General features: G+C 53.2%; 3 protein-coding genes across 6 annotated transcripts; 2 read left to right on the plus strand and 1 right to left on the minus strand.

Annotated features, from left to right (window-relative positions):
• Nucleotides 1-12,259: 12,259 nt before the first annotated feature.
• POFUT1 (protein O-fucosyltransferase 1) lies at nt 12,260-39,556 on the minus strand. 3 transcript variants are annotated; one of them, XM_051845120.2, is made up of 7 exons: nt 39,334-39,554; nt 37,717-37,838; nt 31,425-31,607; nt 30,171-30,283; nt 20,459-20,651; nt 18,063-18,305; nt 12,260-15,766 (listed from the first exon to the last, which is right to left on the minus strand). In XM_051845120.2, the coding sequence occupies exons 1-7, from the start codon at nt 39,464-39,466 to the stop codon at nt 15,578-15,580; spliced, it is 1,176 nt and encodes a 391-aa protein (XP_051701080.1). In that variant the 5' UTR covers nt 39,467-39,554; the 3' UTR covers nt 12,260-15,577. The 3 variants fall into 3 exon arrangements, with proteins under 3 accessions (XP_051701080.1, XP_051701082.1, XP_051701081.1); XM_051845122.3 differs by lacking the exons at nt 12,260-15,766; nt 18,063-18,305; nt 20,459-20,651 and adding an exon at nt 29,197-29,462 and having other exon boundaries at nt 39,334-39,555; XM_051845121.3 differs by lacking the exons at nt 12,260-15,766; nt 18,063-18,305; nt 20,459-20,651 and adding an exon at nt 29,711-29,883 and having other exon boundaries at nt 39,334-39,556.
• Nucleotides 39,557-39,629: 73 nt separating this feature from the next.
• PLAGL2 (PLAG1 like zinc finger 2) lies at nt 39,630-53,393 on the plus strand. 2 transcript variants are annotated; one of them, XM_051845128.3, is made up of 3 exons: nt 39,630-39,766; nt 45,084-45,455; nt 48,384-53,393. In XM_051845128.3, exons 2-3 carry the CDS (start codon nt 45,196-45,198, stop codon nt 49,618-49,620), a joined length of 1,497 nt encoding a protein of 498 aa, XP_051701088.1. In that variant the 5' UTR covers nt 39,630-39,766; nt 45,084-45,195; the 3' UTR covers nt 49,621-53,393. The 2 variants fall into 2 exon arrangements, with proteins under 2 accessions (XP_051701088.1, XP_089163331.1); XM_089307205.1 differs by lacking the exons at nt 39,630-39,766; nt 45,084-45,455 and adding an exon at nt 47,045-47,171.
• Nucleotides 53,394-55,161: 1,768 nt separating this feature from the next.
• LOC100343456 (putative testis-specific Y-encoded-like protein 3) lies at nt 55,162-56,531 on the plus strand. The gene has a single exon (XM_051845132.3). It carries the CDS (start codon nt 55,337-55,339, stop codon nt 56,387-56,389), a length of 1,053 nt encoding a protein of 350 aa, XP_051701092.1. The 5' UTR covers nt 55,162-55,336; the 3' UTR covers nt 56,390-56,531.
• The last annotated feature ends 4,691 nt before the right edge of the window (nt 56,532-61,222 follow it).

Genomic DNA, 61,222 nt, shown 5'->3' on the forward strand with positions numbered 1-61,222 from the left:
CAGGGCTTTTCCCGTATATTTGCATATGTACAAGGGGACTTCAAAAGTTCACAGAAAATGGAATTAAAGGATGTGCATTTTGGTGGACAAATATTGAAATCAGGGGGGCCAGTGTGGTGGTGGAGCAGGCAAAGCGGCTGCTTGTGACGTGGAATCCCGTGTCAGAATGCTGATGTGAGTTCCAGCTGCTCCACTTCCCATCCCGCTTCCTGCTAACGTTCCTGATTTGGGAGACCTGGATGGAGCCCCTGGCTCCTGGCTTTGGCCTGGTCCAGACATGGCTGTTGCAGCCATTTACAGAATGAACCAGCAGGTGGAAGATCTTTCTCTCTCTTAGTCGCTTATTTTCTGTCACTGTGTCTTTAAAATAAATAAATTTTTTTTAGTTGAAATTTATGCAGGTTTCTTCATAATATGCATTTTATAACAACTTCTTGAGGATCCTTCATATATAATATAAATATACAGGTTTTCTACTTCTTTCCATTGAAGTGAGGTTATATAAAAAGCAACTTGCTTTTCCTACTAACAATATGTTCCCGCAATCCCCTTAAACTCACAAGTACCTTGAATTGCTGACACATTCGCACGTGGCGGCAGCCAGCTGCCCTGCCCTTCCTCCCGCACTCGCAGCATCAGCCTGTGCGGCTCACAGAGAACGTCACCTACTTCCGAGGGGAGATTATAACAGGCACTCTGGCCTCCGCCCGGCTTTCTTGCTCTCTCTCTCTCTCTCTCTCTCTCTCTTTCGGATCCCTTGTATTAAGGAGACGGCTTCCACATGAAGACCACTGTCACAGGCTCACGTGCAGAATAACCAAGGCCTCGGGCCAGCGGCCAGCAAGGGGCAGCAAAGGGGTCGAGGCTTCCAGCCGCCAGCCACCCGAGTGCACCATCTTGGACGCAAACCCCGCTCCCCAGTCAGCTGTCAGGTGTCCAGTAGTGCTGGTGGACATTTTTTTAAAGATCTCTTTATTGGGGCCAGCACTGTGGCATAGCAAGTAAGGCCGCCGCCTGCAGTGCCGGCATCCCATATGGGCACCTGGCTGCTCTACTTCCAATCCAGCTCTCTGCTGTGGCCTGGGAAAGCAGTAGAAGATGGCCCAAGTGCTTGGGCCCCTGCACCCACGTGGGAGACCTGAAGGAGGCTTCTGGCTCCTGGCTTCGGATAGGTGCAGCTCCAGCCATTGCGGCCAGTTGAGGAGTGAACCAGTGGATGAAAGACCTCTCTCTCTCTCTCTCTCTCTGCCTCTCCTCTCTCTCTGTGTAACTCTTTCAAATAAAATAAATAAATCTCCAAAAATAAAAGATCTATTCATTTATTTAAATGGCAGAGTTACAGACAGAGAGCGGGAGAGAGAGAGAGAGAGTTCTTCCAGCCACTGCTTCACTCCCCAAATGGCCACAATGGCCAGAGTTGGGCCAGTCCAAAGCCAGGAGCTTGGAACTCCATGCAGGTCTCCCACGTGGGTGCAGGGGCCCAAGCACTCATGCCATCCCCTGCTGCTTTCCTGGGAGCTTTATCAGGGAGCTGGATCGGAAGCAGAGCAGCCGGGACTCGAACCGGCGCCCAGAAGGGATGCTGTCGTCTCAGGAGGTGAGCTCCTGCACCACAACCCCAGCCCCCAAGTCGACATTTTGGCTGTAACATCATGAAAGGCCTAGAAGTAGAACCACATGGATTCCTTACCATCAGACGCTGCACGAGATGACGAATGTCTGCTGTCTTCAGTGGCTGAATTTGGGATAACTCATATACATGCTTCATATTTTTAAAAAATATCAAAAGGGATAGAGCAGAACTCCTTGTCACACCCATCTTCAGATGCCCAGTCTCAGGCAGGCATTTAGCACAGCAGTCAGGATGCCCCTCGACACGCCCACGTCCCACATGGAGTGTCCGGGCTTGAGTGGCAGCTCTCGCAGGATTCCATCTTCCTGGGACCACACGACCTAGTGGGAGGCCCAGACTGACTTCCTGGCTGTCTTCGGCCTGGCCTAGCTCTCGGTATTGCGGGCATTTGGGAAATGAACCAGCGAGTAGAACATCTTTCTCTCATTTTCTCAGTCTCTCTGCCTTTCAAAGGAAATGACTTTTAATAATAACACGAACAAAAAGACCCAGGTCGCCATCTCCCCTACCTCGCGCAGAGTCAGCGTGACGAGGCGTCAGGTTTGCCATCTCGGGGCACGGGCAGCAGTGCTGCGGCCCCTCTCCCACAGCGCCCCACCCAGGAAAGGCCGCAGCACCCCGTCCGCTTGGCGCAGCTGCAGAATCATGCCCTGCTTCCTCCACGGGAACTGGCTCTGACCTTTCTGGTTTAGATGCCACCTTCTCCTGGCAAGGCTTAGCCACCCGTGAGCACCCCCACATCCTGTGTGAGGCCTGGGGGCGGGGGCTTCCCCTCCTTGGGCACGAGTGGAAACTACCACCTGACCTTTTCCTTCTACCCACAGAAATCGGGAACCCACACTCCCTCAGATTCCGTCCCCTAGGCTCCTCGTCTGGTACCCGCCTTGCACCCTTGCCTTCAGATCTCCCACCGAGCCATCACTTCCGCTGTTCCTGAAGGCCCAAGCCCAGCCTGCCCTCCTGAATATTGCCACATAGATATATTTAAAATTCATTTTATTTTTTAAGATTTACTTTTTTTTTTTCAAAGACAGAGCCACAGAGAAGGAGATAGAAAGACACAGAGAGGGAGATCTTCCATACACTGGTTCACTCACGAAATGTTTGCAACACCTAGGGCTGGGCCTGCCCAAGCCCAAGTCAGAAGCCAGGAGCTTCCTCCAGGTCTCCCAAGTGGGTGCAGGGGCCCCAGTACTTGGACCATCCTCTGCTGCTTTCCCAGGTGCATTAGCAGGGAGCTGGATCAGAAGGGACTGATGCCCACATGGAATGCCACCATCACAAGCTGCAACTTAACTCATTACACCACAATGCCAGCCCCAAGATTTATTTAATTTTTTGAAAGGCATAGTGACAGAGATAGAGGGAGAGACAGAAAGAGAGAGAGAAACAGAGAGAGAGAGAGAGAGAGAGAGAGATCTGCTGGTTCATTCCCCAAATGACCACATTAGCTGGGACTGGGCCAGGCTAAAGCCAGGAGCCTAGAACGCCACCTGGGTCCTGCAAGTGAGTCATAGGGACCCAAGAATGGAATCCTAGGTGGGGGGCAGTATTGTGGTGCAGCAGGTTGAGCCTCTAACTATGATGCTGGCATCCCATAGTAGTGCAGGTTCTAGTCCCTGCTGCCCCACTTCCAATGTAGCATCCTGTGAAAGCACTTGGGAAGGCAGCAGATGATGGCTCCCCTATGTGGGTCTCTCCCTGGCACGTGGGAGACCCCACTGGAATGTCTCTGGCTCCTGGCTCTGGCGTGGCTCAGACCTGTCTGTTGCAGCCACTGGGGTGTGAGCCAGAAGATGGAAGATCTCTTTCTTTCTCTCCTTCTCTCTCTGTTGCTCTGCCTTTCAAAGAAATAAATCTGTAGGAAACAAACAAAAAACAAGCAGAATTCTGCCTGACAGGACTTAGGGTCCTCGAGACTGAGGAAGGCGGATGGGGGTGTCCTGGGGTCAGCAGTGCCCCTCCTGCGCTCCTCAAGGCCACGGGAGGTCCTGGAGGCCTGCACGTGGCGGTCACAGCCGTGAAAGGGGAAAGCACACCTGTTTGGTTTAATCCCAGTTGACTTTATATTTTTGATTCTAGAATCTGACAACCCTTCATTTCATAAATTCTCTAGTTTAAGCGTTTTCAATCTGTCTTCTTAAAATTCTGTTACCAGTAAGTTAATTTTTTTAAATTGTTGGTTAATTGGCCAATAAAATTTGCAAATATTAGGGCCAGCACTGTGGTTAAGTTTCTGCCTGCAGTGCTAGGGTCCCATATAGTTGCCGGTTCGAGCCCCGGTTGTTCCACTTCTGATCCAGCTCCTTGCTAGTATACCCGGGAAAGCAGTGGAAGATGGCCCATGTGCTTGGGCCCCGACACCCACGTGGGAGACCTGGAGGAAGCTCCTGGCTCCTGGATTTGGCCTGGCCCAGCCCCAGTCATTGAGGCCATTTGGGAGTGAACCAGCAGGTGGAGGATCTCTCTCTCTTCCCTGCTCTCTCTGTATCTCTGCCTTTCAAATAAATAAACATCTTTTTTAAAAATTTTGTAGATATATATATATATTTTTACAGGCAGAGTGGATAGTGAGAGAGAGAGAGACAGAGAGAAAGGTCTTCCTCTTGCCATTGGTTCACCCTCCAATGGCCGCCACGGCTGGCACACTTTGGCCGGCGCACCGTGCTGATCCGAAGGCAGGAGCCAGGTGCTTCTCCTGGTCTCCCATGCGGGGGCAGGGCCCAAGCACTTGGGCCATCCTCCACTGCCTTCCTGGGCCACAGCAGAGAGCTGGCCTGGAAGAGGGGCAACTGAGACAGAATCCGGTGTGCCGGCACCGCTAGGTGGAGGATTAGCCTATTGAGCTGCAGTGCCGGCGTAAATATATTTTTAAGATCCTGTATTTTGGGGTTAATTATGCAGCAATAGATAATCTACATAAAGTCCAAGTCAGACACGTCCCTCCTCTGCTCTTTACCTGCCAGCAGCCTCTCGGGTCACTCAGAAAGCCGGGCAAGGTCCCCAGGGTCACTCAGTGGCACCAAGTTCACTTCCACTTCAGGCCTTCCCTCTGCCTAGAATGCTGTTGCTCAGCCGTCCCCACAGCTCACTCAGTCCCCTCCTCAGGTCTCTGCTCCAATGTCACCAGGACAGGGGTCTTTCCTGACCACGCCCCTCCCTCTTCTTCACGCCCTGTTTCATTCTCCTTCACACTTAACACATTAAGCATTTTAAGATGTCTTTATTTATTTGAAAGGCAGAGTTACAGAGAGAGAAGGACACACACACACACACACACACACACACACACAGAGGGGGCTATCTTCCATCCACTGGTTCAATCCCCAACAGCTACCAAGGGCAGGGTGGGCCAGGTCTCCCTGTGGGTGCAGGGGCCCAGGATATTGGGCCATCCTTCGTTGCTTTCCCAGGTGTGTTAACAGGGAGTTGGATCAGAAGCAGAGCAGCCAGGACTCAAACTAGCGCTCCTATGGGTTGCTGGTAGCTTAACCCACTGTGCTGCAGCGCAGGCCCTGTGTGTGGTTCTTACCTGTTTCTTTCCCACTAGAATGCCAGCTCCGAGGGAGGAGAGAAATAACACATGATGGCTCAGAGGTGTGATTCCTAGGCTCATTTTACAGAGGGGAGTGCTGGGTCCCGACAGCCACACGCTGTGCTGACACCGAGGCTGGGCCTTGTACCCAAGCCTTTGGGCTCCAAGCCTAGTGCCATTCCCAAAGGGACATGCAGTCCCAAGTCCCCATTTTCAGCTGAAGAGCAGACAGGAGTTCAGAGAGGACCTGGGCCCGCCAGAGGCAGCTCTGCCTCTCTCCGGTCCCTCCCTGCCCCACTGCTGGCCGGGCTCCGGGGCTGCTCCTCAGAAGCCGGCAGGGGCGCTGCTCGGGGCTTCTGCTTGCTGGCAACAGCTGCGAGAACACGGGCTTGTGCTGAGCAAACACAGCGGGCAAGAGCCGGGATGGCAGAAAGAGAGCTTACAAGTGTATCCGGGTGGCTGGCGGGACTGCCAGAGCCCCGGCAAAGCTTCACACCGCACCCCCCCCCCGCCCGTGTCTGATGCCCCTCCAAGACTTGCAAAGCATTGTCACGCCTTTTGGGCTCTCTCTGGTGGCCCTGTGCCAACTGCTGACCCATCCTGGAAGAAGCTGAGCCTCAGAAAGCTCGGGCAGCTCCACTGAGTAGCAACACACGGTCATGACGGAGCACCTACCACGGATCAGGTGCTCGGGTAACCTAGCGCTTCACAGTCTCACAACAACCCTGCAAAGCAGAATGGCGTGTGTCACACATGGGTTGAACACATTGGGGCAGAAGGAAAATAAATTTTGTCTTAATTCTTTAGGACCTGACTTTAAAGTAAGATGAGGTCGGCGCCGCAGCTCAATAGGCTAATCCTCCGCCTGCGGTGCCGGCACCCCGGGTTCTAGTCCCGGTCGGGACGCCAGATTCTGTCCTGGTTGCCCCTCTTCCAGGCCAGCTCTCTGCTATGGCCTGGGAGGGCAGTGGAGGATGGCCCAAGTGCTTGGGCCCTGCACCCACATGGGAGACCGGGAGGAAGCACCCGGCTCCTGGCTTCAGATCGGCGCAGTGCGCCAGCTGTAGCGGCCATTTGGGGGTTGAACCAACGGAAGGAAGACCTTGCTCTCTGTCTCTCTCTCTCTGTCTAACTCTGCCTGGCAAAGAATAAAAAAAATAATAATAAAATAAAATAAAGTAAGGTGAGACTCAACTGCAGACATTATTTCAATTTTACAGATGGGAAATCTGAGACTCAGACAGGGTCATGACTTCTCGGAGTCACACATTTGTGGGGGAGCTGGGGTTTGAACCCAAGCCTCCCTTACAGCACCAGGACAGAAGTCAGTGTCAGACCCAAGACAAATGCTTTCTCCCTGAGTCACACGAAAAACCAATGACACAGGCAGGGTGGAGGACAGGCACTCTGTCAGGGAGGGTGAAGTGGCACGAGTTCTCTGGAGGGCACCGTGGCCAAATGTGTATTACAAATGCATACATCCTTCCGATCTCCAAATTCTCGTCCAGAAACAGACGGCTGAAAATGTCACTTTAGTGTCTCACAATAAGGCAAACGCATTGGAATCCACTCATATTATGGAACTTCACGTGGCAGACAAGAATGGAAAATATCCACCTATCTGAGAGGGGAAAAGCCCGAAAGTATTTTATGTTGTGAAGAAAGCAAGAGCTATCTAGCACACTTTGTGTTTAAACAACAAAAAGATATACAAAGGATTTCCCATATACATGGAAAATGAATAGTATGAAAAAACTGTGCATGGACTTCATGTGGGGAGCAACTGGGAGCAACTCGGACTAGACTAAGTTACTGGAATTAAGACTTATTCTATGCATCTGCTCTCCCACGATATGGCGCTGGGGAGGGAGAAGCAGCTTCTACACAGCTGCCTCCAGTTCAACCAACAAACTGTAGGACCTGCTCCTGATTGGAGGAGAGCAGCGTACTCGGCGTGTGGGTAGCAGAGTTGGGATTGGTGGAAGAGGACTATAAAGGAGGAGAGCCGGTGCCGCGGCTCACTAGGCTAATCCTCCGCCTAGCGGCGCCGGCACACCGGGTTCTAGTCCCGGTCGGGGCGCCGGATTCTGTCCCGGTTGCCCCTCTTCCAGGCCAGCCCTCTGCTGTGGCCAGGGAGTGCAGTGGAGGATGGCCCAGGTGCTTGGGCCCTGCACCCCATGGGAGACCAGGAAAAGCACCTGGCTCCTGGCTCCTGCCATCGGATCAGCGCGGTGCGCCGGCCGCGGCGGCCATTGGAGGGTGAACCAACGGCAAAAGGAAGACCTTTCTCTCTGTCTCTCTCTCTCTCACTGTCCACTCTGCCTGTCCAAAAAAAAAAAAAAAAAAAAAAGGAGGAGAGAGACAACATGCACAAGGAACATCTAAGGGGAACATCTATCTGAAGGAACACCTGTGCAGCCCCCGAGAGAGCCGGCCAGCGGTGTGCCGCTCCCCCGCGGAAGTGGGGAATGTGGCAGGGGGAACCGCCCTTCCACGGAGGTGGAAGGGACGGTAGCCAACCCAGGAAGAACCAGCAGCAAACCCGGGGAGGGCCGAGCAGACAAAAGAACAGCGCAGGGTCCTGTGTCGTTCCTCCACGAAGACGGGGAGCGACATAATGGTGCCGTGACTCGGATATGAAGCCTAGGCAGGGTTTAGTGTCGTTCCTCCATGAAGAGGGGGAGCGACACTTCAAAACTGTTTGCATCCAAATAAAATTTTTAAACTTTACTATATTCATTTTAATTGTATTTGAAAGGCAGACAGAGAAAGATCTTCCATCTGCTGGTTCATTCCCCAAATGCCCACAACAGCTAGGACTGAGCTAGACCAAAGCCAGGAGCTTGGAACTCAGTCCAGGTTTCTCCCTTGTGGGTGACAGGGACTCAAGTCCTTGAGCCATCACCTGCTGCCTCCCAGGGTGAGCATCAGCAGGAAGCTGGAGTTGGAAGCGCGGTCAGGACTTGAAGCAAGGAACTCTGATACGGGATGTGGGCAGAGTGGTGACTGAACCCCTACACCAAATGCCTACCCCTCAACTTACCTACTTACCTTTTTTTTTTTTTTTTTTTGACAAGCAGAGTGGACGGTGAGAGAGAAAGAGACAGAGAGAAAGGTCTTCCTTTTTCCGTTGGTTCACCCCCTAAGTGGTCACTACGGCCGGCGCACTGCGCTGATCCGAAGCCAGGAGCCAGGTGCTTCCTCCTGGTCTCCCATGGGGTGCAGGGCCCAAGCACTTGGGCCAACCTCCACTGCCTTCCCGGGACCACAGCAGAGAGCTGGACTGGAAGAGGGGCAACTGGGACAGAATCTGGCGCCCCAACCGGGACTAGAACTCAGTGTGCTGGCGCCACAGGTGGAGGATTAGCCTAGTGAGCCGCAGTGCCAGCCTCTACTTACCTTTTAATTCCATTCTGCACACACAGTGTCCTGGTACACAGGGTGTATGCCTGCACATGGCACAAAAAGCAGTGGGAGGTTTAAAAAACTGTTGGCAAGGGTTTGCATTGTGGCACAGCGGGCTAAGCCACCACCTCTGATGCTGGCATCTCATATTTGAGTGCTGGTTCAAGTTCTGGCCACTCCGTTTATGATCCAGTTCCCTGCTAATGTGCCTGGGAAAGCAGAAGATGGCCCAAATGCCTGGGCCCCGTCCACCCATGTTAGGAGACCCAGAAGGAGTTCCTGGCTCCTGGCTTCTGACTGGCCCAGCCTTGGCCATTGAACTCTTTTGGGTGAGAAGCATCAGATGGAAGATCTCTCCCTCTCTCTGTTACTCTGTCTTCCAAATAAATAAATAAATAAATTTCCAAGAAGCAAAGGAACCGTGAGCAGCGTTTGCCTCTCGGGAGGGGTCTGGGTTGGCAGGGGCAGGTACTTCTCACTCTGTATTGTTTTGCACTCTTTGAATTTCTTACCTTGTGCATGACTTTATTTTCAACAACATGTTTGAAATATTTACACAGCCAGGGCCCTGTCTTTTGGCACTTCCCTCAAGAGGCACTGGGGGACCTGTTCTGTAAAGCCGTGGCTTATTGGTCAGCGCTGCAGCTCACTAGGCTAATCCTCCACCTGCGGTGCCGGCACCCCGGGTTCTAGTCCCGGTCGGGGCGCAGGATTTTGTCCCGGTTGCCCCTCTTCCAGGCCAGCTCTCTGCTATGGCCCGGGAGTGCAGTGGAGGATGGCCCAGGTCCTTGGGCCCTGCACCCGCATGGGAGACCAGGAGAAGCACCTGGCTCCTGCCTTCGGATCAGCGCGGGCGCCGGCCGCAGCACAACGGCCGCGGAGGCCATTGGAGGGTGAACTAATGGAAAAGGAAGACCTTTCTCTCTCTCTCTCTCACTGTCCACTCTGCCTGTCAAAAAATAAAAATAAAAATAAATATTAAAAAAAATATTAAAAAAATATTAAAAAAAAAAGAAAAGCCGTGGCTTCTGCGCTCACCCCATTACTTGCACCGAACCAGAGCCAGCCCTCGACCGAGATCCGATGAGAAGCCTCCCCGGCTCCCCCAGGGCGAGCACATGCCTGTTTGTTTGGCCTCCCAGGCTCTCCATGTGCAGCTCTCTCTGGTCTCTGCTTCCCCAGATCCACGCCTGGCACTGCCAGTTGCCCTTACAGACTTAGCTCTCAGCACCCTTGTTCATGTACCCTCCTTCTCGCAATCCTTTCTTCTCCCCATGGTTAGCTGCTGGAATCCTACCCACATTCAGCCCGACTCCCACCTCCTCCATGAGTCCACCCTGACGCTGGGAGTCAGCTCATCTGTCTAGACCACTCCTTATGCACGTTCATTCACTCAACTCTTAGAGCAACACATGTTCTTAAGCCAACCCCTGGGTTGGGTGCTGATCCCAGGAGAAACCTCAGACAGGGTCCCTGCTCCTGAGGGAAACAGGCAAGCACAGGACATCCTCCAGTAAGTGACATGACAGGAGGCACAGCACGGGGCCCAAGGGCACCCATGCTAGTCCCCGGCCTCCAGGGTTTGATCCCAGCTCTGCCACTCATGTGCTGTGTGACCTTGAGCGAGCTGCTTCACCTCACCAGGCTCACACCTGCAAAATAGAGATAATGAGCAGAGCAGACTCTCAGAGCTGTTTTGTGAATTGGATGAGTTGTTTCACAGAACGTGCTCGGAACACACTCTGGCACCTGCCGAGTGACACATGCTGATTATCAGTATAATCTCGAGGTGCTATGGAACCTGAAGGAGAACGGCACAGAAGAAAATCCTGGACGGGAAGACGGCAGTATGGAGATGGGGTGGATGGGTGTAATCCGAACAGAGAGCAGTTTCTTGGCTATGGTGACCTCAGTACCTGCACCCTGCATGTATTGTTCTTCTTCTTCTTTTTTTTTTTTTACTTGACAGGTAGAGTTATAGACAGTGAGAGAAAGAGAGAGACAGAGACAGAGAGACAGAGAGAAAGGTCTTCCTTCCATTGGTTCACTCCCCAAATGGCCGCCACGGCTGGCACTGCACCTATCCGAAGCCAGGAGCCAGATGCCTCCTCCTGGTCTCCCATGCGGGTGCAGGGCCCAAGCACCTGGGCCATCCTCCACTGCCATCCCGGGGCACAGCAGAGAGCTGGACTGGAAGAGGAGCGTCCGGGACTAGAACCCAGCGCCCATATGGGATGCCAGCGCCACAGGCGGAGGATTAACCAAGTGAGCCACGGCGCCGGCCCCTCACGTATTGTTCTGAGCTGAGGGAATAAAGAGGCTCAGTCCATGGTTCCCACACTTCCTCTTCATGATTCACGCCACATCACTTGTTGATTGTTCTCTGAACCAAATCACTTTTTAAAACATAAATAAATTTCTTAAAAGGAAACTTTAAGTCATATCTATCAATGAAAACCACAAAGTATCAAAAAAGTAATGAAAACAGCATCGCCCATCTGGGAGGCCTGCTCTCTCTACTGCCAGGACAGCTGAGCACCTGGGGGACAGGAGTTCATGACACGCTGGCACTGGACTGAGATGTCCTCTTCCGCACTGTTAGTGGGGTTGACAAAGAACTGGAAAGCTCATTCTATCCTGCTAGGACCCCGTACCTTCTGGTCCGTCTCCCACACACTGGAGAGGGAAAAACACTCCCCACACTTGGAGAAAAGCGGGCCACGTGGCTCAACGTGCTAAATATTTTGGAGAAGCAGGTTTTCAGAGGGCTGGGGCATCCTCCCCGCTGCCACCTGCAGGTGGGTGGTGCTCAGTCACTGCCCTTGGGGAGGAGGATGCTGGGAAATGCCTTTTGTTCCTGCCTTTGTCCCTGTTTACCTGGCTACGCTCGGTCTCCTCCTGGGCTGATGATCAATAAAGCGTTAGATGTGAAAACAGACCAAACCTGCTTGCCCCGAAACAGTGTTACTTCAAGGGAAAGGTCCCAATCCTGGAAAAAAAAAAAACAGGTTTCAAGCAAGAGCTTGAATGAATTCTGACAACATAATCCAGGGTGCAGGGTCTGCCTTCGGGCTATGTGCTTTTCCTGTCAACTCCACTAAGGATGAGCTGAGAAGAGGAAGGATGGGTGTTCGCAGGCCAGGGGAGCCTTGTTATTACTCTGGTTACTATTACTCCTCACGTTCCTTTGAAGTGCACACAGGATGCACAAGAGAGCTCGGCTCTTCTTCCTCCTGTGGCCTTCCTCTTCTAAGGTTCCCCACATCCCTCCATCCGTGCTGCTCAAACGTCAGTTCCCGGAGTGTGCAGCTCTGGCCCTGGCCTAGGAGTCTGCATTTCTCACAACTCCCTCAGGTGATGCTGATGCCGTATCAAAGTCACCAAAATCACGGAGGCGCCTGGGAAAACGCGGACCCCTGGGCCCTGCCCACCAGACACTGGTTCCTGGGGCTCTGCGGGATCAGCCAGCCCCTGGAGCCCACTCGGCACCTGTGACCTGGAAGTCAGGGGTGGGGAGGCGGGGGCTTCTGCCTTAGGGCCACTCTTTGAGGACAGGAAAACTTCTCCCTGCTTCTCAGGTTTCCCTTCCCCCCAGCACGTCAGCAAATCCTGTTGACTAGGATTATTTTTAAACGACTCTAGCAAACAGACTTGGGGGTGGGAGAGTAAATACAAGCAGACTGATAAAAGGTTGACAGTTGTTGAAACTGTGAGTTCATTTTATTACTCAGGATTTTTACGCATATTTGAATTTTCCCATAATAAAATGCTCTAAGTATTTGATATGACAAATATACTTCTGAAAAATTTATCTTAATGAACATTATAAATGAAAAAAGTCTTTACAAATAAAAATATTTTTCAAATAAAAATAGTAAAAAATGGGGTACATATTCAAATCTTTTCATAGGAAAATGATAAACTATGTAATACCCTTAGTGGAATTTTATATATTTAAAAGCATTTATTCGGGCTATGTACCAAGAGGAGAAACATGATACACTAGTAAGCAAAAAAAAAAAGACATTCAATTTCAATTGTAAATACTGCATGATTAAGACTATGTAAAAATTGGTATCTTCTAAAGGGACCTGAAATGTGAAAATGATTTTTCCATACTCAGGACCTTCCCACAGCCCACCACGCTCCAGCACAGAGCCCTTGTCTCTTGGGAAACCAGGGACCAGGGTTCTAACCCAGGGGGCACAGGAGATAGGCTCACCTGCACCCCAACACAGCCCACACAGGCCTCTGCTCTCCCCCCTCCTCTCTTCAGCCACCATTCCACAGGCCAGCTAGAGGGGTCCTTCAAAAACGTATGGCAGAATCTCAGAAACTGACAAAGGCTTCCCATTCCTTCTCACTAGAGGCCAGGCATGGACTTCGCTGGCCCTCCAGGCTGCCAGGCTGTGCCTCGCCCACCGCGACCCACCGCACTGCCCCCTGCCCTGCTCCAGCCACTCCACCCGCGCGGGCCTCCCCACTGCTCCAGAGGCACACAGTGGCTACTGCGCTGCTGCGAATTCAGTGCTCTCTCCCTCCATAATGGCAGCTCCTGGGAGAGGCCCTGCTTGGGCTGCTTATCTGAAACAACACTGCTGCTCCACCTCCCAACAGCCTGCACTCTTCTTCCTAGAACTTATCAACACCTCCCAGGGCACATTTGTTTATTATGTCTTCCACTCTCTAGAATGCAAATGCCTTGAGAACAGACTGTGTTTGATGCTCTGTTGCATCCCTACTGCCATGCACAGGGCCTGGCACATAGTAGGTGATCAATAAATGCCTGTTACATTAGAGAATATTGAACTAAATAACTATCCAAGGGGGCTAAAAACCTTGGATGGGCTCCTATTTCTTAGGTGACCTCCACCTCCAGAAACCTGCAGCCACAGACTCACAGCAGGCGTCTGGTGGAGCTGGCTGAGACCTCCTTGGCACACACGACACGGAGGGCATTCTGTGGACCAGAGGCAGTTGAGCCAGGCAGCCAACAGGCCTGGCTCTGGGAGGTCAGATCCTGGCTTAACGTTAACGTCAGCAGCAGGGTGGCCTCAGGAAGGCTATGGGAATTCTCTGAGTATTCATTTTTGCCTTGTGCAGAAAGAGCAGGATTGACAGCAGTTCCTTCTTCCCAGGAACTAACAACAGAATGCCCATGAAGCACTCGCTAAACTCAGTATGTGCGCAGAGTAGGTGTGCAGATTCACCAGCAGCCATACATGGGCTTTTGTCTCTTTCAAGTCCACAGTTGCATCTGTACACAGACCACACACTTCAGTTGATTTGAGCCTCTCCATAACGCGCCAGCTTTATCACCATTTTCTAGTGAAGACACAGGGCCAAGGCGTACAGTGCCTGCCCACAGAACACAACCGAATCTGATGGGAGTTCTGGTGCCCTTTCTATCAGAATCCAAGGTAGAGTGATGGAAAAGCTGGTCCGCATTGCTTGGGTGGCCCAGTGGAGCCCCAGACTCTAGAGCGCAGACTTGGTAAGGGCGTGACATATGAAGTCAGAAATCAGATCAGCCAGCAGGCCACACTCTCCTAACGGCCTGATGCAGGCAGGGAGCACCTGGGCTCCGTTGTCTGTGGCCCTTTCTCTTGATGAGGTTTCAGTGCAAGTCTGTGTAGATCGACTGTCTCTGGTAGTCCACCCAGGATTCTAACACTTCACTGTTCGACCAAGAGGGCAAATTAAAAAGCCCTTTCTGGAAGTTTCTCTGAGTTAGGCAGCAGCTCATAACAGCAAATGCCAAGGCTGACGTCTGAGATCCTTGATCCCCTGTAACCTCTGACCTCTGGCCCAGTCTACTCCTGACAAAGCATTTCCTCCCGAAGGGGATCAAGAGAGGAAGCCCTTGCATGGGGGTCTGGGCAGGCTCAAATGAGGCTGTGTCGCCTCTCCAGGATCAAAGGCTGAGGGAGGTCACATGGTGGGGAGGAGCTGCACAGGTGTCAGCTGTGGAATTTTAGAACCACAAGGTTGAGAACCCACAGGCTCTCAGGAGCCATGAATTGTTAGAGCTGTAGCACATGAGAGACAAACTCATGATTCGTAACACACCTTATGCCTCATGGTGTTGGCTGAGAGGACGTGGGATGGAAAGGGACAAAGGTTGCTTCCAAGCAAGGAACTGATGGCTCTTGGAGCTGGGGCAACTGCTGCATCATCAGAGGCTCAGCACACACGCTCCTTGGTGAACAGGGGTGAGGGCTCCAGCCACAGGTAGCAGTATTCTACCAGCCACAGGCGTGGGGCAGAAGGTGCAAAGGGAAGGGGCCCTGCGGAAGGGTCCTGCCAGGCCAGGCAGCCCCGGCTTACAGTGATACATTCCGGGGCCCTGACGGCAGGTGTGTGGCAGCCAGCAACCACGGAAAGGCTCTGCAGGAGTCCAGGGAGCAGAGCGGTCTGTTTTCACAGCATGTGCCCCGCAGGGAACGCGCTGTGCGGGTGGCGCCCAGCGGCTGTCAGAGTGCTGCGCTGCACCATGACGGAAAACTAGCCTGGGAAGTAGGCGATGACAATGGCTCCAGCCAGGCAGTGGAGATCAGTCTGAGGGCCACCTAGGAAAGTGGCCTGTAGGCCCACCCCAGTCCTGGCCTCTTCCACATTCAGTTAAGGTCACTTTTGGTACCAATATCAACGGACTTTGTTACTTTGCTGCTTTTTTAAAAAGAGGGAGAAATCTAGGGTAGTCATGACCTTGTATCAAAACTATAAAAATTGCTTCTCTATATATCATATAAAAAAACTCTCCAAAAAAAAGTTCGGCATTCCAGGCCGCTCAGAGCAGGGCAGACCAGAGGCTGAGCTGCTCTGCGTTGTGGGAAATGCCTGGAGAACAGCAGTAAGCACGAGGGGTGGGGAGATTCCCGGCTCTGAGGATCCTGGGAGATGGCCGTCTTCCTCCAGGAAGGACCTGGCTCTTCTGCATCCCGGGGAGGCGAGAAGGAGCTCGCATTCTAGGGGCTCAGGCTGCAGACGCGTTCCAGCCAGGGTCAGAACTCATCTCGCAGCGGGGGGGGCGTGTCCATGCCGAAGAAGGAGGACGGCCTCCCCTGCAGGTCCCGCTCTCGCTTCACGAAGGCAGTGAAGGAGGAGACACAGTTACCAACGAAGTGGTCAGCTTGGCCGAGGATGTACAGGTCGAGCTGGGCCACGTCGGGCTTCAGGCTCACTACCTTCACCTGCAAGAGGAAGGGCAGAGCTTATCGGCCCGGCTGGCCGCAGGCCAAGGGGGCAGCCCAGCCAGGGCCTGCAGCCTCATGCTCCCATTCTTTGCTCCCCGAGCTGGAGTCACAGACACCAAGGGAAGGGCAGGGAGGTTGGAGACATGGGTGCAGCTGTCTGCGAGCGATGTTGCCCACCCCCACCCCCTTTCCCGGCTTCCAGCCTCAGCTCCCAACACACCGTTTGCACATGCATGGCTCCCTCTGGCTGGGACACCTGTTCTCCACTCATTAAAACCCCGACCGGTTCTCTGGGCTCAGCTCATACTCTGCCTTTCTCAGAGTCCTAGTGTGATGGGCGTACCCCCACCAAACTGCAGATCAGACCAAATGGCACCTCACACAGCCAGTTCTGCTGCCTGGAAGCTGCCCTCTCCCATGCCCCCCAACCTGAGCCCAGCATCCTGTTCAATCTGTTCCCAAGATCCCCAGAGTGAACCCTTCTCTCAGGCAGCTGCCACCCCCTGGGCCTGGCCACCATCGTCTGTTGCCTGGCCAACTGTAACAGCTCCTCCACGGGGCTCACCACCTTGCTCTCCTCCCCACAGAGTGGCCAGGACCTTCCCGAGATCCCCTGCCCCAGCCCTCCAAGCCCCCTCCTGCTCAATGCTAGGGCCCCACTGCCCTTCAGCCAGATGCCGAGTCCGGAACCTGCTGAGCGAGGCTCTGCCCAGGCGCCTCGCCTATCTCCCCCCACATCTCTTGCGCTGCAGCCACACCACCCGCCGGGCTCTTCCCCTCTCCTCCTCAGGACTGCACGTGCTGGTCCGTGTGGGTGCACCTCTCTCCCTGGTTAACTCCTATCTGTCCTCCACTCTCAGCCTCCCCAGCCCCTCAGTCAGGGCAGGGTCTTCTGACCTCGTGGTCTACTTGGAGCACACTCACTTAATGGTACTCTGATTAACACTGGCTCCTGCACCCGACAGGGAACGGAGCTGTGTTGCTCTGCTCTCCACTGCTGGCCAGGACCAGCACAAAGCCTGCCGCAGTAGCATCGGTGAACGGACAAGTGAATGAAGTTCACTCGATGCTGCAGTTCTCTGCACTCACTCTCTCGTCCTGAGTCTCCACCAGGGGCCCTGGAGGGCAGGAGAACGTCTTATTCATGAATACCCCTGACTCAGCACTAGCTCAGCTTAATGGAGGAGCAAGGCTCAGTTCAGGAGGGAGGGTGGGATCTGAGTCCATGCAGAAGGGGGTTGAAGAGGGGGAAGGGTGAGAAGATGGGCACAAGAACAGGAAATAGAAAATGGCAAGAAGTTCACCTTGTAACAAATGTATCAGCTCTAAAAACTTACAAAAAACTCCCTGGGACTCTCCAAATGCTTCAATTTAGTACAGGGGGTGAGGGCTGGGGTGGGGGCAGGCAGAGGTGGGGCTGAAAGTGCTTTGCTGTTCCACAGAAATTTCTGATATAACAAAAGCCAGCAGCTTGCTAAGTGGATTGCAGCAAAGAAACAGTACCAGTTAATCACGGCCAAAATCCCCCAAACAATCCCACCTGCGCCCTGAAACGTGGCAGCTCTGTGTCATGCCCACTATAATTAGCTCTGGGACCTCCTGTGTAAATTCTACCCCTTCTTCTAACTCTGGCTTCCTAGACTATAAAATGCAGGACCCTGAGGTCCCCCAGCTCTGATTTTCTAACTGACTTGGTCTTTCCCCTACCAGCTGGAGCTTCCGCCTGTGTCTGGGGTGACGACAGAGGGGAGCCACTCAACGGAACACCAGGGGCACCTCCGATGGCCGCCTCTTAGCGCTGCCCAGCACTTCCCACTCATTCATCAACACAATCGTACCGAACGCCTCTATTAATCCCCTCATTGCCCTGATATGCAATTGCTCATTGCCTCCTCTTCAAGGATGGCAGGCACTTGGCAAGCACATTCTACTCTTGTTTCGTGTATCAAACCTACTATTCACTGCTTCCTTACACATCTACTAAGCACAGAAGAGCCTTCCCTTACTTTGTTGACCACCTATTCCTACTGGTGATAAACCACCACCACTGAACAAGGAACTGCCCGAATTTTTCTATACCTGACCTTCACCCCGTCCTATGAGGTAAGTACTGTTTTGTCCCATTTGACAGACGAGGGCACGGAAGCACAGAGAAGTCGATCCCTTTCGCGAGGCTGCACAGTGGGCACAACCTATGTCCTCTGGCTCCACAGGGCTGCAGCAAGGGCAGGGCGACCACCAGGCATCTCCTTTCATTCCCTCCTCACCGCACTTCCACCTGGCCCAGGCATACCTTCCCTTTGAAGAGCTGCTGGATCTCGGGCACATAACTCTCAGAATCAGTGGCGATGTAGACTGACTGGGCGTTGAGCGCCCTCACCCAGAGCTTCACGGCCCGCCTGATTTCCTGGAGGTCAGGCAGGCACATGGTCATGGTGAGAGGGGCCGCTGCACTGCGGCTGTAGCCCACGCACTGTGGAGAGGCCATGAAGTGTGAGCCTGCTGTCCCGTCCTTCAGCATGGCGCAGGCATTCTTCTGCCGGGAGAGGTGGGAGCACAGAATTAAAGACCAGCAGCTGCCCCGGAACCCCAGGTCAAGAACTGGGCAGTGGAAAAAGCCAGGCCAAGCAGGAGGAGTTCAAATACATTTTTTAGAAACACATTGAGGGAAGAGAGAAATGCATCAAAACAGTAACAGTGGTTCTATCTGGGCGGTGGGTTATTGTCTGTGCAAAAGGGAAAAAAATTTTCCTGGTCCTCCTGCATTATCTGAGACCTCCAGTAGAATTCTCAACAGTGTTGGTGGTAAGAGGCAGGTTTATCTGATTCCTGGCTTCAGTGGGAACGCTTCGATAACTCTCGAGGTACAATGTTTGCTGTGGGTTTCAGAGAGATAGCCTTTATCAAGTTAAGGTGGGCCAAGTCTATTCCTGGCTGGTTATGTGTTTTTATCATGAATGGGTATTGACTTTTATTAAATGTTTTCTTATCCTCTATTTAGATGATCATATGATTTTTCTTCGTTGGGTGTTAATTTAGTGAATTTCATCACATTCCTGGGATTGATTTTATTTATTTGTGTTAGGTTTTCTTTAGTACATTATTACATTTTACTTGATAATATTTTACCTAGGATCTGTGTACCTATGTTCATAACTGAGAAAGGGTTATAATTTTCTGCATTGACTTGCCCTGAGTTTGGTAAGAGTATTATTTACGTTAGCTATATTATAGCACTTTTATCTTTTTATGTTCTAGGAAAGTAAAGATGGGAATTATGTATTCTCTGAATGTTTGACTGAAACCACTCATAAAACATTCTAGTTCTTGCTTTTGCTTTCTGGAAGGGTACAGGGGTAGGGCCTAGTGGGTAAATGTGAGATTACCTTGTCAATAGACTACAAATGGATTTTAATCCATTTCTATGTTTCAGTATTTTTCAAGTTTTCAACAAAGAGCATTCTAAAGTGTGTGTGTGTGTGTGTGTGTGTGTGTGTGTAAATTAAGGAACTGTTATTTTCACATGCAGGAAAATCTAAATTAGGTTTGTGCAAATGTAAGCAGGCCTCCACATTCTAGGAACATGACGTCTTCATTTCTTGGAAGCCTCACCCAATCTTCAGTTTGGTTTTCAACAAGGAATCCACTAGCTAAACACCTTGCTGGGACAGAGGACTGTTGGGCTGTGTACCTTTTTCCAGCTGGCTGCCTGACCTGGGGTCTGGCTTGACACCTCAGTTTATCCATCTGCAAACTGAGGATAAAAACTGGGGCTGGTGCTGTGGCATAGCAGGTAAAAGCCGCTCCCTGCAGTGCTGGCGTCCCATGTGGGCACCAGTTTGAGTCCTGGCTGCTCCACTTCCAATCCAGTGCTCTGCTGTGGCCTGGGGAAGCAGTAGAAGATGGCCTAAGTCTGCATGAGAGACATTGGCGAAGCTCCTGGATCCTGATCGGCGCAGCTCTGGGTATTGCGGCCAATTGGGGAGTGAACCAGTGGATGGAAGACCTCTCTCTGCCTCGCCTTCTCTCTCTGTGTAACTCCAACTTTCAAATAAATAAATCTTTAAAAAAAAAAAGTGGCCACTGCTGGGGTGGGCATTTAGTCCAGCAGTTAAGATACCAGTTAAAATGCTTACATCCCTAGACCTGTGCCTATGAAACACATGAAATCTGCTCTCTGTATATTAAGATGATAATAATAATAATAATAAGAAGATGTTTATACCCCCAGTGCCAGAGTTTCATTCCTGGCTCTGGTTCCTGACTCCAGATTCCTGGAGTGGACCCTGGGAGGAAGTGATGATGGTTCAAGCGGTTTGATTCCTGTCACTCACACAGGAGAATTGATTGGTGGTTCCCAGCTCCCAGTTTTGGCCTGGTCTAGCATTGGCCATTGTGGGCATTTGGGGAGTGAACCAGTAGATGGGAGTTCCTTGTCTCTTTCTCTCTCTCTGCCTCACAAAAAAAAAAAAAAAAAAAAAAAAAAAAAGTTTTTTAGGGAAAAAATAAGCAAGTGTCAAAATGGGAGCTGGCTGGCAAGCACTCTAGAGACACATTTCTGACATGTGTGGGATCATGGGACACAATTCTATGCAGTTGGCCAAGTGAGAGCTCTTTGCCCTAGTTGGCACGTGAGGCCCACCCCCACAGGCACATCCAAGTCAGCCAGCAAGAGGAGGAGGAAGTTACCCAGTCGGAGCCAATGCGCAGATGAATGCCCACGTACGGCCGGATGAGGTGGGCACGGATCTGAGCTTCTCCTGTCCTCACCATCTCGTCTGACCACACCATATACTTCTGGAGAGGCCTGTGTTCCTCCAGGACGGGGAACTGGGCCGGGGCTCCTGGCAGAGCAAGCACCGGATGTTCCTTTGGGGAAAATCTAGGCATGAGAAGGGAATGAGGGAAGTCAGACACAGGATGCACAGGCAGCCTGGCTGCCGCCGCCAGGGAATCAAAGATGGCATTGCACCATGTCCCAGAGACCCTGTGGAGGGCCCCCCATAACACGCAAGAAGCACGAGAGGTTGTGAAATCCCAACGGGCTGATAAGAAACCATGGGTGGTGGCACCAGGCACAGTGTGCAATACTGTCCCGCCACACGGCATTTATAGCCCTTTGTGCTTGTTTAACAATTACAAATTTACAGGAGAGCATTCCAATCTGCTGGCTGCCAATCCGTGGTGCAGTCATTCACCCCTGGGTGGGGTGTCTGGGCCAAGCCCCTGCCCTTTTACCCACACGGCGGGACTGGGACGTGCAGCTGCTTACAGAGCCAACCGCTGGGTCACACTCACAGGGACTGTGTACACTGGATTAGATCATTCATTCAGCATTTGTTGATTGCCCTCTATATGCTAGGACCCGGGGAAGAACGAGACAGGCACAATGCTTGCCCTGTGGAGTGTAGCGGAGGTCCACAGATGCCCTTGTCACACCCTCCAGACTCTTCCTTCCCCCCTGTACACTGTGTATTGCAGCCGCCAGATCTGTCTCAGGTGCTGGGCTCAGACCTCCACCGAGCCCAGCGCAGAGTCTGACATGCAGAAGAGCTCAGCAAATGCATGCTGACTGACTGCCCGCAGAGCAAACCTGTGCTACCTCTCCAGCTCAACTCAGATTCCACGCCAGCGAAGTGAAACACCTTTGCTGTCCCGTGAACTTGCAAAGCATGTCCAAACTGCAGCTCTCTGCATGCTTCTTCCCTCTACCTGGAACACTTGCCTCTGCCCATCAAAATCCTTTTCTTAGATGTCTGAAATAGGCACAGCCACTCTGGAAAACTGTTTGGCAGGCAGTCTCACGTAAAACCAGACATGCAATTATCACATGACCCAGCACTGTACTTTTGGGCACCCATCCCAGAGGAATGGAAATTTATATCCACACACACACCTGTACAGAAATGTTTACGGCAGCTTTATTCAAAATGGCCTAGACCTGGAAACAAACCACAGGTTGCTTCACGAGAAAATGGTGCAACAACCCACGGCACATCCACAGCATGGAATACAACTGCAGTAAGGAAGAATAAAGGGGGTTGGCGCTGTGGTGCAGGGGTAAAGCTGCTGCCTGCAGTGCCACCATCCCATATGGGTGCCGGTTCAAGTCCCGGCTACTCCACTTCCAATCCAGCTCTCTGCTATAGCTATAGTCTGGGAAAGCAGAAGATGGCCCAAGTCTTCAGACCCCTGCACCCACATGGGAGACCCAGAAGAAGCTCCTGGCTCCTGGCTTTGGATCGGCACAGCTCTGGCCATTGTGGCCAATTAGAGAGTGAACCAGAGGATGGAAGACTTCTTTCTGCCTCTCCTCTCTCTGTGTAACTCTGACTTTCAAATAAAAATAAAATCTTAAAAAAAAAATAAAGCAGATCCAGCACTGTGACATAGTAAGCCAAGCCTCTGCCTGTGGTGGCAGCATCCTATATAGGTGCTGGTTCAAATCCCAGCTGCTCTACTTCTGATCCAGCTCTCTGCTTATGGCCTGGGAAAGCAGTGGAAGATAACTCAAGTGCTTGGGCCCCTGCACCCATGTGGGAGACCTGAAAGAAGCTCCTGGCTCCTGGCTTTGGTCTGGTTCTAGAACAGTCTGGTCCTAGCTGTTGTGGCCATTTAGAGAACGAACCAGTACATGGAAGACCTTTCTCTCTGTCTGTAGCTCTCCTTCTCAAATAAATAAATATCTCAAAAGAGAGAGAGAGAGAGGAAATTGGAAAAAGAAAGAAGAAAAGAAAAGAAAGAGAGAGAGGGAAGCAGGGAGGGAGGGCAGCAGGGAGGGAGGGGGAGGGAGGAATAAAGCAGGACAGGCACTCTGGTCTAGCGGCTGCAATGCCCTCGTCCCACATTAGAGTGCCTGGATTTGGTGCCTGGATTTGGTGCCTGGCTCCAGTTCTTGACTTCAACATCCTGCTAATGTGGACCCTGGGAGTCAGTAGTGATGGTTCAAGTAACTGAGTTCACACTACCCATGTAGGAAACTAAATGGAATTCCTGGCTTCAGCTCGGCTCAGTCTCAGCCATTGTGGGCATCTGGGAAGTGAACCAGCAGATGCGAGCTCTCTGTTGTCTATCTCTCAAAAAATACATTTTTTTGTTTTATAGCTTCAAAAAAAAAAAAAAAAAAAAGATTTCACTATCAACAAAGGCAACAACTTGGCTAGAAGTACCCTAGCGGATTCCAATCACTGTGTGATTCAAGTTACCTAACAACATTTTTTAAATGAAGAAAAAGAGAAGAGATTGGTTGCTGGGGTTGGGGCTGGTGTGTGTGGGGGCAGGTGGGAGTGGTGATAAACTGGCAGCATCGTCTTGGTGATGGAGCCCTTCAGGATCTCAACTGTGGTGCTGGGCACATAGGCCTGCACCCGTGATAAAAATGCACAGAACTAAACACAAGCACACAATATAAGCAGAAGAGGAAATCTGAATAAGACAGGCAGATTGTATCAATGCCCATATCTCGGTGGTGATAGTGTATTATACTTTTGTAAAATGTTGCCATTAAGGGAAATCCGGTGGAGGGTTACTAGGATTTCTCTGAATTATTTCTTAAAACTTTCAAGAGAACCTCCAACTACCTCAATAAAACCTTCAAAGAACAATTATGAAAGATTTTAAACCACAAGGTAAATGCAGCAAATAATTCAACAATCCACAGACCCTTGACCCCAATTAGCAGGTATAACACTTTGATTTGTTTCTGGATTTTAAAAAAACACACATGAATAACAGTTCCTCCTTTTTCCCTCTAATGTGCTCTTATGATGATTACCCCTGCATAATCTGCACAGACACTTGGCCTTTGTTTCCACAACTGCGGTATCATTCTGCTGCTACCATCCCTACCTCAAAGGCTGGTTTTTTTCCCTTTCTTAAGTTGTACATCATGTGCACAACATGATTGTGGGGAGCAACTCGGACTAGACTAAGTTACTGGAATTAAGACTTATTCTATGCATCTGCTCTTCCACAATATGGCGCTGAGAAGGGAGAAACAGCTTCTACACAGCTGCCTCCAGTTCAACCAATAAACTGTAGGACCTGCTCCTGATTGGAGGAGAGCAGCGTACTCGGCGTGTGGGCAGCCGAGTTGGGATTGGCGGAAGAGGACTATAAAGGAGGAGAGAGACAACATGCACCAGGAACATCTAAGGGGAACATCTATCTGAAGGAACACCTGTGCAGCCCCCGAGAGAGCCGGCTGGCGGTGTGCCGCTCCCCTGCGGAAGTGGGGAAAGTGGCCAGGGGGAACCGCCCTTCCACGGAGGTGGAAGGGACGGCAGCCAACCCGGGAAGAACCAGCAGCAAACCCGGGGAGGGCTGAGCAGACAAAAGAACAGCGCAGGGTCCTGTGTCGTTCCTCCATGAAGAGGGGGAGCAACATAATGGTGCCGTGACTCGGATATGAAGCCTAGGCAGGGCTTAGTGTCGTTCCTCCACGAAGAGGGGGAGCGACACATGATGACTTGATACACATGTCTATAGTTAAATGATTAGCACCGCCAAGCCAATTAATACGTCTATTTATAGGGCTGCTGACAGGATCCAAGGGATTAACACAAGCAAAGCATTTTAAACAGTGCTTGGCCTTCAGAAGGCTCTCAGGAAATGCTGGCTTCCATCACCACCATCACTCTCATCCTGCATGCAAACTAACTCTACTCTAGGTTTCAGAGATTCGGCCACGCTGATCGTGTGAGTGGTGGGGTCATGCTGGCTTCTCCTGAACTTTTCCATTTCATATGAAAAAGGTGCAATTTACCTACCTACCGCCATCTTGCTAGATATGGAGGTTGCTCCAATCCTCCATGCATACAACAGTGCTGAAATGGGCACACCACTCATACTCCACACTCAACCCAGCCTTTCGCTCAGCAGACCTCTTCCTCCCAAACCTTCAAGATCAGTCCCCACTCCCAAACCCAGCTCCTCGGGAATGGCTCCCTGTCCCAGCGCTCCTTTGCCACCCTTGGCACACTGATATATTCCAACCGTCACCCCTGCCCTTGGCATTGTTCACTTGGGAGGCTGGGGACCACTGCAGACTGCTCACCACGATTCCCACCCACATTGTCCTAGCCTGGGCCAAGGAAACCAGAAGCACGTGTTTCTCTACGGCTGGCTCCGTGATGTTCATCTTGCAGCCTCTAATTTTCTGTTTACATGACACATGTGGGAAGTGTTTACTGAGCCTTATTATGTACCAGTCAACGTTCCCATTGCTTGATTTGTACTAAGTCATTTCATTGCCACAGGAGTCCTATGAGGTGAGTATCGCTGCCACTCTCATCTCCCATGAGGAGACAGCTTACAGAGGAGGCACAAAGAGGTTAAAGAACACGCCCAAGGTCACAGGGCCAGGACCTGGTGGAGCTGGGACTTGAATGCAGGCATTCTGCTCTAGAACCTATGGTCGTAGCTACTGCACTCACTCCCATCTCCACCCTATCATCGAGCACCTCCAGAGTACAATCTGGTTTTCTGAGTCTCAGCCTCCTGCACAGGCCTTAACACACAGTCTGTACAATGAACAGTTTCAGAGTGAAGGGATGAGAGGGATTCGGGGTCCTCACCAGAACGACCGGATCAGGTTGCCAGAAGCGAGAGGGAGAAGAAATGAGAATCCTCTGAGCACCTGCCATGGGCCAGGCCCTCGGCTGATCTCCTTTCAGATTCAACTTGCGGACTGGGAAAGGAAAGCAAGGCTCTCCTGGGCTCCGGGGCAGCTGACATGTTAGCATGACATCAGGCATGACCTGTGCCTTTCCTGACCTCTTGGAAGAATTCCAGATTTGGAACATCTGTCTCTTCTACCCACATCTGGACCTACACACAGCTGTCCTGCTGGGGCATCAGTTCTGACCTAATAAACAGCAACAGGTCAAGGCTGACTTAATCATGTGTTTCTAATGAGGCAGGATATGTTCTCTGGAAAGAAAGGGGGGAGAGGGACCTTGGTTGGAAGGAGAGTTTGAGCCCTGACTGTGCAGCCAGGTCAAGCCCTCATCTTGGTTGCTACGCAGCGAAGGAAGGCCCGGTGAATCCCTGGGGCTCTTTATCACCACATCCATGCTGAGACTACCCAACAAACCAGGGTTTCTCTGCGCACAGCAACCAGTTGTGTGGGACCAGCACAGAATACCATGCTGTGTGCAGAGGACCCAGGGCCACAGACAGGACAGAGCCTTGCTCTTGCTGCTGAAAGGCTACCTTTCCCTCCAGCTCTGCATGGCCAGTTCCCCATCCTTCAGGCTGCAGTCTGCCAATCATGCCCTCCTCGGGAGGCTGCAGCCAGGGAGAATGACAAGCCATGTGCTCAGATACTACAACCTTTATGCGTGAGAATGGGTCAACAAAAAAGCCCACAGCCTTGCAACACCAAGAGTCTGGTGAATGACAGCTCTGCTGGGCTACTCACAAAAATCGATTATCCCCCTTCTCCTAGAATCTTTTTTCTTTAAAGATTTAGTTGAAAGGCAGAGCTACAGAGACAAAAAGAGAAGTGGTGAGGAGAGAGAGAGAGAGAGAATCTTCCATCCACTGGTTCATTCCCCAAATGACCACAGACAGGGCTGGGCCAGGCCAAAGCCAGGAAGCAGGTACTCTATCTGGGTCTCCCACATAGGACATGCAGGGGCCCAAGCACTTGGGCCATCATCCACTACTTTCCCAGATGTGTTAGCAGGAAGCTGGATTGGAAGCAGAGCAGCTGGGACTGCAATTGGCACTCCAATATGGGATGCTGGTGTCACAAGTGGAGGCTTAGCCTAATACGCCTCAACACTGGCCCCAGGAAGTGCTTCTTAAATATGTGTTGAAGGAAGGAAGGCAGCTGCCCAAGGGCCCTACTCCCCCAGATTGCCTCCAGGGTCTACATCTTCCCTACTGGCCTTCCTTTCCCACAGATTCAGCTTCCTCAAATCTACCCACAATTCTTAGAACTCCATGGACTGGGGTTGGTGCTGTGGCACAGTGGGTAAAGCCGCCACCTGCAGTGCTGGCATCCCATATGGGCACCGGTTTGAGTCCCAGCTGCCTCACTTCCGATCCAGCTCTCTGCTATGGCCTGGGAAAGCAGTAGAAGATGGCCCAAGTCCTTGGGCCCCTGCACCCGCGTGGGAGACCCAGAGGAAACTCCTGGCTCCTGGCTTCGGATTGGCTCAGCTCTGGCAATTGCAGCCATCTGAGGATGGAGGACCTCCACCTCTCTCGCTCTGCCTCTGACTCTCTGTAACTCTTCCTTTCAAATAAATAAATAAATCTTTAAAAACCAAAAAATAATTCAATGAACAACACACACACACACACACAAAAAGACTATGGGGAGATTAACAAATGTTTGAGCAACGTCCCCAGCTGATTTTTGATTTTTCCATGCAGCACTGTCCCTTCCTTTTCTCACTAGGATTGTGTGCTTTTGCTGGCTTTTTGAAACTTGCATTAGGAGACTGCATTGGAGCTGGTGGCTTTTTTGTCCTCCTGACATACTGTCAGTTGGGTCCAGTCTCCATCTTCTGAGGGCAGGCTTGGCTTCTGGCGATAGCTCCAGGTCATCTAGAGGTGAAGAGGGAAAACCAAGCAGGTGCTCCAACAGGACTATCCTCTCTGGGATCAACAACGATGGAGATTAGAATTTGCTTTGATTGCGTGTGCTCAGTAGCTCATGAACTAGCTCTACAAAATCCCAGAAAGGAACTGGCAGTTTGTTAAAGGTACAGCTATTTAATCTACGGTGATTAAGAACAGGTGTTAGGGGCCGGTGCTGTGGAATAGTGGGCTAAGCCTCTGCCTGTGGTGGCAGCAGCCCATATGGGTGCTGGTTCATGTCCCAGCTGCTCCTCTTCTGATTCAACTCTCTGCTTATGACCTGAGAAAGCAGTAGAAGACAGCCCAAGTGGGAGACCCAGAAAAAGCTCTCGGCTTCTGGCTTCAGATTGGCTCAGCTCCAGCTGTTGCAGCCATTTGGGGAGTGAACTAGCAAATGGATACCTTTCTCTCTCTCCCTCTCTGTGTCTGTAACTCTCTCAAATAAATAAATAAAATCTTAAAAAAAAAAAAAAGAATAGGTGCTTTGGTGAGGAAGGGCTGGTATTATGGCACAGCAGTTAAACTGGCACTTGCTCACAACATCAGCATCCCATATTAGAGAGCCAATTCAAGTCCCAGCTGCTCCGCTTCTGATCCAGCTCTCTGCTAATGCACCTGGAAAAGCAGTGGAGGATGGCCCAAGTGCTTGGGCCTCTGCACCCATACTGGAGACCCAGATGGAGTTCCTAGCTCCTGGCTTTTGCCTGGCCCCAATCATTGCAGCCATTTGGGGAGTGAACTTGTAAACGGAAGATCCCTCTCTGTGTCTCTCCCTCTATCTCTGTCACCACGCCTTTCAAACAAAAATAAATCTTTTTTTTTTTTTTTTGACAGGCAGAGTGGACAGTGAGAGAGAGAGAGAGACAGAGAGAAAAGTCTTCCTTTTGCCGTTGGTTCACCCTCCAATGGCCGCCGCGGCCAGCGCGCTGCGGCCGGCGCACCGCGCTGATCCAATGGCAGGAGCCAGGAGCCAGGTGCTTTTCCTGGTCTCCCATGGGGTGCAGGGCCCAAGCACTTGGGCCATCCTCCACTGCACTCCCTGGCCACAGCAGAGAGCTGGCCTGGAAGAGGGGCAACCGGGACAGAATCCGGCGCCCCGACCGGGACTAGAACCCGGTGTGCCGGCGCCGCTAGGCGGAGGATTAGCCTAGTGAGCCGCGGCGCCGGCTAAAATAAATCTTTAAAAAAAAGATCAGATGTCTTGGGGGTGAGCAATTGGGACAGTGGATGAGACACCTATGAGGATGCCCACATCCCACATCAGAGTGCTTGGAGTAAGTCCCAGCTCTACTTCTGATTCCAGCTTCCTGCTAATGCACAACCTGGGAGACAGCAGGTGATGGCTCAAGGTCTTGGGTTCTTGACTCCCACTTGGGAGACCCAGAATGAGTTCTAGGCTCCTGCCATTGGACTGGCCCAGCCAGTGGCATCTGGGAAGTGACCCAGCAGATGGAAGATTTCTGTCTCTCTGTCTTTCAAGTAAAATGAAAAAGAACAGGTACTTTGGAGTCCGACTTCCTGGATTCAAACCCAACTCTGCTAGTTCCAGCTTCCAAACATTGGGCAAGCCACATCACTCCTCCCTACTTCCATTTTTTTGTGTGTGTGTAAAGCACAGATGACAACACCTATCTCTCAGACTCTCAGAAAAATTAAGTGAGTCAATACCTATAAAGGCTGAGAACAGTGTCTGGCACATATGAGCTCTTGTTACTAAAGATTTGCAGACAGACCCCAGCGGCTCACACAGCAGCTCTGTGACCTTGGGCAACTCACCTAACTCCCTCAGCTCAGTTTCTTCCTTGTAAAATGGAAACTGATAACAACACCCACTTGAGGAAATTTCGCAAGGGCTTAAATGAAGTGTGTGAATAATAATAACAACAGCAACAACCACATTGCTTGGCTGCCATGCACCTTGTGGGCTGGGAGGAAGATACCAGGACTGCTCTTTCCATTAAACCGTGGAGGAAAGCCAGGCCAGAGAGCTGGAGTGCTTCGTCAGTCTCCTGAGAAAGGCAGGGCGAGGTCGGGGCTCAGGACCACCTTCCTCCTGTGCTTGCTTCTCCACGTCCGCCTGCCTTTAGCTGCCAAGTGCCGAGAGCTGTGAATTGAATTCAGGCTTGAATTCAGGCTCCTCATGCCCCCTGGCCCCAGCTCAAGCCCATGTTCTTCCCTGCCACACTCCAGCATCAAGGGCAAGTGTACTCTGTTAGTGATCACCATCCAAGTAGACTGTAGCTCCCTGAGACTGGGGCTGGGTCTTTCTTACTTCCACGTGTCACCTTCGGCCTCTGAGCAGTATGTCTCCCGCACGACAGAAGCTCCATAAATATTTCACAGCCTGGGCCTATGACCTGCTAACCTATTTTTTTAATAGCTCCTACTGCAGCGTAATTAATAAAGCACAGCCCGTAATTAGCAGGATGACATCACTTCTCGGTCGGCACCTGAAGCTGTTCCCGAGCAGCCGCTTCCCTCCGCACCTTGTTAAGAGGGAGGTAAGAAGGGAGCGATTCTCACGCCTGGAGGAGGAAAGCGAGACTCATGTGACAGCACAATGTGCTTTTTATAACATCCCTTATCAGCCGATAAACTCTTGCTCAACCTTGTGGCGGGTCAATGTCCCACCATGTCAGGCGTTAAGACGGGGAACAGATCACACAGGATCCCAAGTTCATCAGACAGAGCGCCTGCACCTTTGGTCTCATCCATCAGGGTGGGGTAGTCGGGGAGAGGGCCAAGAGGGCACTGAACGCCCAGGAGCCCCACGCCGCTCCCTCAGCCCAGAAACGTCACCCCCTCCAAGTACCTCTGGATCCACTGCTCTTTGTAGGAGGCGCTGAAGGAAAGGCCTGCGAAAAGCTCCGACTTATTGAAACTCACGTGGAACTGATCCCAGAATGGGCCGAAGGGGTTTCCTTCCTGCAGAAAGACAGTGGAGGAAGGCTTAATCCAAGGAGCCAGAGGGATCGGGTGGAGGAACTGGGCGGTGGTGGGGATCAGGTTCAGGCCAAACCCTTGGACAGGGTAAGTCTGCTGGGCCCAGAGTGGCGTGGCTTTTCTGGTTCCCAGCAGGAGACCCTCCGTGTCTGAAGGTGTCTTTGCTCCTTACTTGTCATGCCTCACTGACACCGCAACACTGGCCGGGGAGGGGCAGACTCTGCATTTAGCACAAGCACTTGAGCTCCAGGAAACTTTCAAGACCAGCTACATCAGTGCCCTCATTGTCAAGGCGGAAGCCAAAGTCTACGGAGGGTCAGGCTCTTGCTCAGGTCACACAGCATGGGAGGGCTGTAAGCCAGGCCTCCTCTCTGAACTTCATAGCTGTCCCAACCGCTCTCCCCGGACTTCAGCGTAAGCACTGAAAGACTTGGTGGGAACTGCCTTATTCCCCAAAGTGCCAGAAACTTACACACTTCTATGAATAAAATACAACAGCTAAACAAAAACTGAAACAAATGACAACCAAAAAATTTAATAAAGGAGAAAAACAGAACAGCTCCTCATCTACTCACTGAGGGTCAGGAAAATATTTAAAAGAGTAGACGATGGTGCCAAATTACCTAGGACTGAATGCTAGGTCCAATTCGTGTTTGTTGTGTGACCTTGGGCAAACACTGAGCTTCTCTGTGCCACACTCAGAGCCTTCTCTGTAGAATAGTGATATCAGTACTTTCCTCATGGAGCAGCTTGAGGATTAAATTAGTCAATATGCATAAAGTTCTCAGTCTGTAGCTGCCATACAGTAAGTGCTATGTATTAGCTGTTTGTGCTACCATGACACCTGTAGCTCACCAGCACGCTCACACCTGGCCCTTATGACACCTGGTGAGCCACACAGAGCAGGCACTGGCATCTGTACTTTGTAGGCAGAAATAAAGGCTCAGAGAATCTAAGAGAATCTAAGAATGCCCAAAGTGACAGTCCAGAAATGAACTCACATCTCCGTCTTCCTACTCTAAGCCCTTGTGATGTCTCCCCTCATGTACTGCCATCACATGGTCTTGGGGGCCCAGAGAACACGGGACAAAGCAGAAAGGACTCCCAGCCCCCCAGGACCCACCTTCATGGGGCACGTTTTCTTATCCGGGCTTCGCTGGGCTGCAACCTCAAAGCAGTATGCAACCCGCTTCTCGGGGGGCCAGTGAGTGGGTGCCAGTTTCTCCATGAACTCTTCCAGGCTGAGGACCCGATGGTAGGCCTGGAGGGGCTCCAGCTTGAAGTACTTCTGGTAGGACACGTGGAGCTGCAGGGAGAGGAGGGAAGGAAGGAAGGGCAGAGATCCTGCACACGTTCCAGGGGCTGCCTCAGAGACAGCAAAATAGCCCGCACTCCTCAACCCGGACAGTTCAGACTATGCAAAAATGGAAACCGTTTGTCAAGAGACACCAAAGTTGGGACAGACACATAACAGTAGAACATGTCTGCAAACTAGAGAACAAACAGCAACTGTGGCGTAGCAGGTTAAGCTGCTGCCTGCAGAGCACGCATCCCATATGGGCACTGGTTCAAGTCCCGGCTGCTCCACTTCTGATCCAGCTCCCTGCTAATGTGCCTGGGAAAGCAGCAGAGAATGGCCCAAGTGCTTGGGCTCCTGCACCTCATGGGAAGCCTAGGGGAAGCTCCTGGCTCTTAGTTTCAGATAGGCCCAGCTCTGGCTATTGCAGCCATTCGGGAGTGAATCAGCGGATAGATCTTTATCTCTCTCTCTTTCTGTGTCACTCTGCCTTTCAAATAAATAAATTTTAAAACAAAACAACACAAAGACTGCTGCTGTCTAGTTAAAAAGACAAATGACACCAAGAGAAGAGACGGGCAATGGACGAGATGCATAGCTCACAGCAAAGGACCTCAAACAGCCAACCTGCTTGAAAGATGGACAGCCTCCTTGGGACCAGGAAAAAGGAAATCACCGCTCTAATGGGCATCACTTTTCACCCGCGAGGCCAACAAAAAATTTACAAGCTTAACTCCAGCTGTTACAGAGGATGGGGTGAGGGGGAGACAAGTGCTCTCATACACGCCTGGTCAGAGACGCACACATGTGGAAGCAGCACTCTGGGATGTGATCTGTCAGTATCTTATAGAATGTCAAGTGCTCACTCTACCTGCTGGTATCTGTTCTGGAGAAGTTCCTGCACTTTGCACCAATAGATGGGTACAAGAAGGCTCAATACCACACGGCAGTACAAGGGTGCTTTAAAAGTTTGTGCAAAATAGAATGAAAAGGTAAGTTTATTTTGGTTCAATAAATTTTTTCTTTAAGATTTTATTTATTTGAGAGGCAGATTTACAGAGAGAGAGACAGAAAGATGTTCCATCTGCTGGTTCACTCCCCAGATGGCTGCAACGGCTGGCACTGGGCCAGGCTGAAGCCAGGAGCCAGAAACTCCATCTGAGTCTCCTACGTAGGTGGCAGGGGCCCACGCACTTGCGCTATCTTTTGCTGCTTTCCTGGATCATTAGCAGAGAGCTGGATCAGAAGTAGAGCAGCAAGGCCTCTCATACGGGATGCTGGCATTGCAGGAGGCGCTTAACACCAGCCCCAGGTGCAACAAAAATTTTGAAATCCATGAATAATTTTTTCATAATACACTTTTCCATGAACTCTTTGAAGACCCTGGAAGATGTCACACGGAATACATTAAAAGCTTGATAGTGATTAGGGGACTAGGTTTGCCCCAGGGATGAAGTGAGATTTTATATTTTATAAATTTTTGTTTTATTAACAAAAAGAGAAGATGAAGCAAAGATGAGAAAATATTACTGATGATCACTCTAGTGGTGGGTACTTGTATTCGTCTCTATATTTCATATTTTAAAACAATTCTTAAAAGAGCACAGAATAGGCCGGCACCGTGGCTCACTAGGCTAATCCTCCGCTTGCGGTGGCGGCACCCTGGGTTCTAGTCCTGGTTGGGGCACCGGATTCTGTCCCGGTTGCCCCTCTTCCAGTCCAGCTTTCTGCTGTGGCCCGGGAAGGCAGTGGAGGATGGCCCAAGTCCTTGGGCCCTGCCCCCGCATGGGAGACCAGGAGAAGCACCTGGCTCCTGGCTTCAGATCAGCGCAGCACGCCAGCCACAGCGCACCAGCCATAGTGGCCATTTGGGGGGTGAACCAATGGAAAAGGAAGACCTTTCTCTCTGTCTCTCTCTCTCTGTCTAACTCTGCCTGTCCAAAAAAAAAAAAAAAAAAAAAAGCACAGAATAAAAAATAGAAGCTGGACTTTATTCTACAGGTCAGGGTTTCCCACACATGTCCCACTCATCTGGGTAGACAAAGAGTTCTGTAATAAAAAGTCTCCAGGGTTAAACAGCCTGGGGAAAGCTGTTTCAAGCTGATTTCTTTAATGTAGGACTTCTTGGAGCCTTTATGTGTGTGCTGTGTGAATGTGCAATTGTGCACTGTCAACCTATAAATTTGGGGGTATGGGAACCTAAGAATATAATTTTTCTAGCTAATTTAAATAGTGCACCCTTCCTGCATGAGCTATTGGCATGCCAATGAATAGACTTTGGCATCTTTACTATTAGCAATGGGGTGTTTTTAATGAAGGATTTTAAGCAGAAATTAGATGAGACTTGCCTTGTTTGAAAGATCACTTTGGTAGCAAAAAAGAGACTTATATTGATGGTAAGATCAGAAGAGAGAGGAATTAGAAGGCCACAGCAAAGATCTTTTTATTTGTTCACATACACACTGTTTTTTAAGATTTATTTATTTATTTATTTGAGAGGCAGAGTTATAGACAGAGAGAGGGAGAGACAGAGAAAGAGGCCTTCTTTCTGCTGGTTCACTCCCCAAATGGCTGCAACAGCCGAAACTGGCCCAATTTGAACCCAGGAGTTTCTTCCGAGTCTCCCATGTGGGTGCAGGGGCCCAAGCACTGAGCCTGCTTTCCCAGGCCATTAGCAAGGAGCTGGATCAGAGCAGAGGGGACTTGAACCAGCACCCATATGGGATCCAGCACTGCAGGCAGAGGCTTAGCCTCCTGCACCACAGTGCCAGTCTAACTTACACTTTCAACATGCATTCACAGGCACCTCCAACTTGTGCACACGAGCTGGGGAGGCAGGGACAGGTAGAGGATGCAAAGGGTGGCAAAGCCAAGGGTCCGGGGGCTGAACGTGTGTGTGAAGGAAGGCATTTAGGATGACCTCTAGGTTACGGGCTTGGTACCCTGCTGAAGGGACATGGAATAGGCTAAGGCTAGGAATCCAGGCAGGGACACAGGTCAGAGGGGAAAGTGTCAAGTTCAGTTCTGGCTTTGTGAATTTGAGATATCTGTGGGACATACATTAGACTCAAGGGTCTAGGAGTCAGAAACCCAGGCCCGTGGTCAGAGGGAGTGTGGGCCTCAGATAGATTTGAGCAGTCATGGGGAAGAATAACAAGAGTCAACAGAAATTTATAGCACAGCAAGTGATGGCAATAATAGCAACTCATATTTATTGAGCGATGATTTAGTGCCAGGCGCTGCACTTACCATTTGACATGCACTGCTCCTCTAATTCTCCCACCCCAGTACTAACCAGGCCTGACCCTGCTTAAGCTCCTAAGAGCTAGGAAAATAACCATCTCTAGTTTACTTATGAAGTCCAGGCAAACAGAATCGAGATGGCTCACAGAGGGCACAGAGCTAACAAGCAGAGAGAGGGGACACAGCAACATCTAAACAGTGGGTGGAGAGAGGAGCCCACACGAGAATGCAAAGAGGAAATGCTCCGGCTCAGGGCTGTGGCTGGCACAGGTGCTACTATGGAAGCCTGGGGAGCAGAGAAGTTCAGGAAAGAGGGAAACCACAGGCCAGGAGCCACTGGGAGGTCAGGGGAGATAAAGACTAAGAAATGATCCCTGGATTTAGCAATTCTGAGGTCCTCAATGACCTCAGCCAGAATGGCCACAGTTAGGGAGGAGCCCAATTGGGGCAGGTTGAGTAACCCATAGAAAGCAAGAAATGAAGACTCAGAAAGACATTTGGCATTGGAGGCAAGGAGACAGATAGCAAACTAGTCAGAGGGAGACAGATGGGCATTGCTAAAATAAAACAGTGAGTGCAGGGGCCAGCCTTGTGCCACAGCAGAATAAGCCACTGCCTGCAGTGCCAGCATTCCATATGGGCACTGGTTCGTGTTCCAGCTGCTCCACTTTCCATCTAGCTCCCTGTTAATGGGCCTGGGAAAGCAGCAGAAGACAGTCCAAGTGCTTGGGCTCCTGCCATCCCCATGGGAGACCCCAGTGACGCTCCTGGCTTCAGCCTGGCCCATTCCAGCCCTGGCCATCACAGCCAACTGGGGAGTAAACCAGCAGATAGAAGATCTCTCTCTCTCTATTTTGAATAAATAAATAAATCTTAAAAAAAAAAAAAAAAAGATGGAAAAAAAAAAAGCCCGGACACTGATGGCTGCCAGTGACTGAGCATTTCCTGTGACCCAGGCTTGCCACACTGATTAACTGATGCTAAGATGAATACGACAACATACACAGCATTCAATACTCACCATAGGAGAGAGGAACAATTCATGCCAGCCCATTTCACAGATGAGCAAACTATGACACAAAGAGGTCAAGTACCTGGCCCAGGCCACAGAAACTACTAAGTGTTTAGGCTGAGCTCAGGTACTCTGGCTTCTAACCTCTGTTAACAACCTCTCTCAATACAGGCAGGCAAAGGAAAAACTAAAACTGATGCAGAGAAAAGACTGTTAAGAATGAAAATGTGGGGCTGGCGCAGTGGCATAATAGGCTAAGCCTCTGCATGCAGCGCCGGTATCCCATATGGATGCGGTTCATGTCCTGGGTGCTCCTCTTTTGACCAAGCTCTCTGTAGCCTGGGAAGGTAGCAGTAGACAGTCCAAGTGCCTGGGCCCCTGCACTCATGTGGAAGACCCAGAGGAAGCTTCTAGCTGCTAACTTTGGATAGACCCAGCTCCAGCCGTTGTAGCCGTTTGGGGAGTAAACCAGCAGGTGGAAGACCTTTCTCTCTGTCTCTCCCTCTGTCTGTAACTCTGCCTCTCAAATAAATAAATAAAATCTAAAAAAGAAAATGAACTGTTTTGTACATATTAAGTATAATTTCTGATGTCTTTAAAAGTATTTGTTAATTAACGAAATACTGAGTTCCTATTGCCAGGTCCTTGGGAATACAATATGAATGAAGATGGACACGGGATCCTTAGAAGACACAAAAAACCACAAGGAATCAGAGGACACTAAGCATCACCATGCCAGCCCTCATGGGAAGAGGTGTCACTGGAGCCAGACTGCTGGGTTTGTGGGAATTTTTTTTTTTTTGAACATTTATTTAAGGGGCCAGCCCTGTGGCGTAACAGGTAAAGGAACCACCTGCAGTGCTGACATCCCACACGGGCACTGGTTCGAGTCCTGGCTGCCCCACTTCCGATCCAGCTCTCTGCTATGGCCTAGGAAAGCAGTAGAAGATGGCCCGAATCATTGGGCCCCTGCACCCACATGAGAGACCTGGAAGAAGTTCCTGGCTCCTGGCTTCGGATCAACACAGCTCTGGCCATTGCCATCAACTGGGGAGAGAACCAGCACATGGAAGACCTCTCTCTGTCTCTGCCTCTGCCTCTCTGTAACTCTGCCTTTCAAATAAATAAATAAATCTTAAAACAAAATTATTTAAAAGGTAGTTGCAGAAACAGAGGAGAGACAAAGACAGAACTTATATGCGCTGGTTCAGTCTCCCAAATGGCTGGATGAGACTGAAGCCATGAACCTGGAACTCCATCCCAGTCTCCAACTTGGGTGGCAAGGGCCCAAGCACTTGGGCCATCTTCTGCTGCTTTCCTGGGTAGATTAGCAGGTAGCTGGCTCTAAAGTGGAGCAGCTGGGACTTGAACTGGCACTTAAATGGGAGGCTGGCGATGCAGGTGGCAGCTTAACCCACTGTGCCACAATGCCTGCCCCTGGGTTTGTGGTCTTGAACATGTTATTAACTAACTTGTGCCTTAGTTTTTCCTTTGAAATCAATTATAGCTCCCATTGTGTGAGGATCAATGGAATGACTGAGACAAACAAGTCAGGACTGGAAGCAGAGGTTTCGGGTTGAAGCTACATGATCTGGAATTAGACAGACAAGGACTTGAATTCCAGCATGTAGTATCCACATGCTGCATGGCCTTGGACGAGTTACCTAACCTCACAGGGATGTGACAGGGAGGAGTCGGCTAATCCTCATGCCGTGCTCACAACAGTGCAGGCACTCGACGGTGCTGGATGAAGGACCGCCATTGCTATTCTAGAGAGAGTAGTTCTGGATGGGGGTAGGACAAGCTCAAGGGAGCCGGAGGCAGAGTCAGGGTCAGGCAGGGTGAACAGGGGGAAGTACTCACATTGGTGAAGGGAGGCTTGTGGTGTTGGTACTCAATCCAGGGGGGGACAGCCAAAGTGCGGTTCAGCAGCTTGGCAAATGCCAGGGAGCCCAAGAAGTGATCAGCCTGGTTCCCAAAGCGCCCTGGAAACGGTACATTGCAGGTGAGGTGAGGCCTGGGGCAGTGAGGGCGCTAGCATGGAGGGCTCCTGCGTGTGGACCCATGGGTGGAGGAGGACCAGGACGCGGACAGGGGACACGGCAGCATGAGAGCAAGTCTGGATTGCTGGCCGGATGCCCAAGGCCTTCCAGGCCCTGCTCCTTCCGCCTAGCCTCTTCTGACCCTTGCTTTTCCCCAGGAGGCTCCACATCTCCTATGCCCGCCCCTGCCTTTGTTCTGCTCACTCAGTAAGGAGTGCCCTGCACCTGCATCTCCACTCCCTGCATGAGGAGCACCACTCACTCCCCCTCCTCTGCCTCCCACTTCAAGCTCCTCACTCCTCCTCAGAGGTCCTTCCTCAGTCCTGGCCTCCGTTCTGGCCATTTCCTCAACCTGTGGATGCTCAGGAGAGAGGACCCTCACTGATTTTGTCATCCCCAGCATGGCATCCGTCCCTTCCACTGTGAATGCTACTGAGAGGCTGCGAGGGGCCAGGCTCTCTGCTAAGGAATGAGCAGCAAGGACCAGGTCTCTGCCCTCAGGTATCCACCAGCCAGTGGGGGAGGACCCCCCCCCCCACACACACACCATGACAGCAAATACATAGTGATACATGTTGATCGCTGCCTGACGTGAAAAGCTCCGGTGATGGGGCAGCCAGGGACCGGATCACTTGGGTGGAGGCCAGTGCAGTCCTTTCTGGTGACATTCAGCCCGGGGCCCGCTGGATGGAAGGAGAGGTGGCCGGCTGTTCCAGGAAGGGGGAAGGGCACAAGGACCTCGGTGTGGGCGAGGGGTGGAACAGAGGCAAGTCTGGCTTGTGGCGGCAGCGGCAGGATCTGCCAGAAGGGAGTTGTGGGGATGACCCACCGGGGTCAAACCGCGCAGAGCCTAGACGGCCAGGGCCAGCGCTCTGGAAGCTTTCGGAGGGCTGTAAGAAGTGACGGCTTTCACAGTAGTGACCCACCAGGCCATTCAAACTGCGCCCCTCAAATGGTCCCTAGAGTCTCCTTTACCTGTTTCCCCTAGCATTCATCATCTCCTAAGAAACCGATTAATTCCTTACTTTTTACATCTTTTATTGTCTGTCTTCCCCAACCGAGAGGGGTTTATTTTATTCACCACCGCACTCCCTGCACAGACAGGAGGGCCCTATAAGTATCTGTCGCACGAAGGAGAAGCCTGCCGCCAGCGTGGCCCGGTGACATCACGCGCGGCCCCGCTAAGCTCCAAACCCCGGACTCCAGGCTGACTTAGACCTTGGGCGAGTCGCGCAACCTCTCCAGTCTGTTTTCTCATCTGTCAAATGCAAGGCTGGCCACGGCGGCCCCCGGGGCTCTCACACTTGGGCAGAAAGGGGAAGAGCAGGCTTTGTCCCGCTCTGGGGTTCTCTCCTGGACCTGTCACGGTGTCTCCGCGTGGCTTCTCCACTCCCAGCCTCAGTTTCTCCACTTGAGGAGAGGGCTCAGGAGGCCTTACCCATGCAGGGGCAGTAGAGCAGGTAACCGGCCGGGTCCCAGGAGCCCGCGGGCAGCCCGGGGAGCGGCAGAAGCAGCAGCAGCAGAGACACTCGCAGCGCCAGGGGCGGCAGTGCCCACGCGGCGGCGCCCATGTCGGCTCCGAGCCCGAGCGCGCAGCGCCGTGGAGGCGGGGAAGAAAGCTGGGGCGCTAGTGTCCGCCCCGCTCCCGGCGGCCCCCGCGCGCCGCCCGCGCGCCGCCCCGGCCGCTCTAGCCCGCGGGCGGGCGGGACCATAGAGATCCCGCGGCACCGCCCCCTCCACGGCCCGAGCGCCCGCTCGCGCGGCTCCCACAATGCACCGCACAATGGCCCGGCCGCCGCCACTACCGGGGCCTGAGCGGGCCTGGCGGAGCCCGAGCGCGGCCCGGCCCGCAGCGCGGGGCCCCGAGCGCGGTGAGTGCCGGCGAGGGCCCCGGGGGACGGCGGGGAGCGGGGCGGGAGGCCGTCTCGCTGCGCCCGCGCGCCCGGCACCCGGAGCGGCGGCGCCCCTCAACTCGGGCCCCTCGGCGCGGTCGCTCACACCACCGACCGGGGGCCGTCTCTGCGCCAGCCCGGCCCCAGATAGGCCCCAGGGTGACGAAAACTCTCCCGGGACCTGATACCTGTGTCTGGGGGCCCCGAAGGAGCCTCACTGACCCCTTCTCTTCCGATACCTGGAGTCGCAGCCCTGAGGGTCCCCCACTCGCGACCCCCAGGCTCCCTGGAGACCCAGATAACGTGCTGCTGACCTTACCGGGAACTCGGGTCTGGGGGACGCAGATAAGCTGCACCTGCTCCCTCCCTCGGACACGCCTACTCAGACCCACGTTATGCCCCCTTTCCTGCTCCGAATAGTCCGCTTTTTACCCTGTTTGGTTTTCCAGACTTACGTAACCCCCTTTGAGGCTTCCCTGCAGGACCTGAGTGTGAAGAACCCAAATAAGCCCTACCCTGCTCAGGGATCTCACCCCCGGACTTGAGACAGCCTCCATCCCCGACGGTTTGGAGACCCTCTTAAAATTCAGAGACTTGATTTCTAACTGTGTGCAATCCTCGGAGCCCTCCAACCCGAAAACTTCCCGGACTCTTCGGAGGGCCCCTCAGAGACCCGGAGAACTTGCTCGTGCCTTCTTACCATACTTGCCCTTGCTTCCCACCCCTGAGGTCCTCCTCCAGATCCTCCCGGAATGCACTCGTGTCTCTCCTAGTCTTGGGGGGAGTGTAACAGCCGGGCTCCTGCAAATCCAGTCCCTGTTGTGGCCCGCGGAGTTTGATGAGGAAGAGACCTGGCCGGGGGTGGGGGGTGAGGGGGGTGGGGGGGTAGGGAGAGTTGGTGCCCTCACCGCCAGTGTAGCCTGTCTCCTGGCTTGTGTGTTTTTCCACCTGTCAGCCTGGGACTGTGCTAGAGGCTGGCCTTGGGTGTCTAACCCTCCCCTCCCTAGAGGAGGCCACCAGATTTGGGGAGAGGGTGGGGAGCGCTGTGGAAACCCGTTTTTACCTCTGTGGAATATGGGGCTGTGGTGAGTTCCAGCCATTTGCTCAGGGCCTCCCCGGGAGCAGGAAGACAGCCGGAATCTGAGGAAATAGTGGATCAAAGAAACTGCAAAGAGGGCCCATCTCCACTGAGAGCGCTCGGCCTGGGAGTAAATGCAGCGCCTGGTAATCCCATTTGATGTTTCTTGGAGTGATGCAAGTCATTGAGACTGCAGCCTCCCTGTAATTTAAGTCTCCCACCACCCTGGAGTGTGTGTGTGTGTGAGCGAGCGTGGCTGGGTGAGGGGGCGGCTGTGCCCACTCCCTTCTTCCTTCTCTTTCGATTTGTTTCTGGTGCTCCGGTCGGGACTTGGTTTTTTTCTTTAAGTCTATTTATAATTTTCCAGTTGCTATTTTAGGTTCTGCTTAAGGGAGGATTCTGTGCACCCCAAGGGAAGTTCTGGGTGTGTGTCCTCCTCAGCAGGTGTTGGACTGTCCTCAGATCCCCAAGGAGCTCCTGGGCAGGGAGGATAAAAGCTATTTTAGGGCGGCCGCTGGAGTGAGCTGGTAATCCTCTGCGGGTCTCTAGTTAAGACCGCCCAGAGATTAACCCTTTCCTTGCTGCAGGGAGGCTGGCTGGAGAGTATTTTGGGGGGAAGTTGGGAGAATTTGTGTGTAGCAGCAGCAGGTGGGGACACGCAACTCCATACAAAGGCAAAGCTAATAGCTCTCTTTTGTTGGGCACTTCCAGCAGGCCGAGCCCTATGCGAGACTTTTGCATACCTGACTAAAATAATCCTTAAAACAGGCCTGTGAGGTAAGTATTTTTAGCTTTACAGATGAGGAAACAGGCTAATAATGGAGAAAGAACGCAGTTTCTATAGAGATGATGTAACACCATAAAAACTAGTTTCATCAGAGGGCAGCAGGCATCATGGCATGCGGCGGAGGACACAGCCTGGGGAGCAGTATGGCCGTCCCAGCTTCCAGAGAAGGCCATATGGTCTTTAGGCAGCATTCCTACTTGGGGCAGGGAGCCTTAGAAATAGAAGAGGGGATAATAAAGGTGTGGTGAGGCGCTGGCTGTGCAAGGGAGCACTGTAGCCCAGGAGATGCTGGGGGGAGGGGGGTGCCCAGGATTTGGTGCGAGGAAAAAGGGGAAGGCTGCATTCTGAGTCCGCACTGGGAAGGGGACCCCCGCGGCCTGGGAAGTCACCTTAAACAGAAAGCGGCAGCTGGCCTCAGCACACACATGTCACTTTCAAGAGTACTGTTTAATCCTAAGACTCTTACAGGTAAGAAGGCTCAATCTGTGTCGTAGAAATGGAGGAAAGCGCGGTTCAGAGAAGTAAAGTAGCTGACCGTGGTTTCACAGCCAGAGACGGACAGCTTTTCTGATAGCAAGTCCAAGGTTCTTCGCATGCTAGCTTGCCTTTCAGATCCGATGCCAGAAAGAATCTTAGGCTGAAAATATACCGAGTTCTACCAGTAGCTGGGAGGGAGGGATTGTGTTTGTTTTACGGGAACAGGTTCTGGCAGCTTCTTTGTGGTGGTTAAGGTTAGAGTGTGAGACCAGAAGAGCAGCTTTGAAAGAGAAGTAGAATTCTTTCACAGTTTTGTCGAGGAAGAAGTCTGAAGAAACAGGACTTCTGATTATGTGAGCCAAGCCCAGGAATGTTAAAAGGAGAGACCGGAGCCCCAGAAGGGCTCTGGGTAACTCTAGCAGTGTTGGTTCTCCATCAGCCGACTGGTAGCAGTTGGTAAGCACTTTGTTGTGCCTTTTTAAAAGCGTGGAGGAGTAGGATCAGAGTGTCGGCTCTTTGCATCTGAAAGCCATAACCCTGTTCAGGTAGATGGAGGGGAACACGTGGCTGCCGCCTGCCGCCTTTGCTTCCAGCTGTACAACCTCGTGAGCGCTTCGCCGCCGCCACCAGCCTTGTTCCTAGAAGCCCATTACTCACGCTTTCAGTAGCAGCCTGCTAAACTGCTGCGTCTTGTTTGTGCTCGCTCAGGAGAACAGATGAAGTGGCCGTGTGGGAGGTGGGGGCTGTGCTCTGCTCTTTCTGAGTTTGTGTGGGATTTCCAGGGCCAGGCCCCCTCTCAAGTCAGCCAGAGCGATGTAACTCGCTTCCCTGTGGCTACCATTCCCAACTTTGGAGAGACTCAGGTACACTTTCAGGTACAAAGGGGGTGTAGGATTTGACTTCGAAGGTAGAGGAAATTCTTTCCAAGCTCCACACTATACACGCTCGGGCTCACTCTACCCGATTCCAAGGTGCATAGTAATTGCTGGTATTATAAACAGGTAATTCCACCCGTGTGAAGGAGGGAACTTCAACAATGAAAGCCAGACGGCAGAGGCCCCTGAGGTGGCCAGCGGAGCAGGCAGATGTGCCCCAGTCGCTGGGAGGCTGGAGTGGGCCCGGTCTTCAGGGTGAACCTCTCCTCCCCAGCGTGTGATTCATGCAGAGCGCAGCCACCTTTGTGCAGACCTTTCTAGGCAAATCTCCACTCGTGATGGGGACATGTTTGTCATATTACAGTGCAGTGTTTCTTCAACAAGAGGAATGGTTCCTGAACAGGACGTAGCTCATGTTAGTGATGAGCAAAGCTCTCTGGGGCATGAACCCGCTGATCCATCATCTCACGGCTGGTCTGTTGGATGAATGGTCACTGGAGGCAGCAGGTGCTAATGAGCTGAGCAAGCGCTCTGGGGCCCATAGCCCGTTTGTGCAGTCGGAGCCCTCCGCAGACTGTCGTGGACAAGCCCCACACACCCCTTTGCTCACTTCACTTGGAGAAGCCTCATGAGCAAATTCTGGCATGAACGCTTCAAAGGGAATCCCCCTGACGTAGCAGGTTGCATTGTGGTTGGTAGTCTGTGGTGAGCTTGTGAGTGTGAGTGGGGTCTGTTCTGGTCTGAGTACAGCAACTCCCGTCCTCTTTCTCTGAGTTGGGTCACCCATGTTCCAATCCTCTTCCCTTTGCACTACATTTCTTTCCAACAAGAAAAGGGATCCGACTTGAAGACTTGGTTCCCTCTTTGAGAAGGCTACGAACCCATTTTAAAGCAGAACTTCCCAGGCACACGTTAGCTCCTGAGATTCAGCTTACATGCAGTGGCTGATGTATCCATTTAAAAAAAAAAAAAAGATTTCTAGATGTTAAGTATAGGGAAATGCAAGTGACTTGATAGTAATGCGAGTATGTTACCTGCTCAAAATGTGCCCTGTGGGTCTGTAGGAGGGCCCATTTAGCACGTTGGAATATTGGATGCGCTTTGCTGAAGAAACATGGTCTGAGCCCAGAGACCCAGGCAGGCAGTGGAGGTCAGGATGGGAAAATGCTGTCTAGTTGCCTCCTCAGGCAAACCTCCTGATACTGACCTGTTAAGAAGACATCTGGCTCAGGGGCTGGCTTTCCAGGTTTAAATTCCTGGAGTAAAGCTGCCGCCTTCATCCTCTGAGGCCTTTTGGGCATTTTATGGCTCCTTAGCACCTCCATGAAGAAGAAAATTGTGGAAAGTGGTGGATGAACGGAAGACCGTAGATGAGTGGGAGGTGGAAAAAGGAGGAGGAGGAACTGCTATCTCTTGGTTTAAAGGAAAGGATGTAAAAGTGGAGTTAGGAGAGAGTTTGGCGTCTTAGGAATGTTAGTTCCTCAGATGATCTTATTATCCACCTCGGTGGCATAGTGATGACAGTTACCACTGTGCAGTTGTTTGTGTGTGTTTTTTTTTTTTTTTTTTTTTTTTTTTTGACAGGCAGAGTGGACAGAGAGAAAGGTCTTCCTTTGCCATTGGTTCGCCCTCTAATGGCCGCCACAGCCGGCGCAACGCGCTGATCCAAAGCCAGGAGCCAGGTGCTTCTCCTGGTCTCCCATGGGGTGCAGGGCCCAAGCACTTGGGCCATCCTCCACTGCACTCCCTGGCCACAGCAGAGAGCTGGCCTGAAAGAGGGGCAGCCGGGACAGAATCCGGCGCCCTGACCGGGACTAGAACCTGGTGTGCCGGCGCCGCAGGCGGAGGATTAGCCTAGTGAGCCGCAGCGCCGGCCTGCGCAGTTCTTTAGTTTTCAAGACATCCTGTCATTGCGGAGAACATTCTGCCGTTACAGAAATGAGGAAACTGCTCAGAGGAGAAACTGGCTGGGAATCACACAGTTTCCAAGTGAAAAGGCTGGGGTTGGAGTGGGATGGCTGCCTCCACAGCCCGTGTTCTGGCTTGGGCGCCCTAATGCCAGGTGTTCTGATGTTTCAGGTGAAGAGATTGCTTTCTGAAGGCTGCGTCGAAGGCCGTGACGGAGCAGGGCTCGTGTAGAGCTGATGGGGAGGCTTTCTGAATAAGATGGCCCTTCGCCCTTAGCCTTGCCATGACCACATTTTTCACCAGTGTCCCCCCCTGGATTCAAGATGCAAAGCAGGAGGAGGAAGTGGGCTGGAAACTAGTTCCCAGGCCTCGGGGCCGGGAGGCGGAGAGTCAAGTGAAGTGCCAATGTGAAATCTCGGGGACACCCTTCTCAAGTGGGGAGAAGCTGAGACCGCACAGCCTCCCGCATCCAGAGCAGAGACCATATAGCTGCCCTCAGCTACACTGTGGCAAGGCTTTTGCCTCCAAGTACAAGCTGTATAGGTAGGTGATATTCTCTTCTCTCTTCTCTCTTCCTGCCCTCAAGTTCCCAGAGGATAAAGCCAGAGCGAGCTTTGGAGTTTAATTTGTCCCATGGGTCTGACCACCAACCAGTTGAAGTCACTTACTAGACAGTCAAGATCACATTTTTGATTTGGATATTGGAATTGGATGCATACAGGATAGGTCAGCCATGAACAGACTAGACTGAACCTTTTTTTTTTTTCTTTTTTTGAAAGGCAGAATTATACAGAGACAGAGAGAGAGAGAAAGAGAAGTCTTCCATCCACTGGTTCACTCCCCAAATGGCTGCAGCTGATGGAGCTGGGCTGATCCAAAGCCAGGAGCCTGGAGCTTCTTCCAGGTCTCCCACGTGGGTTCAGGGGCCCAAGGACTTGGGCCATCTTCTGCTTTCCCAGGCCACAGCAGAGAGCTGGATTGGAAGTGGAACAGCTGGGTCTCAAACTAGTGCCTTATGGGATGCCGGCACCGGACAGTGGCTTTACCTGCTACAGCAGAGCACCAGCCCCTGAACATTTTTTTAAATCCTGCTTTTTCCCCATGCCTATCAGCCAGTGGTCAGAATCTTAGCCAGAAGTTATGAACCGGTGTAGAACTTCAGAAGGAGAGGGGAGCATCTGGGCCAGTCTGTAGACGTTGAAGTAGACTCAGTGCAGGCATGTGACTTAGCCCAGATCCCATAGCTGCTTAGGTTGTGCAGTGCTTCTCTGGAATCAGCCTGCCGTTCACATGTTGACTGCTGTCTCTTTGGAGTCCTTGCTGCCCTCCGAGCCAGCTGCTTTTCTGAAACTTGGAAGCCCAAGAACTGCTACTTAAAGTGAAATAGAATCTAAAAGCCCTGTTATACGGAAGTTTCGGTCAGGAGGGCAAGCCTGGTTGAAAACAATTTTGATTTTTCCTTGCCGTTCCATAAACTTGCGCTTTACAAGTCAGATTGGGCTGATGGACCATCATGCAGGCAGCCATTCAGTTACCCATCTGTTACTTCCTGAGCTCCTGCTGTCCCAGGCACAGGACTCGCTGCTAGAGACGGAGTAGGGAGCCAGACAGACTAGCCCCCCTTGGGTGTACTGTTCTAATACTGGAGCGTGAACAGGATGACCACAGAAAGCCTCAGTTCCTCATCTGGGAAACAGTTGATAGGAAGGAACTAAAACAGGCAGCAGGGTAGTGTGGTAGCCAGGACTGCCCTCATGAAGTGCTGTGGTCCTCAGAACACTTGGGTTCTCTGCGTGCTCCTGTTTCTTACGACCACTCAGTCACTTTCTGAGTGATGGTCTGAGTGCCCCTGAGAGGCTGCAGAAAGGGTCCTAGGCCAGGACCCACAGTTCTCCACGTGATCTCCACGTGGGTCACTCTTGGGTCTTCGTTTCCTCCCTGAAGAGGAGGGAAACGGACTGGAGCTCGCAGCACCTCCCTCTCCCCTGTTACCATTACTGTGTCAGTTACGTCACAGGAGGTTGGTAGCAGCCCACCCAGGCTGGAGCGTGAGGAGAGTGGATGTGTGTGACTCCCCCTGGGAAGAGATCACTGGGTGCTATACCAGAGCGAGCAAAATGACGCAGGTTTCCAGCAGGTCTGTGCTTAAATCTGGCCTCTGCCACATACTGACTGGTAAGTGGCACTGCCCTGGGCCTCAGCCTCCGCCAGAGAACAGCGCACGCAAGGCCTAGCAAATCATGGGCTCCTGACGTCTTGGTAAGTTGATCCTGAGTATACTGTGGAGCTGTGGATTGCTGCTTTCCAACTAGACGGAAGCAGGGAAGCCCAGGGACACTGAGGTGCTGTGCTGGTGAACATTCCCTGGGGCGCTGCTAGAGGGCGTGGCGGCAGGGCAGGGGAAATGTCCTCACACGGGGCAGCTGCTCTTCCTCTCCCCAGGCAGCCAGGGGCTTCCAAACCTGTATTCTCCTCTTTTTTTTTTTTTTTTTTCTTAAAGATTTATTTATTCATTTGAAAGGCAGAGTTACACAGAAAGAGAAGGAGAGGCAGAGAGAGAGGCTTCCATCCGCTAGTTCGCTCCCCAATTGGCTGCAAGGGCTGGAGCTGTGCGGATCTGAAGCCAGGAACCAGAGAGCTGGATTGGAAGTGGAGCAGCTGGGACTCAAACCAGTGCACTATGGGATGCTGGCACTGTGGGCGGTGGCTTTCCCTGCTATGCCACAGCACCGGCCCCTTCCCTTCCTTTTTTTCAAAGGGGATCTTGTTACATGTTTTATGGAGTGTCCTATTTTCATGTAGACTTAGGTATCATGAGAGCTCATTGCAGATCAGGAAATGTAGATATATTTTGTTTTCCCTTTGTTGCATTATTTCAAATGTGATTTTTGCAAAGGAAATGCATTTGCATAATTCAAAATTCATACAGTATCAAAAGGTGTACAGAAAAAACTGTGATAAGTCATCCATCGATAAGCTGTCTAATTCCCCCCCACAGGCAATCAGTGATGCCAGTTTCTTGTACTCATACATCCTTCCACAAATGCTTTAAGTATATACAAGTAAGGAAATACGTATTTTCCCCCTTTTTTTCTACCTAGAGAGCACCATTCTACATATACCTCCGTGCTTTTTCCATTTACACTGTATTTTAGGAGCTTATTCCCTATAGGTACTTACAAGTAGAAAGCTGACTCAATTTTTGGGAAATTGGGTCCTTTTCCATAATTACAGAACAAATTCCCTAGTGATAGAGTGGATGGTCGGATTGTTTCTGACTTCTGGCTCATCCAGACTTCCTGCAGGGACCAGCAGTACATCTGTGGTTCCGCCAGTGGGCAGGACAGCTCTGGAGTGCAGCCGGCACGTGTTCCGTTGCTCTCTGCCCTTTTGACGGACACCCTGAGTGTGCAGTCAGCCCTTGTGATGCCGCCTCCTCTGCTGTTTTCTCCCCTTCTGTCCTGTCCATAGGCACATGGCCACCCACTCGGCCCAGAAACCCCACCAGTGCATGTACTGTGATAAGATGTTTCATCGCAAGGACCATCTGCGGAATCACTTGCAGACCCACGACCCCAACAAAGAGGCCCTCCACTGCTCCGAGTGCGGTAAGAATTACAATACAAAGCTGGGCTACCGGCGCCACCTGGCCATGCATGCTGCCAGCAGCGGTGACCTCAGCTGCAAGGTGTGCCTGCAGACCTTTGAGAGTACCCAGGCCTTGCTGGAGCACCTGAAGGCCCACTCCCGCCGGGTCGCAGGTGGTGCTAAGGAGAAGAAGCACCCCTGTGACCACTGTGACCGGCGCTTCTATACTCGGAAGGATGTGCGGCGGCACCTGGTGGTGCACACAGGCCGTAAGGATTTCCTGTGCCAGTACTGTGCCCAGCGGTTTGGCCGCAAGGACCACCTGACACGCCATGTCAAGAAGAGCCACTCACAGGAGCTGCTCAAGATCAAGACGGAGCCAGTGGACATGTTGGGCCTCCTCAGCTGCAGCTCCACAGTCAGCGTGAAGGAAGAGCTGAGCCCCGTGCTGTGCATGGCCTCTCGGGACGTGATGGGGGCCAAGGCCTTCCCTGGCATGTTGCCCATGGGCATGTATGGCGCCCACATCCCTACCATGCCCAGTGCGGGCGTGCCACACTCCCTGGTGCACAACACGCTGCCCATGGGTATGAGCTACCCTCTGGAATCCTCACCCATCTCTTCCCCAGCTCAGCTCCCTCCAAAATACCAGCTTGGATCTACCTCATACCTGCCCGACAAATTGCCCAAAGTGGAGGTGGAAAGTTTTCTGGCAGAGCTTCCTGGAAGCCTGTCTCTCTCGTCCGCCGAGCCCCAGCCCGCCTCACCTCAGCCGGCGGCGGCGGCGGCGGCGGCCCTCCTAGATGAAGCACTGCTCGCCAAGAGCCCCGCCAACCTCTCCGAGGCCCTCTGCGCTGCTAATGTGGACTTCTCCCACCTGCTGGGCTTTCTTCCCCTCAACCTGCCCCCGTGTAACCCTCCCGGGGCCACAGGAGGCCTGGTCATGGGCTACTCTCAGGCGGAAGCACAGCCCCTGCTCACCACTTTGCAAGCTCAGCCCCAGGATTCCCCGGGAGCTGGGGGACCCCTGAACTTCGGGCCTCTGCACTCCTTGCCTCCTGTCTTCACCTCTGGCCTGAGCACCACCACCCTGCCTCGTTTCCACCAAGCATTCCAGTAGCCCCCCCAGAGGCCCCCCGCTCACTCGGCTCTGTCAGGGAGCTTTAGTACCTACCCCATCCACCTCCCCTGAGAAGGCAGCTTAGCTTTCAGAGCTGAGTTCACAAAAAATTCCAGTGTCTGTTTGGAGCACTTGGTTTGGGGGTTCAGGCTCCAGGATCAATTCTAGGCAGAGTCTTCAGCCCCAGCCCGTGGAACGATCTCAGACCATAGGACTTCAGGTATGTTTCCTTTTTAAAAAAAATCTTGATCTGAATCGGGAGCCACAATTGGCCCTCTCCTCCTCAGAACCTCCTCCTCTTTGGAGAAGGGGAAGGCCTCTTGGAGACACAGAGGGTTTCACCTTGGATGACCTCAAGAGAAATAGCCCAAGAAGCCCGCCTTCTGGTCCCCACCTGCAGACCCCAGAGCAGTGAAGTTGGTCAGGCCCTGCTGCAGAAGGTTGCTTGGCTCCATCGCCTGTTTGCAGCCATCAGGCAGGAGAGAGAGGGCCTCTCTCCTTCCCGACCCCCAGCCCTACTGCACCAACACCTCTGTTTCAGTCAGTGTTGTCCAGCAACGGTACCGTTTACAGTCGCCTCAGACACCATCTCACCTCCCTCGCCACGCTGTTAGCCTTAGAGTGATTGCAGTGACACTGTTTACACACCGTGAATCCATTCCCACAAGTCCATTCCAGTCGGCACCAGCCTGAACCGTTTGGTCCCTGGTGTAACCTGGAGTCCTGTTTACAAGGCGGAGTCGGGTCTTGCTGACTTCTCTTCACTTGAGGTCACGTTTTTCCCCTGTGGGGAAATAAACTGACTTTGGACTGCTTCAGTCTCTGCCATCTTCCCTGACTGCGTCTGTCCCGGCCTTGCTCGGCCTGCTCGGCAGTGTCCACGGAGACAGGCAAGAGGATTGGAGCGGCTTTCACAGGTCTGCCATTCTGCTTTTCTTCGAGTACATCACGGCCCCTTCTCCTTGTGAACTGGAGAGGGAGGAAACCAGAAGGCACGCCCACATCCATCCTCCCCGCCCCCCCCAATATCCTGCGCTGTTGATGCTACAGGGAGGGGGGAGGGGTTGTAGGCCGGTGTGGATTGCAGAGAGGCTCTGAGCCCCTCCTTGTCTCCCTCTACCCCCTACCAGGAAGTTGTGGAGTTGTTGGAAGAAGAGTTTTCAGAAAGTTAGAAGTTGGCAGAGAGTTGAGTCCTAATCCGTGGGTTCATCGTTGTCTCCCATGCGGACATGTTTCTTATTCGCGATGTCCCTCCTGTCGCCTCCATTTTGCAGTCCCCATGGACTCGGAGCCACCGCATAGGCTTCTCTGTTCTCCAACAAAGAACCTCCACCACCTTCCTGTGCTCCCCCCTCCTCAGTTTTGCCCCCAGTGCCCAGCAGGGTTCCTAGCAACAAATGATGAGTTCTCTCTTGACATGTGGGGCTCCCTGCTGCACACGGCACAGCCCTTGCCAGAACCCAGCCGGATCCCATCCCCACCTCATCTCAGTTCTGCGTGGGCTCTTCCCACCCTGGAAGGGAGGCAGCTCAGGGACCACCACTGTGGGACCTCTTGAGACACCTCCACTCTGATTCAGAAACACACTTCTACCTCTTTACTGTTAACTCCGGCACTTGGCAGCTGGCAGTTTCAGGGCGCTTGCGTCAGTGGTGCCTGCTGCTGGCTTCTCCACTCGAGTTTCAGGACAAACTCCCAAGGAACTGCCTCAGACTCCCACCCGTTCCCTCAAAGCCCCGGCCCTGCCTTCTATCTGTACTCCCTTTGGTTTATCGTCAGGAACTGAGCAGGTCCAAGACCCAGGCTTCTGCTGCAGCCCAGGCCAGCACCCTTGTTAGAGGTGAAAGCCTTAAAGTTCAGCTCCGTGGCCCCTGATTGGAAGCTAGATGGAGTGAACGAGTGTGTTTTGATTTAGGCAAGGTAGCTTGGGATACCTGCACAAGAACAAAACCAGATATCAAAATGTCTGGCAAAGTTAGAATCAGACTAGGCGATTTGCTTCTAAAAATTAGTTTCAGTTGAGTCCCAGGGACTAATTAAGGTTTATTTAAAAAGCGCCTGTTTGGGGACGCAGCCTCCTGCATGCTGTGCATGTCGTCGGGACTCCTGTTAGAGGAACTGGTCTGTGAGAGCCTGCGGGGGCTTGCCGCTGCTGCTCCGTGGCCAGCCTGCACGAGAGCCAGCAGCCCTCCCTGCGCCCTGTCTGTGAGGCACAGGGACCTCTGGCTGCAGAGTGTAAAGTCCTGGGCTGTTAGAGGAATCCGTCCTCTGCCCTTTCCTGCCGCTTTCCCGAATTCTCCCCTCTCGCTACGCTGATGTTGGGAAACCCAGGACGGACAAAGCGGCCGTTTAAGATCTTGTAACGGGCCTGGCCCCGCCTCGCGGCTTTTCTCCTTGCTTCCCTGACTCCCGTCTCCCTTCATCCTGGTTCTCCTTTCTCTTCTCTCAGTGCCCTCACAACCCACAAAACATTTTTCTTGTCACTGTGAACTTCGCTGGTGCAGAGGAATATTGTCTGCCTTCGCCTTTTTTCTTTTTCTTAGCCACTCAGCTGTTTCTTAAACCTTCCCAAAATTATATTAAAAAAAAAAAAAAAAAAAAAAGCCTTACGGCCCAGTGGTTTAAAGGATAGGAGTAGCTCTATCCGACTCAGTCCCAGATTTCAGTACTCGTCCTGAGGATGTGAGAGCCTGAGGGGCATCTGCCCAGGACGGGGGCCATGGCATGTGGCACAGACCAATCAGGGACCAGAAAAAAAGGAGTGATGTCCCCTTTCCCCGATGCCTCCCTCAGCTTCTGTCCTGAACAGGGGCAGGTCCCTCCCACCCTGCACGGTGGCTGGGCAGGCCCTGTGCCCAGGTGACAGCTCAGAGGATTGCTGCACCACCTGAAGGAGGCAGGAGGCAGGGAAAGGAGCCCGATGAGTTTTTCCCCCAGCCTTGACGAATGGCATTTTGTTCATGGAAATCCGGGAAGCAGGTGTGATTACTTTTTTGCTCGTAGATATTGTCCTAAGTTGAAAGTCTCCCAGTGCCCTAAACTTTGCCTAGTAGTCCTTTAAATCCCCTTTCCCTTTTTGTAGCTGTTTTCTCCACCCCACTCACCTTCCTTATCTAGGAGCTATTTTTAAGCACGATTTTTTTAACAGGTTATATTGTACAGGATCAATATTTTGCTTTTTAACAAGGATATTTATGTAATAAGAAACTTTGCCTTAGGCAGGTGTTGGCCAGAAAAGTCCAGATTCCTCTGGGACCCTACCCTGGCCTCTCCTGGATCTCTGAACCTGCTGTGGAAGGAATTGGCTGTGACCTTGAGCACTGGAGAGGAGGGTCTGGCCAGGGAAAGGGGTGTTCTCCATGGAGGTGTCGTCCAGCGCCGCCCCGGCAGTGCCTGCTGGCTTCCTGAGCGGAGCCCCCAGCGGCCCCCTCCGTCTGCCTGTTCGGCACTGGGGCTCCCGAAACACTTCTCCTCCCTGCCTCCCAGCGGCCAAGGCTTTGGAGCCGCTCTTCCGTAACGCCAGATTATTTAAAGAGAAAAATACAAGACAAAAACCTTCTAGCACTTTGTAAACACAGCGAATAACCTCTTGGAGTATTTTTGGCTTTATATAAAACAAGGTTTTTAATTGTAAAATATAAGTGCCATTAGAAAATGCACAGGGCATATCTTTGTTAAAGTAGATTTTTCAATGTTTTACAGAATTACATTTTCAAAAAAAAGTTTTTATAATGAAGTTGTTTATTAAAAACTTCTGAATGATGTGTTTGGAAGTTGTGAACCTGTCTGATTGGGAAAGGGTTGGCGAGAGCCCGGACCTGGGAGGCTGGCAGCCAGAGGTGGTGGTGGGTGTGGGGCAGGCAGTGACAGCCCCTCATATTGGCAGCTGTGAGCTTTGTTCTTCAAAATGAAAGATGGTAAGTGGATGTTCTTGAGGTAAGTGGCATTTCTGGATGCAAGGGTCAGGAAACCCAAAGAACATAGCCTTTGAACAGTGACATTTCCTGTTAGCGAGCTTGTCAGGTGTCGCACAGTCTGGCTGTCGGGGTGATGCGGTGCCTCAAACAGGGAGGGCCTTAGCATTCCCGTTTTCCTCTGCGCACTTGTGACCATCCCCAGGGCCTACAATGTGGCTTTTGCTACCTGGTTCCAGACCCGTCATTCTCACATAGCACTGACCGGAAGGAGAAAGGGACCCTTACTCATAGCTCCGGTCTCATTGGCCTTGGTGGACTTCTGTGCCATTCCTGGCCCAGGCACTGTAAGCCAATGACAAGGCTGAGATGAGGAGAGGTTTCTCAGGAAATCTGGGTTGCTGTTAGGATGAGGAATGGATCCTGGTTGTCCAAGAAGGGATACATGTCTACCATGGTGCCCTACTGCCCAGGTTGCACAGTTAGTGGCGGAGCTAGGACCTGAGTGCCACACTGTACCCAGCCAGAGTCCAAACTTGAGGCTGATGTGGCTTCACCTGACATCGTTGCTCGGCCATTCTCATGACAGTGACCCTCACCGGGGTCTTGAAACCCTTGGGCTGAGATCCTTACAGCAAGGCCTCCGACTGAATCTGTTTTGTGTGACTTGAAGCCAAGCAGTGCAGAGCGCTTGGAGCCTGGTCCAAGAGCCCCTGGAGGAACACTTGCAAGAGTTGCATGTGCAAAGGCAGCAGGCCAGCCCTTCATCTCTTTTTACTTGAAAAATGGTCAGGCTTTACACCAAAGAGAACTCCGGCTAGGACCCCAGGGGAGTCCACCCTGCCCCTGAGGGACTGTACACCCCAGGATAGGTGTGGGGGCTCAAGTGAGGGCGCTATTGGACCCATTGGGCAGGAGAAAGCTGATGGGAGAGGTGGGGGTATTAGTTGCATGGTCCTCCTTGGCTTCCTGTTTGGGAGCTGAGGCGACAGGTGTGCAGAAGCTGGGCCTTCCGGGGGTCTAAGCCTCCCAAGTACAGACGCTGCACTTGAGACTAGAGCACATTTTTGTGAGATGAGTGGTACTGGGCAAAGAAGAACCCCTAGGGCAGTGCAACGCAAGGGCCACTTGGTTCCAGCCTAGCAGCCCAGGAGGCGCCATCTCGCGTTGGGCGTAAGCAGACAGATGCCCACTTGCTGCCTGGTCTGCAGGGTCTAAGACCCTCCCTTGCCCTCGGTCTTTCCACTCCGACCTCGTGTCTTCCTCCCTGTGCCAGGCAGTCGCCGGTATCTGCGGCTCTCAGTTCGAGTCTGGTCGGTTTGGGCAAGGGAAGCTTCTTGAGCCCTCTGCATGCGCCCGAGTAATTGACCCTCGGCAAGGCTGCAGTTGTGCGGCCGCCCCGGCCCTGGCCGGTCCACCGCAGGCCCGGGAGGAGCGACAGCCTAGGGCGGCGGCTGTGGCGGGAAGATTCTGACTGCCGGGCCCTGCAGCCTGGGTGCCTGCTCTGAGCGGCCCCCGCCTCCGCCGCCGGCGGCCGACTCCTCTGTGGCCGGTCCCGTCCGCCCCCCCCCCCCCCCCCCCGGTTGTGACCCCTTCCCCCTCGGTCAGGCCTCTAGGCACCGTTCGCTCCTCCGCCCGGGGACCCCAGCAAATCACATCCGGAAGAGGGGGCGCGAGGGGCGGAGCGCGCCCGGAGGAGGAGACCGCGCCTCCCGCCGCCGCCGCCGCGCTTCGCCTCCTGCAGAACCCGCAGTCTGGCTCTCGCGCCCCGAGCCCCTCCAGGCCCGAGACTCCCACAGGTGATGGCGGCCGAGGGGGCGGGGGCCTTAGAGAGCGCGGCGCGCCCGGCGGCTGGCCCGGCCCCCGTCGCCTGGTCCAGGGAAGCGGAGGCGCGCTGGCGGCCCGACCCCGCAGCGGGCGCCGGGACAGCGCCTCCTGCCCCCGGGCGCCGGGAAGCCGCCTCTGCCCCCAGCCTGGGGAACGGCACGGTGGGGAACGAGGCCCCAGCAAGCTGTGGCTCAGAGGACAGGGGGGCTCGGGCGGGAGCCGGCGGGAAGACCGAGGAAGTGACGACTGGGAAGGGCGCCATCTTCGTGGAGGAGGCAGTGGAGCGGGTGGAGAAGCAGCCGATGGGGGAGGAGAAGCTGGTGGGGGAGGAGAAGCTGGAGGGGGACGCTGAGGCACAGGAGGGCCCAGGCCCCCTCAACCTGGAAGGCCTCATTGTGGACCCACTAGAGGCAATCCAGTGGGAGCTGGAGGCGGTCAGTGCCCAGGCCGACAGGGCCTACCTGCGGCTGGAGCGCCGGTTTGGGCGGATGCGCCGGTTGCACCTTGCCCGGAGGAGCTTCATCATCCAGAATATTCCGGGCTTCTGGGTCACAGCCTTCCTGAACCACCCGCAGCTGTCAGCCATGATCAGCCCTCGAGATGAAGACATGCTCTGCTACCTGATGAATCTGGAGGTGCGGGAGCTCAGGCACGCCAGGACAGGCTGCAAGTTCAAGTTCCGATTCTGGAGCAACCCCTACTTCCGGAATAGGGTGATCGTGAAGGAGTATGAGTGCAGAGCCTCCGGCCGGGTGGTGTCCGTCGCAACTCGCATCCGTTGGCACCTGGGCCAGGAGCCCCCCGCCCTGGTGCACAGGAACCGCGACACTGTCCGGACCTTCTTCAGCTGGTTTTCACAGCACAGCCTCCCGGAGGCCGACACGGTCGCCCAGATTCTCAAAGACGACCTGTGGCCCAACCCCCTGCAGTACTACCTGCTGGGGGATAGGCCCCACAGAGCCAGGCGGGGCCTGGCAAGGTGGCCTGCAGAGTCCCCTCCAAGGCCCTACGGCTTCCAGTCTGGCTAGGTCAGCCGGGATGTGGCGCTTACGGGACCGCCTCTGCCTCCTGCGCTCAGGCCACAGCGGGCGCTGTGCCACCTGCTTTCTCTCCCGTGCCCTCAGGCTCCCCTGGAGGTGCAGTGAACTCAGCCCCGAGATGCGAGGCCAGTCCCTACTGTTTCCACGTGGGCTTCGTGTTCTGTTGGCATCACGTGATGCCACATGTCACCTCTGCATGTACACCAGGCACCCAGTGCCGTGCTTGGGTGCTGCCAGCAGCTTCGTGGCCTTGGCCACTTTTGAAACAGGCAGCCACAGGGCATCCCTAGGGGGACTGCTGCCTCTTGGAGGCCTGTTGCTTCGAGGCCCCGACCTGCTGGGGGTCACAGGGGTGCTACCTGTGCCCACGGCGGCCCTGCCTTGTGGCTCCGAGAGGCATCACTCAAGATGAAATAAGTGTATCGGGGGCTGGTGCCAGCGGGCTTGGACATGCTGTGGCCCCAGGACCACAGGCCAGGCCTCCACCCGGAGCGTCTGCTGGGCGTCAGGAGGTCAAGGGCATGAAGCAGCGGGCAGTGCAGCGCTTGCTTTGTGGTCACACTGCCCTTCCTGCCCCGGTCCTGCTCCCCAGCCTGCTCTTGGCCCATGAGCCCCAGCAACGCCTGGCCATTACTTTCCCGCTGTCAGCCCTGTCGCCTGTCCCTGGGTCAACAAGGGCCTCAGGAACCGCCTGTTCCTGCGGGCGGACCTGGTGCCAGCACACAGGAGAGCCCCTGATCCCAGGAGCTCCGCCAGGCCGGCCTGTCTGGATGTGTGCTGCAGATGAGGGCGAGACTGGGAGCCCTCCCAGGAGCCCGAGCCTCGGGCCCGCACAGAATCCAGGCCCTTTGCCAGCCCCTGCTGCCTCCACCTGCTTTTAGGCGGCCAGGTAGCAGGTGCCAGACAGGAACGTTTCTAGTCGTGGGCCTCTGTACGGCACGTCTTTTTTTTTTTTTTTTTTTTTTCTTAAAGTGACAGCTCAAAAACAAAAAAACAAGGGAAGAAGCAATGTGGTTTTTTGTTGTTGTTTTTTTTTTTTTTTTTTTTTTTTTTTTTTTTTTTTTTTTTTTTTTTTGACAGGCAGAGTGGACAGTGAGAGAGAGAGACAGAGAAAGGTCTTCCTTTTGCCGTTGGTTCACCCTCCAATGGCCGCCACGGCCGGCGCACCGCGTTGATCTGATGGCAAGAGCCAGGAGCCAGGTGCTTTTCCTGGTCTCCCATGGGGTGCAGGGCCCAAGCACCTGGGCCATCCTCCACTGCACTCCCTGGCCACAGCAACCGGGACAGAATCCGGCGCCCCGACCGGGACTAGAACCCGGTGTGCCGGTGCTGCTAGGCGGAGGATTGGCCTAGTGAGCCGCGGCGCCGGCCCGAAGAAGCAATGTTTTGCAGACAGGTAAGGAGACAGACTTTCCCGTTGAATTTGCCTTTTCGTGTCTGTCTCCAGAGAGGGAGACCCTGTGCCATAGACTGCCAGTGCCCTCTGCTTCGCCAAAGCCTGGACAGTGCATGGCAGCTGAGCGGGATCCAGGAAGTCCCTGGGCATGATGGTTAATCACTTCATTGATGCTGTTCTTCTAGAAGAACTGTAACCCTGACTCCGTTCTCCCGCTGCCAGGTCCAAACCCCTGGGGGCTCCTGTGGGTGCTGCGCTGGGTTGCCTCTGACTGCCACCACCCCCACCAGGCTTGCGGGGCTGGCTGGCTGTGTGCCCAGGCGCCTTCCTACAGAAGGCCTTGTCTGCTGCCTCCCCAGCCTGGGGAGGTGGCAGAGGCTGCGAAGGGAGGAGGGTGCATGTTTCGGACCCGCTGCTGTGTTCTGTAAGTTGGAGAAAGAGCAGATAACTGAGCTTCGCAAGCTGTCCCTTTCGGCCAGGCCCCCTTGTCCGGGGGATGTTGGTGCCGTGCGCTCGGGGTGTTGCTGCTCGTGAGGCAGACCCTCGCATCCCCTGCTGTTGCAGCGCACCGGCCTGCTTGTTGCTTTCAGTGGAAGACACTGACGACTGTCACTGTCATTTTTCTATGCCGTTTGGACACTCCCATAACTTGTCACAGTTGCCATCGAGTTGTGTGGCCACCACACTGGACTGCGAAGCAGTGGGAGCCGGGTGGCTGGGGCCGTGTCGTGGGACGGTGACCTCCACAGGGGAACCCGGGCGTCTGTGCCCTTGTAGCTGGCACCGCTGAGTTGGCCGGTGCAGCTCCTAACCAGAAATGCGTCTGCGGGGGCTTTGGCCCATCAGAACAGACTCGGGGCGTTCCTGTCTTCTATATGCATGATGGAAAAATAAAAACCTTTAAGTCTGGGGAAAAGAACGTAGATCCCGTTACTCCCCCTTCCGGAACCCCGGGAGCTGGGGGCGGGGGGCACCCCGCACTGCATCTCCCCTCTGCCTCCCCTTCACTCTGGCCGCTCCTTAGCACCAAGCACGTTGCAGCCTCCGGTTTCTGTGCGCATTCGCCCTCTGGAAGGTTCCTGCCGCCAAGGCTTCAGAGAGCCCCCTGCCCAGTCGTGGCACCAGAACCCTCTGGCCGCCCCTCCAGATTTCCTCCCTCTGAAATGATCTTCCCTCCCCCGTCACGTGCGTCCGAGCTGGGACCTGGCTGCGTGCTGCACTACCCCGCCCCCGGAAGTGGCTGGTGTGTCGTCATCCAGCGTGTGTGGGTTCCCTGCCTGGCGCTGGCCAAGTTGAGAACCAGGCAGGGTTCCTGCAGGTTCCTGCAGGGTGAGAAGGCCAGTGGGCTGACGGCAGGGTGACCGCAGTGTGCTGTGCAGCTGGAGCACTCCTGGGAGTGAAAAGGGTCACCGCCAAGGTCACACCAGGACGGAGGCTGCCTGGGACGCAGCCCGGCAGACAGGTCGCCCCGGCTGGAGGCGATCTGGGATCAGAGGGCGCAGACTTCTCTGAAGCCGGGACGCTGGGGCCTTTGAGGACTGGGCCGGCGTTTAGAACACGGAGCTGCTGGGGGCAATTCCTGGCAGAGGATGGGACGGCACCGTGCGCTGGGGACACAGCACAGCCCCTGGGCAAGGCTGCGTGATGGGTTGAGCTACTTGCTGAAAACAGGAACCCTGCATCCGAGCCAAGGCACTGTCCTGTGGCTGGTGGGGGTGGGGGTGTCAGGTGTAGTGCAGACTATGGTGGTCTCAGGGCAGCTGGAGGCCAGGGGGCAGAGTGCCTGCAACTGTAGATGGCAAGTGTCTTCAGTTTGGACCTTCCCCTTCCGTTTAGGCTACAGTTCTTCCAGGAAGTCCTCCATGACTGTCCCTACCCAGAGCAGTCTCTGTCATCTTCCAAGTACAGCCTAAAACCAGAATTTGAGGCATCAGAGCTTGTCTGGGCTGCAGTCTCTGGTTTCTCTTTTGTGCCCAACACCTGCCCCTGACGCTCCCAGTGGCATGAGGGCGAGCCTCTAAGTACCCTGGCAACGCCAGAAGCTGGTGACCGCTCTGCCTGACCTGCACCTGGTGGCTGGCAGGTGCACTTTGATTCCTGCAGCTCAGGTGTGGACCCCGTGACATCTTCCAGGCCTTTAGGACCTGCACCGCGGTGCTTGATTAAGACAGGTGCTCAGGGGGCTGGTGCCTGTGACGCTGGCATCCCACGTGGGCACCAGTTCGAGATCCAGCTCCCTGCTGATGTGCCTGGGAAAGCAGTGGAGGATGGCCCAAGTCCTTGGACCCCTCACCCATGTGGGAGACCTGGAAGAAGCTCCTGGCTCCTGGATTTGGCCTGACCCAGTCCCAGCTGTTGCAGTCATTTGGGCAGTGAACCAGTGGATGGAAGATCTCTCTCCATAGCTCTGCCTTCAAAACAAATAGATTTTTAAAAAATAGGGCAGAGAAGTAAATGAGCATAGAGCATAATATCCGGCAGCGAGAAGCACGCTGACAAAATCCCACAGGGAAGGGGGCTTTTTAGGAAGGGTGGTCAGGGAGGGCTTCCCCGAAAAGGTGCAGTTCTCTTCTTCAAATGCTATGAGGTGCAAACCCCGGAATGAGGCTGGAGGAGGTGCCGGGCAGGAGGGCAGGAAGCAATGAGGTGTGGAGACAGCATGCGGCTGGTGTGGCTGCACAGCGGTCAGCAGGAGAGGAAGTCAGACCACCAGGGTCTCCCCTACATGAGATGGCAGCGGTCAGCAGGAGAGGAAGTCAGACCACCAGGGTCTCCCCTACATGAGATGGGAGCCACAGGTTTGGAGCAGGACTGCCCTTAGCTGCTGTCCCCGGCAAGCCCCTGGCACATGGCAGGTGCTCAGTAAACACCAGTCGTTATCCCTGTTTTTCAGCTTTGCCATCGCACCCTTGAGCTTGCTGAGGACAGGAAACAGAACTGTCCTGCCCCCAGTGTCCAGTACAGAGGGGCTTGGGAGTGTGGGTGAACAGAGTCCCTCAGGGCAGGAACAAGTGAGCAAGCCGGAGTGGGCTCTGAGGCAGTGGGATGTGCAGCGGCTGCGGTGTGGAAGGCGCGCGCAGCAGAAGAGCAGGTGAGCACCTGTTTCTTTTCTTAAAGATTTATTATTTGGTTGAAAGGCGGAGTTAGAGAGCTCTTCCATCTGCTGGTTCACTCCTCAAATGGCTGCAATGGCCAGGATTGTGCCATGTGGAAGCCAAGAGCCCAGAGCTGCTTCTGGGTTTCCCACATGGGTACAGGGGCCCAAGCACTTTCCCAGGCACATCAGCAGGGAGCTGGATCTCGAACTGGTGCCCACGTGGGATGCCAGCGTCACAGGCGCCAGCCCCCTGAGCACCTGTCTTAATCAAGCACCGCGGTGCAGGTCCTAAAGGCCTGGAAGATGTCACGGGGTCCACACCTGAGCT

Source organism: Oryctolagus cuniculus, chromosome 11, assembly GCF_051225735.1.
Source record: "Oryctolagus cuniculus isolate XC-2025 breed Fujian yellow rabbit chromosome 11, ASM5122573v1, whole genome shotgun sequence".
NCBI lineage: Eukaryota > Metazoa > Chordata > Mammalia > Lagomorpha > Leporidae > Oryctolagus > Oryctolagus cuniculus.

What these genes read in the sequence shown, in the direction of transcription:
- PLAGL2 (XM_051845128.3), top strand. Translation starts at nt 45,196, where the DNA reads ATGACCACATTTTTCACCAGTGTCCCCCCCTGGATTCAAGATGCAAAG. An exon ending in TCCAAGTACAAGCTGTATAG is followed by an intron (nt 45,456 to 48,383) that starts GTAGGTGATATT and finishes TCCTGTCCATAG; the next exon opens with GCACATGGCCACCCACTCGG.
- LOC100343456 (XM_051845132.3), top strand. Translation starts at nt 55,337, where the DNA reads ATGGCGGCCGAGGGGGCGGGGGCCTTAGAGAGCGCGGCGCGCCCGGCG.
- POFUT1 (XM_051845120.2), bottom strand. Translation starts at nt 39,466, where the DNA reads ATGGGCGCCGCCGCGTGGGCACTGCCGCCCCTGGCGCTGCGAGTGTCT. An exon ending in ACAAGCCTCCCTTCACCAAT is followed by an intron (nt 31,608 to 37,716) that starts GTGAGTACTTCC and finishes CTCTCCCTGCAG; the next exon opens with CTCCACGTGTCCTACCAGAA. An exon ending in AAAGAGCAGTGGATCCAGAG is followed by an intron (nt 20,652 to 30,170) that starts GTACTTGGAGGG and finishes TCTCATGCCTAG; the next exon opens with ATTTTCCCCAAAGGAACATC.